The sequence below is a fragment of the Pyxicephalus adspersus genome, chromosome 6 (assembly GCF_032062135.1).
Source record: "Pyxicephalus adspersus chromosome 6, UCB_Pads_2.0, whole genome shotgun sequence".
NCBI lineage: Eukaryota > Metazoa > Chordata > Amphibia > Anura > Pyxicephalidae > Pyxicephalus > Pyxicephalus adspersus.
In genome coordinates this window covers 17,636,234-17,702,110 of record NC_092863.1, presented here as the reverse complement: position 1 = coordinate 17,702,110, position 65,877 = coordinate 17,636,234, and the positions used below count along the sequence as shown (strand labels likewise).

Below are 65,877 nucleotides of genomic sequence, written 5' to 3'. Positions count from 1 at the left end.
TTGTTAGTGTTAGGTATACAGGATGGAGGTTTGTTAGTGTTAGGTATACAGAATGGGGGGTTGTTAGTGTTAGGTATACAGGATGGAGGTTTGTTAGTGTTAGGTATACAGAATGGGGGGTTGTTAGTGTTAGGTATACAGGATGGAGGTTTGATAGTGTTAGGTATACAGGATGGGGGGCTGTTAGTGTTAGGTATACAGAATGGGGGGTTGTAAGTGTTAGGTATACAGGATGGGGGGCTATTAGTGTTAGGGGGATAGGTGTGTGGGAGAGTTATAGGAATAGTTAATGTATAGGTTAAAGACAGGTTTAGTGTCATGGTTACAGCAATGGTTAGAATCAGGGAGGACTGGTGTGAAGATTATAATCTGGGTTACATGATAGGGCGTTAGAGTAGAAATGTGGCATTGCTTGGTAATGGTGATGTTTAGTCATAACATAACATGATGCAAGCCTAGCAACAGATTCTGCAAGCCACAAATGTCTGTAGTGCCTGTTGTTCATGTCTGCTGTCAGTTTAGTACTTTAAAAGTGACCACAGGTTCACTTTTTGTCTCTGGCAGTTTCGATCTTTCTGCACCCTCTAGTTACACCCTAGCTGTTACAATAAATAGTAAGGACCTTATTCTGTATATAAAAGAGATACATACAAAATTGAAGTTAGCGTCTCACAAATTCTATGCATACAAAAAAGTGTAAGAGGGTCCTTAAACAAATCATTTATACACTTGACCCCCACCCCTGCACCTCCAGGCTCTTATTACACCTACAGCAGCAGGCCGCACTGTTTAGTAAATGCAGAGGAAGAGGGAGGGAAAAGGCTGTGCTGCTTGGTAGGATCTGCAGAATAAGCCAAAACTGTACCAGAAATCAAAATAATAAAAGATCCCACTTTACTGCAGCTGTGAAAACATAAGTACGCAGTGCTCTGATCCCACCTCTGGGCCCACTGGGTAAGGGAGTCATAGGCTGCCAGACTACGTGACTGTTTCTCCATGAAGATCCAGTTTTAATATGTCTCATACTCAGGCTATCGTATTTTTGTTTATAAAATTGTTGTAATTTTTAAAATTAAGCCCAGGTTTTACCTCAATCGTACAAATGAAAAATGAAAACTGGGTGACTTTAGCATTCCAATAAGAATATTGCTCGTAATATCACAATTTGCAGAGTGACTGAGAAATAAGCACACTACTGTGCTGATTCTCCTTTACTTTCCAGTTACAGGCTGTAGGCGGGTACATGACAGCCTAGACTCAGAGAAAGTAGGTAAATGACTGTCTTTCAACAATGAAGACTGAGGTCATCTAGTGGTGGAAAAAAGTATTGCAGGGGACAGCTCCTGAATAAACTTTTTTTTATTTTACCCTATGATTGTATATAATTTTTTTTTTTACAGGAACTCTTCTTTAAAACACAACTTCTTTTTTTAAAAAATCATTTGATTATCCATTAGTTTGATGAAAAGTTTAATAATTTTTAATGTATTATCGTATATGGGTCTAAAGTAAGCAATTTTTTTTTGCTACCTTCATTTGATTCCTATTTAAGAAAGGTTGTTCCTTCTTTGTGTCACAAGGAGACTCCCCAACTGACTGGAGGCAAAATGTATTTTATTGATAAAAGTTTGAAAACTTGTATTCTGTCATCAGGGTAATATTAGGATGATTGGGGGCCCAGGGCATGTTTGCATTTATTGAGCCCCATGACCTTCTCCCAGCCACACCCATGCCATAAACACAATAGGTGCTACATGGTCTAACCGTCGTACCAAGTCTCACAGGCACTCTGGGCAGCGCGGTGTAAATTGATAGCATGGTGGACTAACTCGGGGGTGGACTAGGTGCCCTATTTGCTCCTTAATAGATATGCACATTGTTTTGTTTTTTTCGTACAGAGCAATCCTAATAAATAAAGATCATTTGCTTGTGTATTTCTGCAAGTGATTATAAACTAACATTTTTTTGTATTATAATTGTATTTTTGTGTTTTCTTTTTGCATATTGCACACTATCCTGCATGTTACACAGCACATATACTGCATATTGCACTATATACAGTAAACTTTCCTTTTAAACACAGCCTAGTACTGTTAGTATAGAGGGGGTGAGGAATGTGTCTGCAGCAGGGAGTGAAGGGGGGTCTCTCCCCATTAATCACAGAACAGAAGTGAGGGGGGGCTGCTCATTGTCTGCTTTAAGTTAGTATATAAAGATTTATGGGGCTTCAGCTTAGGCGGTTCTGACTGATATAAATTACTTGAGAGGCGGAGGATGGGGGGGGGGGGGGGGGGCTCTAATGTCCCCCCCCCCCCCCCCCGCCCCTACTTTTTTTCTATACCAAGAAAGAAGCCTTGGGCCCATTGAGTTTTTAATTAACCCAATACTTGCTTTTATTTTATCATAGTATTTTTGTGTTTGTAGGACCAAGGCATGCAGAACACAGATGGATGGCTTTATATCTTTATGTGTGGTTTCAGAAGTAATGAGAAGTGTCTGGATATCTGTATATTCATTTAGTGGCAGCATATTACATAGCACATCACAGGCCACCATTCACATAAGTCCCTGTCTCAGTGGAACTTGTAAGCTAAAGGTATGATTTTTAACTTTTATTTATAAAGCTCTGTACAATAAGTAGCCATCTTACAATATTCAATGAGTAAATGTAATAAAGGAACCAAACTGTCAAATCTACATATTAATAGTTCCCTTTGGATAGAAAGTCCAGCACATCTATATATGTGAATATTTTTTTTTTTTTCTATCTGATCAAACATGTTAGCCATTGGTATTAGATCACGTTTCACCATGACTGCATGTGATCACAAAAATGGTCTAGGGATTCTTTTCAAGTTTTGGTAAACTGACCTGAGAGTTTCTCATTGGTCAAGGAACCCCCAGCAACTTCTGGAGGAACCCTGGTTAAGAAACTCTGATCTACAGGAATCCATGCAATAAAAATCAAATCTTGGGGAAGCTGTTTAAAATACAATATATTGGGAGTTATGAAAAATTACTTTAAACATTTGTTGTGAGAATGGCATATGTATAGACACAAAAGATATTGGCACTATGCAAGTAGTTGTGCCATAAAGTGTTGGTCCAGAGACTATGCTGGCACCATTAAAAAAAGGCCAATCACCCACAGCTCAAAGAACCCTCAGCAACCTCTGGAAGATCCCTGGTTATATATGGCTGATTTCATCTTCCCGACCAGGCCAATTTAAAACTTATAAAAATCTATTTCACAGGGTGGAGGGAAGGGATACGGTAGTGGAAGAGGTGCAGGTTTTCACGTAAACTTGTCACTTTGCTCTGAATAGGTGAAGTATAGGTAAGCAACCTCAACCCCAAGCTGAGCTCCAGGTAAAAAAGCTTTCTATGCATTTAAAATACGTATACACAGCCATACTACACTGATTACCAAGCAGTGTGACCTGACATTTCTGCGCTGTATTTAAACTACACAACCCGGTCTCCTTCCTGTTACCAACCTGTGACTGGACTATAAAGAAGCAGCAAAAGACTGACAAGGTTATCATAAATATTATTAAACAGTAGTTATATAGCACCAACATATTAAGTAGCTTTGTACTTTAAATAGGGGTTGAAAATGAGAGAGAGATATTAATGCAGGAGGAGGAGAGGACCCTGCCCTGAAGAGCTTACAATCTAATTTCCTCCGATGAACATGTCCTTTTCCATTCCTGTAAATGCAGAACACTTTATTGGCACCTCTCTCAGTATGAGTGTTGTTGTATAGAGGATTATAAGAGGGTGAAATCTACTTATTCTAGTTGTAGGTAACATATATTTAAAGCATTTTATTTTACTTTGTCACTTTTAAAGAAATTGCAGAAATGAAAGGTTCAAGCAATTACCCAGTATAAAAAATAAACAAACGATGCTCAGATCTGTTTTATACTAGTGACAATTATCTAATGTATGGAAGTGTAGGCGAAAACTAATTAAATAATAATGTAAAACAGACTATTAGGAGGAAATGATTCCAGTAACTGGATCCCAGGAGGAGATCATTGTCATATGTATTAGGAAAATATCACTGCTTTGCTTTCTGTGTATTAGGAAAATATGAGTGCTGCAGTGCCTGTGTATGAGAAAGATATTACAGTGTGGCTCTGTCTGTGTATTAAGAAAGAATATGCCGTGGCATCTGTCTATTGGCAAGATCTCATTGTTGTGGTGTCTGACTTTTAGGAAGATATCAGTGCTGTGGTATCTGTGTATAAGGAAGTGCTATGGTTTCTGTGTACTAGGAATGGATTTGGAGAACAGACCCCTGTGTTAGTAGGATGTGGTGTGTGTGAGCTGAGCAGCGGATGTGATTATTTTGGTGACTGTGATGGGGTTAAAGTCTTGCAGCCCTGTGCGGTCCTCTGGGAAAGGGTTAGATGGCTTTCCCAGACAAATCCCCCCATGTGCTCCTCCCAATAAGAAATCATCTTGTGAAGGGGGGGGGGGCTCTCGGCCCTTTATCTGGTCAAGGTGAATGTTTGGGAGAGAAGATTTAGTGAGGCAGGGCCACAGGTCACACATGGGGATCCATTCATCAGGGGGCACAAAGAAGGGGCTGCCAAGCCATCTTCCCAAACAAATACACACTGGGTAGCTTGCATGTGTGTAAAATAACAACACATTACGGGATATAGGAACACTAATATTAGCACCGAAAGATGTGCTCCCCATAGAAAAGACTTTTTCAGCATATTCAAAGAGACAAGCAATCGTTCTTCATGCAAAAAGCACCTACTGACTAAAGATGCTATAACTAAAAAAAATTGCTTTTTGAATCATTCAACAAAAATATTGATGGATGTAATTGAGTACTGTTAAAAAAGTAAGTATACCTTTGGCCCCATGTTACTGTCACTTTTTATCAGAATTTATATCTCATTGACATTTCAAATTACTTCCCAGCAATGTCTTACCCCAATTCTCTATTTCCATTTCCATATGTTTTAGGGGCGGCCTTCCCAAAACTGCCCTGTTTTGAATCCCCTGTGTTGTTTCAATGGGATTTAAATCAGGACCTTGACTTGGCTAGTCTATAACTCTCCATTTCGTCTTTATAAGCCATTCTTTGGTGGATTTCCTAGGGTGCTGTGAATCATTATTGTTAATGAATGCATTTCTGGTCGACTTTAACTTTTAGACAGATGACCTCACATTCCTATCAAGAGACTTTGATTTAAAGTGCATCTCACAACAAAACCTTTTTATATTTAATCATGCATAGAGAAGTGGTGGTGGAAAGCAGTGGGGTTGGACAAAGGGCCTGATTTAATAAAGCTCTCCAGGACTGGAGAAGATAGACTATCATGGAGGAACATCTGTGATTCTGCAAACCTGGAATGGATATGATCCAGAATTTAAATAATTTGCCAAATAATAGCAATCAATTTTATGAAATCCATTCCAGTTTGCTGTAATCACTCAAGTTCACCCATGATAGTCTATCTTTTTTTGGAGAACTTTGATAAATTGGGCACATTATGTTAAGTTTTCATTGCTGTCCATGTCCCAAGAGGCGAGATTTACCTCTATGTTTGTACTGATGAGCATTGCAGGCAGTGAGGAGACATTTTTAAAGTTGTCCACAGGACAAGAAGTGAAGAAGTAAAGATTCAATAGGTCTAAGAGGGGAAGTCTCTCAAGGTTACTGGTGCCCCCCTGGGACAGAAAGTAAAGAGTAAATTTCCTCAGTGGTACATAGGAAAAAAGAAACTGGCAGGGTTTACACTCCTCCATACCCTAGGCAAAACAGAAAAATAGGCTATACATACACAATACACAGGGTACATACAAAATACTGAATTTATAGTTCATTTGATGGGTTCTGCCCTTGAAGAACTATCTCTAGTTTGTGCCAATTATGTCTGCTGTTCCTGTGGACAAAGAATTCTATCAACGACGATCAGTGTACAGCAAATAGACATGGTCTTTGGCTATCTTCCATGGAGAACTGTGGACTTCTTTTTGGACAAAAATTATTTTTCCTAGCACACCTCCCATGCAGTTTTATTTAGTGGAATATGACGTAACAATATTGGCATCAACGAAAGTTGATTCCTTTTGATACTACAATAAAGTTTAAGGGCTCTTGGACACTTATTATAGCAACAAATTGGATGGACCAGTCCTGCACAAATAAGCAGTCTGTGTCACTTTTAGATTTTTTTCCTAACAATAAAACGACTGGAAAGAAATATTTTGGTGATGCTTTTGAAATTCCTTGCTGGACCCTTAGGCATCCACAACCTACTTTATGAGAGCCCTATGAGAGGCTATGATCTTGGCATAATGACACCACACATATGATATGTGTGACTTGTATGTCTTGACATATAGAAAGGAGAGAACTAAACCCTGGATATCTGAGGTTTCAATAACACAAGTTTCACCAGCTTTTGATTAGGAGGCATCTGTTATTGGCACCTATTCTTGAACACCTAACTCTAGTTTCATGGATTTGCAGCGGTGAAAATGAAAAAGGGTTTATTTATTTTATCCACACATCAGACACATCTTCATCTTAGTTATAGATTAAAAGAACAAATACACTATAGGCCTGATGTGTTTGAAAGCTCTACAAGACTAGAGAAGATAGACTATCATGGGTGAACCTGGGTGATCCGTCAAACTTGGAATTTAAGGATTTTAACCAATTGCCAAGTAATAGCAAATGATCATAGGCTACATACTCACTTGCAATGCTTCTCGTTCGATAATCGGCTCAGGGCTGATATCGGATGAGAATCTGGTGTGTGTACAGCGCCCGTCATCCATCGTCTGAACGACCGTCCTGGCGGATCCTCGGACAATGGATGACGAACGATTGTAATGGAAGGGAAGCGGGAGACCGCGCAGTAGGGTTCAGCCCCGTCATTCTCCCCCTCCCCTCTGCATAGAGCAGAACGGTGCTGTATGTACAGCACTCCTTCATGCACCGTGCAGTCCTTAGTCATTCAAAAAGATCGTGAAATCCTTTCCAACTACAATTATTGTTCGCTTTAGTTAATTCTTTCTAGGTTTGCTGAATCAGCCAAGTTTGCATTGGTAGTCTTCTTCAATCTTGGAGAGCTTTTTAAATCAGATCTAATGTGTCACCTCTGTTATGTTTACTTTTAGATATAATGGTTGCTCATTCAGGTATGCTAAATGAATTCGGCTATTTTCGAATTAAGGCTTTGATTTGCTATTCAACTAATGGTGCCAATAACAGATAATGTAAACACAAGTGCCATAAGGTCTTATGGTTGTGACCTTCAACGGCCCAAGAAAATCTAGTGCAAACATTTTTAACTTTCTAACTGTCATTCCTACCCAACCCTACATCCGACAATATAATGCCCAGCAGCTGGACATTCTGTTTAGAGACCACATGGGCTTTCAAATTTTTAGAAGTTTTGTTTTTGTTTAGTACATTTGGTGGTAGGGCCTCTAGGGTGTTTTAAAGGATCACATTGAAAAACAAAATATATTTTTTTGTAATGACAGGTTTAATGAAGTCAATATGCAGAACCATTTACACCAAACATTAACATTGTATAATACATAAAAAACACAAGCTAAAAATCCACTGGGCTGTATACTAAAATGTTGGATGTCCCTGCATTAGGAGAGACCTGCATTAGGCAAATTTGCATACCACAGGTAGCGGAACACCGTAGCAAAAGGCGTCTCTACTTTGCTGCACCTTTGCCTGCAGCTCTACATCCTCGCTTCTACTCATTTGTACAGCCATTGCCTGCTGTCTATTCTAAGTGTATCAAAACATTACTAACATTTTTTTGTAATTATTTAATAATATTTTTGTATTATTAGTGTTGTGTCTTTATGTCCCCATCCACCCCCCAGCCAACTGCTATGATGATCCCTACAACACTGTAGAAAATCAAGTGTGTTATACAGCAAAGGCTGACTAATTGCAATTATAATAAACCCATTATTCACATAACATCATTTTTATGAAAGTTTTTTGGATGAATTTTAGCTATGTTATGAATGTTGTTTGCAGCTTTAGAACAGTGATTGTTTGCATGGAATGCTTTTTGCATCACTTATTCTGTTGCCTCAACCAGCCCCATTCCATTTCATATTTTACATCTCCACCTATATCTTTCAGCACAGTCACTGTTTCCAAAAAAAAATGTTGTGCAAGGCTCATATAAACATGCAACACTTTATAATGACCACTTTGTTAAAACTAGTAACTATTCTTTTAGAAAACCACGGTGTGGCCCTGGCTGTTAGGGATGCCAAGCAACTTTACAAATATAAGGTCCTCCAGTCACCCTTTCTTTCCCTGTGCTTTGAGAACTGTCATCACAGGTATAAGTCAATTGAAAACATTACTTTGTTTTCACTTAGCATGTCTGCAAGGGCACAAATTAAATAACAAGGAAGACATCTGTTCCAGATCATACACAGAAATTCAAGACAGAAATTCCTCTAAAGGAGGAGGGAGTACTCAGAACTCAGGTACACGCATGCAAGGTCTCCTTGCTTCTAGCAGTTTGTACCCAATTTCTTTGGATACTTCATTAGAGCAGCTTAGAAATAGCCATGAAGCCTCCTAGCTGGCATGATAAAGAATCATATCTGGATGAGATGCCACCATTGCTGTTGGCATTACTTGCTGTGGAGAAGCCAAAAAAGCAAAAAGTAACCTGGCCTATTGATAAAATACCTGCTAGACAGAGACTGGGCAATGAATTCTTGTACTACTCCACATCTCTTTCAGCATCAATGGCTACTGGCTATTCTTCTTCATTGTCAGCCCCAGAAACCATTATGACCAGGTTGAATAGAACGGGTGACCGGGGTTTACCACATATATCATTGCGCTATTTGCAAGAGGATTGGCCACCCCAGAGTGCTGGAGAAGACTTTATGTCTGATTTATTAAAGCTCTCCCAGACTGGAGAAGATAGACTGATGTAGGAAAACCTTAGTGATCCAGTAAACACAGAAAAAATCACCAAATGCTTTCAATCCTGGACCAGATTCATTCCAGGAAGAATCGCCCAGGTCCTCCTATGATAGCCTATGCTCTCCAATTTTGGAGAGCGTTAATAAATCAGAGACTTTACGTAGTGATCCAACTCTCCCATCAGTACAAGATCTTGGCAAAAAAAATGATGCAACTCTGGATGGAAATAAATATTATGACATTGCATAATCTTATTGAAATGATTAAAATCATTCATGCTAATTCATGTTAATGTTAATACATGCTGCCATTTCCAAGAAATTCTCTTTTGGAACTCACTGCTGTTTACTTGGATAGTACAGATTACACATGTACAACAACTTTGTAACATACATCTAAAGCCTTATTTTTATTTTAAATAGGATAACAGGTAAGTGTCAGCCTTGAAGGGCTTTATATGAAAGCTGGGGACTTACTTTTTGAGTATATTCAGTAGAAAACCTGGTTATCAGATTAGGTGGTTTTACCTTTAATGACAACTTGTTGGCTTTCTAAGGGCATCCTTTTAGGTACATACATGACCAGGATGGTCAAAGAGATAACATTTGTATATTTTTTGTAATATTTGCACCCTGCCAGGATCTCTGGCTTAAGCACATTAAAGTAAAGGAATTTGTCAGTTATTGACCATCCATTGTATCAAAAGGCATGTGTGTTCTTTTATGAATATTGGTGTGCAGTGTGTATTTCTTCCAGGTCTCTGCAGTAACCTAGAGTGAAAGTTTGGCTATGATCTTTCTATGAGCCTGATTTATTAAAGCTGGACTGGAGAGGATACACTTTCATCAGTGAACCTGGGTAACCCAGCAAACCTGGAATGGTCATATTCCAGGTTTGCTGGATTCCCCAGGTTGACTGAATAAATTGTTACTTCTCAAGCCTTAGAGAGTTTTAATAAATCAGGACCTACGTGTGTAAAATGACTGGTCTGGTATCTACCCACTCCTTCAGTTCTATGCAAGAAGCTCGTCGTGGGTCCTTCCACAGTTCCACAGTTCTGCTCTCTCCACATTTTCAGCACAGTAATGATGTCACAATACAACTATAAGGTAATAAATTGGTTTGCAAAGGAATTTGGTGCACATATTGTAGGTGTATATCCTTTGTAATTACTGAGGTTTATATTTAAATGAAGGTTTCAATGCCTGGAGTTCAGCTTTAAAAAAATCTGAGCATAAACTAAGTCAGATTAGGATTTTAATAATTTAATTTACATATATATACTTTAAATAATTTTGTATTTGTTGAACTCGAGTAGAATATCACTTCTGAACAGCTTGTTCTGTCATAATTCCATTTTACACACATATATTCTGAGCCTTGGTACATGCAAAGAGTTCATGCAAGTTTAAACCTTCACCTTTATAGTTAAATTCCATTTCTGTGCTTCTCTGTGTTGTGGTAAACAAGCTTTATTCATTTTCCACGTCTAAAGGCAGAGAGCTCATTGCATTTACTGATAGAGGCTAACATAGTGCTGCCACTTCATTCTACAGAACTCAATGACCCTCCTCACCCCTCCCAACAAGCACTCAGCCTACCAATGCTTTTAACATTCCTGCCTATATGTATCAGCTGCTCTCTCTCTGTTCTTCTCATCTCCAGATGTACCCCCCTCTTTCCCATTTAACTCTGTGTTCCCTGTTACCCCCAGTACTTCCTCCTACCTTCAAATTCATACAATAGCAAAGCAAAGAACAATAAATTGCAGTATCCTGTAGCAACCAATATTACCTTTCTTCTATGTAAACCTGATACCAAAATTTGCAATATGGTGCTATTGACAAATCTTACTCCACATCTCACTGGACAATTATTATCTTTTATTTATACAGTGACAACTTATTGCGCAGATCTATCAATAAAGTGGGTTGCAGATGACACAACAAGGACAAACTATCATGCAGCAAAGGACCCTGTCCACCCTGAGTATGCAATAAATGTGGGAAAGTCTACAATGAGTAGGGGAAATGGAACCGTGGCTAATAAATTTTGGTTAGGAGAGAATGGAAGATGGGTGGACATGTTGGAAAAGGCTTGTTTAAATGTGGTAAAGTTAGGAGCATCCCAATGGGGCAAGAAAGAAATTCCAGAGGGTAGGGGCTTCCCTTGAGAAGCTTTGAGGTAAGGAAGTATCCAAGAATTTCTAGGGCCAATAGAGAGGAAGAAGAATAGGGCCTAGCTCAGTTCTTCCAGGTTAAGTTGGGATGTCCATATAAGCTCAGATGCCTGTATTTCTAGATGTATTATTTATTTATTATTTTTGGCAGAGGTTTCCTTTAGTGAAAACTGCATGTTACTGTGATCAGTAGATCTGTAAAAAAAGTGTGTGCGGCCCATATGCAAATCTCTTTTCTTCATCAGTCAAAATGGACACCAAAAACATTTTGGAACCAAAAGAAAGGTTCTGCATTGCTTGTTTTTAAATGAACTGAACACTGATCTCATGTTTGTGGAAGACCCAAGTCTCCAACTCTTTGGGTAAAGAGCAGCATGGTGGTTCAATGGTTAGCACTCTGGCCTTTGTAGTGCTAGGTCCCAGGTTTGAATCTTGGCCAGGAACCTATCTGCATGGAGTTTGCAGGTTTTCCCCATGTTTGTATGGGTTTCCTCATGCATCCTAAAAACATGCATTTAGGTTATTTGGATTTCCCCAAATTGACCCTAGACTGTGGTAATGATATATGACTATGGTAGGGACATTAGATTGTGAGCGCTTCTGAGGGACAGCTAGTGACATGACTATGGACTTTGTACAACGCTGCATAATATGTTGGCACTGTATTTGAATATTTATATGAACAGGAACATTTTGTCAAATCAATATGTTCCCATTCTTAAACCTGCCACCCAATCCTGTAGATATTGACAGTGCAACGTCCTAGGCAAGCCAATGGAAATAGGGATTAAAACCAAGCTTTCACCGATAAATGAAGGTTCTCTTAGTTATCTACGGACAACACTCTCCAACTGCCCCGTTCTGTGCAGCCCGCAGGACTTGTAAAAAGTGCTCGGTTTTGCTGCTTACTTAAGCCAGGGAAATATTCTTTAGATGGGTTCCTAGTTAATGGTTTATTTTACTTCTTTTACACTATCTAGTTTTATACACTATATAGTTACACTTATACACTATAGTATACACTTATACACTATATAGTTTTTTTGCTTTGCTGGCCTTTTTAATGTTTTGTTTTTTCCTATGATCCCTTGGTAATGGATCTTACTGAGAGAAATATAAAATAATTTGATAGGCTCTAGGAAGCACAAATGTGAAAGCGTTGACTAATAAAGGACTGTAATTTCGGTGATCCCTAGGCTTCTCAATCAATGGGCCTGATTTATTAAAGCTCTCTAGAATTAACCTGGGATGGACTTCCTAAAAATTATTTGAGAAATGTTTTCACACCTGGATCATCTAGCGTTACCAATATTAGTTTTTCTTCACCAGTCTTGGAAATCTTTGATAAATCAGTCCCAATGTGTCTCAAATCTTTAACAACTAAAACCAATCTCTAACTACTCCTATAGTATGTTCATATTCACTGACCTTTGACTCCAATAACATCTTTGCAGTATCTGACCATATTTGTGCATGTCTCCATTTCTTGATGCTTTTTGTAGAATCACATTCACAGAATATCATGTGCAGCTAGGGTTGATGTCAGAGGCCCCCTATATTAGATAAGTTACCACTAATATTCTTGTATGTCATGGGCACAGCATGGAAGGAGGTCAACAAGGTAGAGGACCATTCACCCACCTGCTCCATCCCTGACCAGACTTCAAAGCACAAACATCAGAAACTGAAAAACATACTGCTTCCTCCTCTGCCATATGACCTTTTAAATATACAGCCCTGACAAGAATGGGACAGCACTTATTGATGTAACCCTTTTGTCTCAGTAACCTTCCATGAAACCCCATAAATTTGTTTTGGAATGTTGCTGTTCCATATACCCCTTAACTCATCTATCTTTTGCGCCTCCTCCAAGTTCTCAGATCTTAGGCTATCTTGATTGGTCAGGCCATGTTATTGAGTTCCTTCAATCTCGGCAGCCTTGGAGAATACTAGGATACCTAGCAAATCCTGGTATCCTGCACTGAGCTGCACATGCAGCCTTCTCTTCCACAATAACAATCCCGCCTGCTCACAATTTTGTTCTGCTTTAGTTGTTAGCTTTGCTTTAAAGGGGTAGAAGCATTAAAGCTCACCCATCTTACAGTTTCTTTCTACATTTCTCAGTATCTCCACACCTGCCGTGGCCTATATTAGCGGGTGCATCTTTCCACATTTGAATGGTGATTTGTTTTATATTACAGAATAGGGTTATCCAACTTCATTTGTTGAAGGCCTGGATCTCCTAGATTGTAACCTCTTCGGGGCAGAGCCCTCTCCTCCTGTATCACTGTCTGTATTCGTCTCTCATTTGTAACCCCTATTTAATGTACAGCGCTGCATAATATATAATCCTGTTTATTAATATTAATAATATGCACTCATTTTTAGTCAGAAAAAGACTGTTAACATCATAATCCTGGCCTGTTTGTGACACTCAAAGACTAGGCGGTCCATTTATAGAAATATAAAAGGATGCTGGAACATACAAAGAATGGCAGAGAAATTGGGAACTATGACAGGGAGATCTTTCTGTTTGAGCATTCAATACCTGGCCTTCTATGACTAATGTATTACTTATGGTTGGACTGATCCTTTAAGTGATGCTAAATAGTGCCTATATCATGCTAATACTACATACTGTAATACTATATGTAGTCCACAACTCTTCTCTTTCTAAAAAACAATAATTAAACCCTCTTTCGCACTGGTCCCATCTGAGCCACGAGCCTTCAGAGATTTGTATGGAGCTGTCTTGTATGGCTGGAATCAATTGAGGGTCTTTGTCCAATTGTAAGAATTAGATTTCCATGAGTATAAAATGTTGGGGAAGAATGATTGGATTGGGCCATCTGCATATTCAACTTCAGGGCCCCTATGCATTCTTTCTGCTCACATCATTTTTTTTAAATCTTCACTTTGTATCCACAGCATTATTTTCCTTCCTTCTTTCCAACTCTTCATTCCTCTGTCACATATCTTCTTTTTTTCTTTTCTTGTCTTAACATCTTTCTCACTTTTCTTCTTCACTCAAGGTAGCTTCTTCTCTTTCCCATATTTTTCTTGATATGTGTTAACCGATGATGTTGTTCTCTATATTTATCTGTCCTGGCCTTGGTACCTTATATTTCTTGATTTAAGTCTGCTTCACTTGTTTAACCCATGCATCCTTTGCTGTATGTGTAATCCACAATGTTGCTGTGTGCAGAGCAGTGTCCTGATATTCATCCTCGCCTTACATAAGCATCAGACTCTTTATCCAAACTCGCTTTGACAGACTCACCTTCTGCATGGCTGGGCTGAGCGGGCGTGTGAGAGTCGGAGGGTGGGTGTGGGTGTACTGGAAGAAGTGGGGTGGGGGCAGGTGACCACAGTCTGTCGAAATTCATCATGTCTTGCAGCTTTTATAAGGAGAGCTATGTTGATGGCCTAAAACATGAATTTTATTTACTTTTGTGTGGACACAAAAGGCCATGGTTTTTAAATATACCATGTAGGTTCATGTCTCATTGTAGATTATTGTACATGTTGGATGATGCTAATAGGATGCATTACCTGTTAGGGATTCAGCTGATGGAATCTCTGCACTGGTGTTCCCAACTCCACCCACCTGCCATAACTATTCTTGGAAGGTGTTGGAATCACAGAGATTGCATGCATGAAGGCGACAATCATCTTCTCTCCTATATATGTACCATGAGGTTCCAATTTGGACTGCTGGCTTATATATGAGCTTGCTGAGACTTTCCAGAGAATCCACACAGGCCCTTTTGTCCATACTATTCACATGCAGTTCTCAGAACAAGATGAGCAGGATCTAATTCACTAGTGCTACAATACTATTTGATTATCTGATTGACATCAAACACAGCCAGACACTGCAGTTTGTGCATAATTTTTAGACCTAAACCTGCAAAAACACTTGCTGTACAGCTCAATAAAATACACCTACACAGGATTATTATTATTATTAATAAACAGGATTTATATAGTGCCAACATATTATGCAGTGCTTTACATTAAATAGGGGTTACACATGACAGACAAATACAGACAGTGACACAGGAGGAGAGGACCCTACCCCAAAGAGCTTACAATCTAGGAGATTATCAGCTGTTAAACCCATTAGTATAGAGGTGTCATAGCCGTTCTGCAGTAAAAAGGTCCCAAGTTTAATTCTGGGCCAGGACAATATCTGCACAAAGCTTGGATTTCTCCCCTTTTTTGCATGGATTTTCACCTACACCACAACCACTGGTAGATTAAAAAATGGCTTTAGACTAAAGGACAATTCACCATGGTAAGGACAAATTAGTTAGTTCTTATTAACACGAGTATTGGTTATGTAAGGTGTTGTGTAAAATGAATTTAATATGTCAATACTGTACAAAACATTATGATAATAGGCAATGTTTGTGTGGGTTTCCTCCCACATACCATATTTATGCAGTTGGGTAATTGGCTTCCTTTTTAAGATCTGTCTTAGAATAGTGGTAATTACATATGTAAGTGAAATGACTATGAGAGGGACAGTTAGTGACATGACTATGGACTTTGTAAATGTTGTAATATGTCAGCGATATATAAGTACATCATGACAATAATAGGGAAAACCTATGCCCAGCTTTATGTCTATTACTACAAATCAGAAGGAAGAGACCATTTATAATATGCATGCCAATCCATGTCGTTATTACAGCTGTCAATACTAGCAAAGTAAAGGTGCTTCTATTTCAGGAATTTAGAGTTTTTTTCCTCCCACATTTATGAGATCAATCATATTCCTCACATAGATCTCACCAATAGAGTCTATATTAAATTGAATCTAAACCCAAGAACTAAAAATGTAATATATTGGTGCTCAAGAATCCTTAATTTGGTCCTTGTTTTTAGGAAGACACATTTACCTATTGTATATACTTATATAGACACACTTAACTTATTTATTATTGTGTCTGGTCATGAGTTCTTCTCCTTTTTGTCCTGTGTCGTCTGGGAGGATCCATACTTTTGTACAATACAGTACTCACCACTTGGGCAGTGGGTAAATATTTGTGCAGTAGTACTGTATGTGATGACGCACCTGGGCTTTGTTGGTAATCCTAGGCAAGATTTAAGCTGCATACGCATGTGCAATTATAGTCGTTGGAAAGGATCTTTCATGATCCATTCCAACGTCTAAGGACTGCACGATGCATGAATGAGTGCTGCACATACAGCAACATTCTGCTCTATGCAGAGGGGAGGGGGAGAACGACGGAGTGGCACCCCACTGCGCGTTCCCCCCCTTCCCTTGCACTAGGATCCTTTGTCGTCCATCCACCATGGATCTGCCAGCACAGTCGTTCAGACGATGGACGACGGGCACTGTGTGCAGATTCTTATCCAATATCGGCCCTGAGCCGAGAACCTATGGATGTGTGTACATAGCTTTAAAGAAAAAGAGGACCAACATTACACAATTCAGTAGTCTATGGGAGAGACCAGAGAGGTAAGTATTTCAGGGAAAGCTGCACTTTATAACTGTATTGGTCATCATATTTTTAAAATATAAAAGAAAATCCTTAATGTGAGTTTTAACTCTCCAGCATCTATCAAAACATAAAATCAATTTTTGGAAAATTGACCTTTTAAGAACAAAAGTATAGGAGAAAAATAAGATACAGATGGGTTTGTATGTACAGTAGATGTACAGGCACACAGATACTGTGTGCTCAATCTAGCGCACTCCCTCCCCTGCTCTCTGTCCCAGTTTAAAACACAAGAGACTGGGATAAACCATTAAGGAAATGGGTTAAACAGCCATTCCATATGTGTCGGTCCATTGCCAGGCGTAGGTGGGAAGTGTGAGGAGGGTGGACCAAAAACAGACCAAGGGAGGAAGAGAGAGGATTGTGAGGGGGAACCGAGAAGAGATCTGACGCCTGTACATTCACTGCCAGATTCCCAGCTAGGAAGCAGGAAGCATGGACTTGCCAACAAACTCAGTTCTAGCTGCTCTGTGCCCATTGTTACAGATGCTTTGTTCTCACTGCTGCATACACTGCAGTTACTATTTATTGTTCTACACACATTGCTCTGTACATAGTATACAATGTCATTAACATGCTCAGCGCTGACAGTGATGAACTCTAACAAGGAAAAAACAGTGCTAATTGTTATCCATTTCACACATTAATTTAAATGCCTTAAAGGAGACTTGTGTTTAAAGGTCATCTCATTTTTTTAGAGAACACTGAATAATTGCATGCCTAACATGTGATATAAAAAAAATACAATTTCCTGTTGCAAAACTCAACTCCTATTTAGCACCATCCTTCGCAGACTCGCCATTCAAGTGGAACGAAACCCAGAAATACTCACCTTTCCCGATTCCATCACAAGGGCACCAACACTTTCTTCCTTTACTTCCTAGACATGATCTTTGGATATATAGATTGGCCATCCTGGGGTGATGTAACCCCTGCATGGCGGAGAGGGAGATTACTCAATCCCAAGGGCAGGGGAATCTGGGACTTCTGGGTGTCTGGGCAATCAATGGGCTGCACGTGTGTTCCCCAAAGCGATCAGACAGGTAAGAGTGCTTATTGCAGAAGGGATATCTCCTGTCCCCTTCTGCAATAATGCCCTGCCTGAATAAAAACTTTTAAAAGTGGAACTTTAGTTTAGACATCTTGCCATCGGTCCTCTGAGATAAATTTCCAACCCAGTCTGTCAGGGCTCTGGGAGTGCTCTATAATGGTATGTCTCTATTCAGAAAATTGCTGGAGTTAGAGCTAAGGTTTATTCTAAAAATATTTTGCCTTGCCTGGTACAGCCTATCAACATACTAATTATAATTTTAATTTCATATTAATTTCAATATATTATTTTTATATTACATACCTATTTGTAGACCTAGGTATATCCTCATGGTGTATTTGCAATGCAGGTAAGTCATAGAGACAGTACTGTACATCCAGAAAACTATAAAGCTTTGGTGACACCCACCCAAAACGTGATGCTAATCCTCTATGATTACAGGAACTGAAATACAACTAATGAAAAGGATGGGCCAGTAAAACTGGGACAGAAAGTGCTAGATCATTCCTGACGTCCATCAACAAAGAAAATGAGATGGATCAGAAAATGAGAGGTTGTATTAGACATGCAGAAGCTTCTAATGTTTGCTGAGAGAAACAGTTTAGTGCAGTGAAATTAAAGAAGGCAATTTCAGTACAGAATCCTAGTCAAGTGTAGAAGACTGGAGTTCGGTTGAACAACCTACTACTACTGATGCTCATTTTTGCCATGCTTCCTGTTGTTTCATTCACTTGTAGGAACATTGGAGATACCCCATACCCCACTCAGTTTTGCTATCCACGTTCATTTATACAACAAAGATACTTCACGCCATGACCTGCCTTTTGTATCCCATTTAAGAAATGGATGTCCTAGGGTGGAACAGACAATCAGTCATGAAATTCTCTGGTCAAACGACTTTGACAGGTCATGATACAGAACAATTCTCAGATACGTACATGCCAATAATGCACCACATTGGACCTCCTTTGTGCTGCACTAGATAAAAAAAAAATGCAAGTGTGTTAATAGGTTCATTGTATTGACTTTGAAGGTCATTTAAAATGAATCGCTGCCTTGCCTCAGCTCAAATAGTTACATAGTAAGTCAGGTGGAAAAAAGACAAAAGTCCATTAAGATCAACTACTACCCCGGTAGGAAAATAAACATATTCCAGATATAAAACACTATGGACATAGTTGATCCAGAAAAAAGAAAATTTACAGGGTAAATTTACGAGGTACAATTTGCTCCAACAGGGGAAAAAAATAAAGGGTTAACATAATGCTATTTTTAAACAGTATCATCATATTACGTAGCGCTGTACAAGGTCAAGTCACTAACTGTCCCTCAAATGAGCTCACAATCTAGCATTCCTACCATAGTCATATGTCATTAATGTAGTCCAAGGTCAATTCTGAGGGGAAGCCAATTACCCTTACTGCATGTTTTTGGGACATGGGAGGAAACCCACACAGACACGGGGAGAACCTGCAAGATACCTGCACCTCCATGCAGATAGTGTCCTGGCTGAGATTTGAACCTGGGACCCAGTGCTGCAAAGGCCAGCGTGCTAAGCACTGAGCCACCCTGCTGCCTATTAATGATGTAAAATCCCCAGCTAATGTCTTGGGGAAACCAATACATCTGGGAGCATTGATTTCTTTGGTCCCCTGCTACGCTTAGGGTCTTCCACCCATCGCTATTTTATTCAGACAAGGAGGTTAGCAGTAAGAATTGACACTTCTGAAAGAGTTGATTTCACTTAAACAGAGTTTGCCTGTATGCATTTACTTTTCCAAAGTAACAAAGCCTTATAACCATCTTATTTTAATTAAGCTGATATAATATGATAAGTTGAATGCAGCCAATTGAAGACTTCATTCGTCTTATGTTTCATCTGAGTTTGACAGGCCTTCTTGTAGCCAAAAAAAAGAGATCAACAGCATTTGAGTTTTAGTTCTGGCTAAAACTGTCTGTATGGAGTTTCTATGTTTTCTCTGTGTTTGTGAAGGTTTATCCTGGTTTCCTCCCACAACCCAGAAATATGTTTTTTTATTCCATCTATGTATGTTTACCCAGAAAACTCATTCTCTGCATAGAAGGTCACTGGAGTTCGTTAAAAAAATGTGGAAATGGAAAGTCTCTCTGTTTACAGTTGTAGCTTGTACAATTCTTGAGTACACGGAGACATTTGACTGGTTGCTATGGGTGACACTTTTTTCCTTTGCTCTGATATGCATCATTAAATTTGAAAAATATAAATCTTTTTGTGTATTTTGCTAACATTCCACCATTCTTTAGAGCTTACAAGGATATATCCACATGATTTTGCTCCTGAAGGTGGTCCAAAGTCCTCGCCACAGGACAATAAACTGGTGCCATGCATGTTATGAATCACGTTCAGTTTGGTGCAGTACATGCAGAGTCTCACTCATTGAGAATAAAAGAGGTGGTAGTGATTGGTCCAGTACGGCCCGCTGCTGCCTGCTGTGCATTTGGTGCTGCCAAGCAGCTGGCAAGATGCCACCCACTGGGAGTGGCCTGACAATGTCTGTTCTCACTACCCATCTGAACGTAGCCTAAAGCAACAGCCAAATGAGGTAAGTATCACCAGTCAGACGAAGGTTTTGCTGTAAGCCTCAGGAGCCGCCTGGGAATGTCTGTGTATGTATGTAAAATATAAAGAGTATGTAAGGACAAAACTGAAAAAAAAAATTGATCAATGCATTTTTGCTGTCCATGCACATTTTCCAGTATTTTATTTCTTTAAATGTGCTGTAGGAAAATAATTAAACATGTTTCTCCCCAAAAGAATGCACTGGTATAATTGCATGAGTCTATCCCATCTGTTCCCCTCCTTTTGTCTCATTTCCCCTTTCCTCCCCCTATTTTTTCATGTTAATTCTCTTGGTCACATATAATTTTGTATTGTACTTATCTTGCCAAAATTACAAATAAAGAATGTTATAAAAAGAATAATATCGGTAGATATGTCAAAATCCATTGAGGCCCAAACTTTCTATTCCTAGCTGTGAATCATAAAGAGATTCATAAAGAGTGCACAGGATGTTGTGTTGATGCTCCTCGTGGGCACGGCCATGACATGTATTCTCAGATTATAGTCCTTGTCTTGTGGGGAAAACAAATATTGAGGAGATAGCAATTGATTGAGGGTGCAACTGCATTTTTTTAATTCCCCACCTAAATTGCCAAATAAAACACTTTTGGTAAAAGATAGTTGGGGGGGGGGGGGGGGCAAGATTCAGGAAGTGAGGGTGGCAATGCTTGCATTGCAGCATGTAGACTGGTAACAGGGCATCAAGGCATTATAGTCCCAGCCTCTATCGCTATGAGTAGTTTGGTCTGAAAGTTGTTATATAATTATGCCATGTGAAATAAAAAAGTGAAAACTGACATACCTAATGACATTATTAGCGGGCTTGTTAGCAGGCTTTAGCACTACTTGAAACGTACTGAAAACCAGATGAAGTCTGCAAGCAGTTTGTGACAGCCGGGCTCCTATTAAAGTCGTAAGTTTAAATTGTATGTAAGTATATTTCACCAATATATCTTTTCATACATAATGAAAGATGGCTTTTATATGGGCCCTTAAAATATTTCAGCTGAACATTGACTGGCGTTCAGATTTTTATATTCGGCTCTATTTAATACTCCGACTCAGAAAAAGGAATCAGTATTTTGCTCTTTCCATGAATGTCATATTATTGGTGCTACATAGTAAAAAGTCTTCAGGGACATTGTACCCTGGGAATATCTGGAAAAACTGCCTCACATAAACCATTGCTGGAACTTCTGCCTCTACTCTGGAAATTACTTATAAAAGCTGCCTCCTCCCATTTTAGTTTCAGCAATTTGTCTACAAGGACTTAAGCCAGCCAAGAGCAGGCAATTGTGTCTGTTACTATAAGAATTCCTATCTATCCATACTACAGCTGCGTCACAACCCAATGGAAGTGTATGAAATTGCTAGGACACAGCCAACTTTCATCAGACAGCAGAAGTGGACAGGCTATGTAATTTTGGAAACAGAGACCCATAAAAAGGTTATATATATGGGGTTGGGTACCTTGGATGGGGAAAGGTCTTTATTTTTTTTGCCCAGTCATTAAAACTGCAGATCAGCTCACATTCGCTATGTGTAACCGCTCATCACTTTGCAAAAATCATTTTGGCAGTCCAAATTTAAAGAGCAACTATAATTGTGTTGGGTCAAGATTACAAAGACTTCTGCGCATTACAAGAGACTTGTAAATTATAAATCTGAACAGAATGCATGGTAATAGAGGCCTTTCCTAAAATGGCAGCTGCAGAGTTGGACTGCGGGGGTACTAGAAGACAATGTCCATGCTGCATATCACATAGGTATGGACTAAACAGAGACTGCCCAGTTACAAGGAGTTTGACTTGTTAAGGTGATACTGCTTAGAAATGGATCTTTTACACAGAGATGCTGTCAACGGGACTTTTTTTTATCTGCATGATACTTAGCTTGTTTTTTTTCTTTGAAGAATATACTGAGTGCTGTAATGCTTTCTATTATTTATGCTCAATGCAGAGCTTTGCAGGGAAGCTTGTGTCATTGCTAAATGACCTGATGATTTTATGTGTGTTCCCTGCTTGGATGTTATGCCAGCACATGGGCAAAAGAGATAAGGTATGGTGTAACCAAAAAGCCATTGCAGTCATAAAATATCATACAAAGCAATGTGCTTCTGCTCATGACATGTATATAAAGCCTACACGGGATGCCACACTGTGTTTTTTTTTTTAGATGGTAATCTGCGCCTGCCACCAGCTAATACCATATTGCCTATATACCAAGTAGCACAGCGAATGTAGGGTTCAATGGGCACTTACATTAGAAGTCTTGAAATATAGGCGTACCATGTAATACAGTGGAAGTAGGGCCTTGAAGGAATCACATGCACAAAGATATTAGCTAATGGGCCATTCATATAATTATTTTGCGGTAATGACACCCCAATGTACTTCCCCAATGCACCCTTCTTGCAGTTCACTGTAAAGCACTTCAGTGTATTGTGCTGTATTGTGCTTTGTAATTGTACAAAAAATGTCTGATTTTAAGTCCTTTATGGTATGTTAAGTAAATGGGCTGCCTTAACGCTACACCTATTACCAATTCACATAAGGTGCGTTAACATGAGTGCGTTAAATGTATCCCAAAAAACCGACTGGTACAAATGGGCCCTAAGTGCTACCGGACCAATTAACCTGATTATAGTAACAGAAAGGAAAGCAAAAGGATTCAAATGTCACTCTTCCTTTATTGTTTAGCAACTCACTAAGTACGATTTATTGTGTGTAAATGGCACAACGCATTTACTAATGCATTAGCACGTCTTTTGAAACTTATGTGTTACACTTATTATGACAGTTTTGCCACATGCAGGCTTTGTGTCTGTCAACATGTCTGGGAAGCCTGTGGTTACCGGGTTTAAAATCCTTAGCGCTCTGATTGTATTTCACAATGCAGCTGCTCCAGAACACAGGCCTTTCTCTGTGACGTCTACAGATTGCACTTGCTGATCTCGACTTTACACCGAGTGACCCTTCAGTTGTGACATCACCAGCGGGTGGGGATGGCAAGGTACTCGCCAATGTTCTGCACAGTCAAGATGCTGCTAGTAAGAAATGAAAATAAAAAAAGTGGCATGGAACCATTTTTACCCCCTCAGTACTCAGTGACCTATTACAAGGCTTGGGCACTAGCAATAAACCTAAAAATAAGCAAATATCCACGTACAGAAAAGTCTATATTTGCATAAAATCTTGGAGGATCTGCAAAGGTGTTGTGTGCTAACTAGCTATGGGGTCAGAAAAAATGGTAGCTTGCTGGTTAGAACTACAGGTCCTGGGAATATTATTATTATTATTATTATTATTATTATTATTATTAATAAACAAGATTTATATAGCGCCAACATATTATGCAGCGCTGTACATTAAATAGGTCCTGGGATTTTGTTTGACTTGGGTTGATGTATACATGGAGTACAGTCTTGGTATGTTTGCATAGGAGATTTTTCTATTGAGCATAAACTGAGCAATCACGCATACTGTGTATGCATATGTGTAAGGGACATTAGACAGGAATCTGGATAGGCAGCATGGATGTGACTGACCTTTGTATTCTGTTAAGTGGTGTAGAATTTCCTAGCACTATGTAAACTAATTAAACTAGAAACATAAAGTGGTGTATGGTTTTAAAGTATATTTACAGAATAAATTCTTAGATGTTTGCAAAGATCAGCTCTTTCTCTCTTCCACCCACCTACTTTAGATTTTATGCCTTTATAGGGTCTGCATGCAGGGGCAGCATTGTCACACTAAAGCTGGGTACACACATTATTATCGTTAGAAAACGAACGATTACGAGCGATCTAAGATTATGCACGATTATATTTGAACAATTGTATTGTGCACAATTCTGTACATGCTGTAACGATACGATCATTCAAATATAATCCACCAATAATGTACACACACTAGATACGATCGTTTGAACATGTAAAGGAGAAAGTGTATTGCAGAAACATGCACAATCACTGAACGACCGTACACATTATAGATAGCGAACGATCGTCGGCCAATCAGATCCGCTGTGACGGTCGTTCATTTCCAATGACAATCCTCATTCGTCGGCGTCGTTGGTCACCTTTTTTGTGAAAGATTTCCAACGATAATTATTGGAAGTGTGTACGCAGCTTAAGCTCCAGTACTAATGTGGACTTGAAGATATCATTTCAAGGTGCAGTTTCAGGAGCCTGGGACTAGTCTTGTCAACCCAGAAGCAACACTGCACATTACTGCAAGGTAAGAAGTCCCCAGATACAGCAATTAATGTGTGCACACTGATGAAGTAAAAAATAAATCAAAATGCACAAAATGATAATCAAGCACAGAAAAAAAAATGTATACAAGTGAAAAAAGGTAAAACAAATATTCACAGCAGATTGATGAATGACCGATCAGGAATGACCGTTAATCACTCCTATTGAGGACAGCATAGGAAGTGTGTGTATTGTATGTACAGCACTCATTAATATTCATTTTTTTTCTTCTTGTAGGATCCCAAAATTATTTGTTACTCTCAACACCCCCGATTACAAACTGCATTAAAAAAAAAATTGGAAATATACCAATGGGGCTTTCATGACAGGCATTTTCCGTAAAATTTTCAACACTTTATTACAAAGTTACATAAAATTGTCCATTAAACCTTAAAAACATCATATTTGCGTGGTACAAAAGCTCAAATTATTACTTATCCTTCCCTATCCAATGTTTTGTAGACAAAGTCTACTTCTTCAGGGATTCAACTCAACACTTTTATATATTTCAGCACAATTTTTCTTACAATGTAAAGGATTCACTTGGTAACCCAGTGCAGAGGCAAGCACAGGGGAACGGCGAGAGCCACAGCCCACCACTCGAGGGTCAATCCAAACACCCTCCAAATCCTCATTTAGTGATCAACAAAGCTATGTTCATTCCAACAGGGGTATCCAATTAGGACCTGGATCCACTCCTTCAATCCAAGGAATCAATAACTTGGAGAATTTTTGCTTGTAAATTCGTTGACCAAATATTTCCAGCTAGATGATCGAGAGGGAGTCCAGATTGATCTCAAAGATTGTGGGTGCCTAAATGGCAAGCTATGTTTTTAATGTTTAATGGACAATTTTATGGAAAACTTCTTTGTAATAAAGTGTTGAAAATTTTATGGAAAATAACTGTTGTGAAAGCCCCATTGGTATATTTCCAATTTGTTTCTTTAATGCAGCACTCATATCAATCATAATACTTCTTACATTGCTGGGCAGTGGGAAAGATAACATCCTTGCAGATAGTATTTCTTAAACTGACCTGAAATGCACAAATTGCTTATTGCTCAGGACCCCCCAGCAAACTCTGGAGGAACTATAGTGTTCCATGGAACCCTGGTAGAGAAACACTGCTGTACTTTGCCTTCGGCCTAATGAACTAAAGCGTTGTAACAGAAAAATGTAACACTGGATATGAAATATTTGGGGTATGTAAAGACTCGGAACATATGGATATGGGATTTAACATGTGCTAGGATGATGATATTTTTAATACAGCCTGAGCAGGGGAGGGGGATATGATTTCAGCTGTAAAGGCTAATTTACACTTTTGTTATTTTCCAGCCAGCTCTCCTGCATTTGAATGCATGAAAAACAGACATAATCCACATTAAATATTAAACACATTGAATGCTATGGCGCAGTTCCCTCTTTCATGTAGCAATGTGCCAGCAGTGTGTTGTACAGAACATAGAAAGCTTCATGTTTTACTGCTGCCTGTGCAACTTCAGAAGTGTGGCCTTAAAGCTGTAAATATAATTCTTACCTGTGTGGTGGCTCAGTGGTAAAAAATACCAATCGCTAAAACAAACAATGAGAAACTGATTGGGGGTAATAGTTAAAAGTATTTATTGTCATGACTAAAGGGCTTAATGCTTTGACAGTACTTTCCATTACCACAGCTTTACCTTTCCTTGATTGCCATTTTTTAGGAGCTTAAACAGTTGTAAGGATTATTAAGATCCTGGGGTGACTGTGCATGGTAATTGCCATTGAAAGCAAAGGTAGTGAATCACATTCTCCTCTATACCTAGAGGTGGTAACTATTCTATTTGCCCCCATGCTCCATGTAAGTGGGCATTAAAGCAAATCTGTCTTGTTCGTCTGCATGGGCAAAGATCAGGATTGCTTAAAAGAATAAATTCACTTTCAAACAAAGGCAGGAGGCACTCCAGAGATCGCCACCATTTAGGAAACCACTGTGCAGGCCAAAAATCTAGCAGTCAGATTCTAACAAACCCTGGTAACCACAAACAAAATTGCCAGGTAAGCACTGATTCGGCATGAGAGACAAGATTAACACAGTTTGTGTGTGCAGAGGGCAATTGGCATCCCCACATTTAAATCGTTCAACAGATGTCCTGCTTGCAGGTTGCATTTGAATACTTAATGCTAAGTTGTATTCTAAGATTAGGTAAATTTTTTTCTGTGATGGGGTTAGTGAGTAATTGTTTTGACTTCTCGCCAGGGAAGGGGGGTCACTCGTAATATTGCTTTAGTCTGATACACAAAATATCATCTGCAGTCAGAATCCCCCAGCACTATCTTGGAATAAAGAGGGTTAACCCAAAGACACCGGGGCACACTCCAGTACATCTGGATGGGACGTGTTCTTAGCATGTAGAAACAAGGGCGCTAAACCAGAATAGGAGGGGAGTCGTTGCGTGTGCCAGAAGTTGTACTACACATCCCAAACACTCTGTTTATCTGTCCGCACAGGAAACATAGACTAACCCCCCACATCTGACACCACCCAGATACACACAACTTCATAAGGGAGTCCCGCTGGGTTTCCCAAGCAGAAAGAACTCTCTTAACCCCCTCTGTCCTTATAGAAAAATAATTATATCCGCATGGAAAATTCATCTTTGTTGTTTATAGAGTAAAACAATAATCATGTTACCATAAAATAAAAAGGCCACTAAACCTTGATTAAGACTTTACAAAGTAGCTAACCATAAAGGCCAACTTGGTTTACATAAGAAGAATGTTCAATGGACAGATATGCAGATTTTTAGCAGGTTTATTATAATATGTATATATAGTGAATATAAATGCCCCCTACAGATTACAGTGTTTAGTGTGGGCAGGATGAAGGTAAGTGTTAAGCCAGTTTAATGATTCACAAACCTGCCATGCTGCATAGCCTGGATGAATGGATGACAATTTTTGTGCTTCACCTGCCTGCTTGCTGGACAAAGACTCATCAGATTGATTATTCTGATCATTAGTTTGCTGTGCAGTAGATCCGATTTTCTCAACCAGGATTCCTCCAGAGGTTATCAGGGTCTCCTTGAGCAATGGGGCGTTTGTGCCGCTAAGGTCAGTTAAAGTGGCACTAATAAACTTTTTGGCTATTTGTAAAGGTGACATTCTAATCACTGTCCAGAAATGTAAGAGGCATTATTCCTCTTAACTACCAAGCTAATGTAATGTGATCTGTGGATATAGTAATTATAGAAGGGGTTCACTAAAGACTAAAGTTTTTTCAAGGGTTCTCCCAGGTTGAAAAAAAGCTGTAGTAGAGCCTTGGTCATGTGAAAAAGTATGTACACAATATGAGTGTACTGTGAAAAAGTACATCCTTGGCCTCATGTGCTGGCATTACCCCCTTTGGCAGAAATTACTTTTGACCAAAATAAAATTGTGACCACTTTCACTGCAAATTTCAGTTATATGTTTGACTTTCTTATTAAACAGTCTGTTTCAAATCACCTACAACATTTTATTGGGATTTAAATCAAGCCCTTGATTGGATTTGCTTTTGTAATTCCAATCAATAGTATGTTGAAAGATTCATTTCAACTTTTGGACAGATGGACTCACAAAGCTATAAAGCACAACTACATAAAATGGTGAATTCACAGTTGACAATATAAACGAAAACTGCCCAGACCCAACAATGCAGAAACCATATTTTTCCATTACCATGCTTCAAAGTTGGTAAGGGGTTCTTCTGAACTGCTGACTTTGGATTGTTACTGGGGACAAACAACTATCCTTATTCTACAGCACGTATTTTAGATTGCTTGGTTTTTGCCTATATGTTCCTTGGCAAACTTTAGTTCCTTTAGGACAGCAAAGGCTTTTTTTTCCTGACACAGCCCCCCTTGCTATCTGGAATTGTAGATGCATGCACTTTGACACCAACTGTACATGAATTACCTTCAGATCTCTCTAAATAATTTTGTTAGTTCTTGGTGATGAGAAATAATGATCAGTTCCTGCTTTTAATTTGTTGGGCCAGCCTGTAAAATGTACACTTACAGTGGAAGACACTTACAGAGTTCATTTAATTTAATGATCTTTTTAAATCTATTGCTAGACTCATAGTCATCCTCAACCTTCTTTTTGAGGGTCTTGAGTTCTTTTGATCTTTGCCTAAAGACACTGCACACATTAGTAGTAGAAAAGAACACCATAGCCCTAATATCTGAGGTTTTAATCAGACAAGTTCCACCAGCACAGTCTCCAAGGTGGTTTTCATTATTGCCACCTAATCTGAAACATCTGACTCTAGTTTCATATATATCAGGTGGTGGTAAATGTAAGTATGTACTTATTTTCTCCATGTGATGAATTAACTTTTTCAGTTCGATTATTAAAATATTTTCACCAGATCAGTTTTATTTGTAATTTCTTCAAGTATCTCACCTAAATCTTGGAGGTGCTGCTTAGTAAAGATCTAATTTTCTGTAGAGGATAACTGAAGAGGGAAAAAGGAACTTGGACCTGAAAGAGGGACAGTCCCACCAGATCACTTTATAAACATTTGACGTAGCTACTTAATTGTTCATTACAGGGTTGGTTACATTCTAAGCAATGCATATGTATCTATTAGTATCTATTAGTACACACATTGCCTTCATCCGCTTTTCTCTTCGGGATGATAAAAACTTTTGTTCTGGCATTCTTTAGAATCAGCATCTGCAAGATCAGTTTTTTTCAACCAGGGTTCCTCCAGAGTTTGCTTGGGGTTCCGTGTTGCTCAGTACAGTTTAACTGCCACCAATGATTTTTGGGTTGACATTCTTCTCACTGGCCAGCAATATAAGAGTCATTCTTTCTATTGATCACCAGGTTAATGTAGAGTAAGCTATGGCTTTAGTAATTATAGCAGGAGTTCCCTAAGACATAAAAGTTATTTTAGGGACTTCATGTTAAAAAGTCAAGAAAGCCTTAAATTGAGATGTGACAGTCCTGTACTTGATTGTATTGACAAGTGACTGACATGACTCCCCTCCTGCTGCCTCCTATTACTTAGAGGAAGGAGAAAATGCTTCCTCCAAACTGCCTAGAAAGAATTAATGACTTTTGAGACCTAGCAAAGTTCCATGACCGGGGTTTAAGGATTTTTTTTTTTTTTTTTTATTAAAAAGTACCAAAAATATCCACTGCATTTTTTCTGTTTGCACTCTGAGCTACAGATGTCTCTGAATTGATGTGTAAATAGTACCTATTGCCTGTATTACATAAAAATGTGTAAATATCCATTTCTGGCTCCAGTCTATGTTGGCTAGTTGTCCTGAACACACTGAGAAAACTTTGTGACAGCCACTGAGGTTGTAGAAAGTGAACATCTAATGTGCTTTGTTGGATCTCCAGCCGAGCAGTACATTTAAAACCAATATGAGACATGGGTTCTCCATTAAAGCAGACTATCATTCCTTTATGTGATTCAGTAGGGCACATGTTGACATTACTGAATCGCATTATTATTTTCAGTTACCTATATCTTACTTTGAGTAAAAACATCTGCTCCTCCTGGGCTTCTTATATATCCTAAAGTCTATGCAACCTAGATTGCAATGTTGTGGAACTGGAAAGAGTACAGAGATGGACAGCTAAATTATAGGGGAATACAAGACCTCAGGAGAGATTAACTTAAATGAGTTTCTTCTCCTTTGAGAAGAGACAATTATGTAAAAGTGCAAGATGTAAAGTGCCTATACAATACATCTTGGTAAATAGTTGTTCTTTTTAAGGTTGTCACAAAAGGGGGCATTCTGTGTACCTGGAGGAAAATGGGGTCTTTCCAGAAAGGTCTGCAAAGATAGGAGCTAGTTATAGCCAACTAGACGTGTTTCTAAATTCACAAAATATAACTGACCTTAAATATTTACAAGAAATAACACTGTAAAGTATTGATTTGGGGGTATATGATCACCTTGGGGGCCAGGAAGAGTTAGAGCAATATATGGACCATGTATTATAAGTCTTGCATTATTATTAATTATTATTAAACAGGATTTATATAACGCCAACATATTACGCAGTGCTGTACATTTAATAGGGGTTGCAATTGACAGACAGACACAGGATGAGGAGAGGACCGTGCCCAGAAGAGCTTACAATCTAGGAGGTGGGGGAAGTCTCACACAATAGGAGAGGAGATAGGGAGTGGTGGGAAGTAGTGAGGGTTTTAATAGACAGAGAAAGACGGGTAGGCAAGTTTTAAAAAATTGTTTTGAGTGCTCTTTAAATGAGCAGAAAGTAGGAGCAAGCCGAATAGGACAAGCAAGACCATTCCAGAGAGTTGGGACAGTTCTAGAAAAGTCTTGCAGTCGTGCATGTGAGGAGGTTATGAGTGAGGAAGTCTTTATGAGGTCATTGGAGGAGAGAAGAGAGCATTATGCATGTGTTATCAGTTTTTTGCCATCCTTTGGATTTACTGTGGGTTTAGGTATTTGAGATTACAAGATGCCTTTATTTTATGATTTTTGTATCTTTAGACTGAACTCAATTGATGTCTTATTTTTTATACTACCTGTGGAACATGGTCCGTAGATACCATATGAATTGTGGATATATACTGTCATTAGAAACTGCATGACTCTACTGTATTCTTTCAGACTGGTAGACTCCCAGCAAGATAAAATTTGTAATAAACAGCATTAGGATCTATTTATAAAGGAGTGAATCTGATCATCACTAAAACATTTACTGGTGGAGAATCAATTGCTTTCTTTGAAACCTGTAGGTTTCTCCACAAGATGCCAGATTGACTTCTTTATAAACAAACCCTATTGTGTAGGACTGCTAAGCAGGAAGCATTGACTGCATACATACCAAAACAAACATGGCCACTCAATGTTAAAACTAATTAATTGACACTCATTAATAGCACTTTTTCCAAAAAGATTAACTCTTTTGTTTCAAAGTATATTAAAAGACTTTAATTTCTTCTTTCACTATTTACATCTCGAATGGTAACGTAATATAGATGCCATGTACAGTAATTTAAATAACAAGGCCCTTAGCTTTAATTTTTTTATTGCATCCTCATGCCTAAAGCTATCCAACACATCAAGTGGATTTTTTTAAAATATATGTGTGAAAGTTCTCCTTGGCTTTCAGTATTCAGGCTGGGGCTTAGTCACAGAATTACGGTGTATATTATTTTATTATTAATAAAATTGTGTTATTTGCATATGTACAGCCCCCAGCTTCTAAAACCATCTTGGGTATATTTGGAGACAAATTTTAAAGTTTCTGCCTGTATGAGAATAATCTTTTAAGCGTTTCTGAGAACATTGGTTGCAAAGACACCATTAGTATCAACTTACCACTACAGGTCTGATTCTGGACAGGACTGGGGGTAAATGGACAGCGGGTTCAAGTAGGTCAAAGAAGGGTTAATTCATGGGCCCCAGCAAGAAGAGTGGGAACACATCTGTAACGAGTTTGAACATTCCATGGAGGTTACAACATGGGGAATGCGGGAGGCATTTGTGGAGAGGAATCACTTCTACTGACAGACAGAGGAGGGAGAGGAGATAAAGGGGGAGAAGGGGAAGAAAAGAAAGGAGGGAGACGTGAGCAGTTGGGGGTTGGAGAGATAGGGGGAGACACCGGGCTTATCTATAAAATGAATCAATCTTCAACATTCCAGGGGAGAGCAGCTGGAAGGGAGGGGGAACAGAATAAAGGAGAGTGACTGAGAAATGGATCAATGTGTAGCATATGGAGAACAGTAGATGAGACTAGAGGAAGGCAGAGAGTGTGAATGATGGAGAAAAGCAGGACAGGACTGCAATGTGCAAATAATAAGCAGCTGGAGGGGAACCATTGTTACAGCACTTATCACTAGTGTTTCTAGGAACAGTGATATGCCAGTGAGTCTGTTACATATGATCCTAGTAAAAAGACACATTGAGCTAAACATTGAGGATTTGTTAGAAAGGTAACATCTGTTTTATCTATTGTAACACAATGGTGGCGGATACTTTGTGGGCCAGGCTTCAAATTGCTATAATGTAGCCATCAAATTACAGCATTTGATGATGTCACTTGCCTTGTCATTTGTAATATATAATAGTTCTTACAAAACATAAGCAATTTTCATTGGTACGTCAACACACAGCAGGAAAATATATTGTGAAACCCTACGACTTTACTGTACAATCGACTGCTATAGCTAACATTATGTAGATTAGTATTATCACACAAGAAGCATTACAATTTGTTTAGATCTAATGAACATCATGTCAGGCCATCCAATCATGGCTTCATGGAACTATCCAATTTTCATAAGTGGCCCAACTTAAGTCAAGATATATAAATCAACCCAGGCGTATTGATTTCTTGATTCTTGTAAAGTGTTAATGGTATGTATTACGCCTCTGGTTATGTAGTCATGATGTGAAGAGCAATGCAGTTCTAGAGATTTCCACCATTCATTTGGCCTGATTTAATAACGCTCTCCAGGACTGGAGAAGGTAGACTATCATAGGAGAACCTAGGTGATCTAGCAAACTAGAATAGATCTGGTCCAGAATCGAAACATTTGCCAAATAATAGCATTATTATTAATCTATTTAATTATTATTAAATAGAAATTTATTCCAGATTTGTGGGATCAACCAGGTTCTCATATTATAGTTTATCTTCTCCAGTTTTGGAGAGCTGTATTTAATTCGGCCCAATGTGTTGGATGCCAAAATACAGGTAGGCAGCACAGCATCGTTCTAAAAGAACCTTTAGGACTAAATCTTCGCTGGGTCGGGGATGAACCTTATGGACTAAATCTTCATTGGGTATCAAAAGAAAATGAAGGTGTGACCTACTGGACATAAAATAGTCTTGCTCCTTTAGTAATTAGGTCACCAAATGTGTAGGACACTTTTCAACCCCCTATTTTTTTGGTAAAAAGATAACTGATATGGCATAGTTGGCATGGTAGATCTCCAGAAGACAGTTACCCAAATGATGAATCCCAAGCACACAATGAACCAAAAAAACAACTTAAATGGCACCAACATGGAAGGTCAAAAATAGCTGGTGAACTACAAAATGGTAGCAAATTAACATATTAAGGCACCCCAAAAGAGCCATTTCTTCTTTAAATTCTCTAATTCTTCTTTAAAAATCATGCTAGAGACTTACAAGTCCCTATAATTATTTTCTATGGCGTCCTGTTATACATTATTTTGCCTTTTTTTAAGGCTGGAAAATAGTTACCTTAGCTATGTGACAAAAACACTTTTGCAGATGGATCCAAGCCTAAGTTATGGGCTGTTCTCTCCTTTCTAGCCGTTGTTATGTACTGCTTGCTTTCATTGTTACCACGTGGGCTACTCCCTAAAAACCAATTCATCACTGGAGTGGTGTACAGTTGTGCGTGCAGCCAAAAATTAATCAGTGAGCTAGCATCTTCTAGCCAAGATGGGGGTTTGAGATTTTACCTTTTAGGATATTCAAGAAACACAGAAACAAATTCTGGCAGCTGCATCATTGATTTTTAGAATCCCATCACACATACAATAGTCACTTTGCAGATGTGTAAATTGGAGCAGCCATGCATTTAGTGGAAAATGATCAGGATGCTTGGAGGTGTTGGGTTTTTACAAGGGGGATGGCACAGCCAAAGCTTTTATGCAAATGTGATTTGTCCCTAGAAGCAGCGAAACGCACAGATGGAATCAAATGGCTATTCTGTTTTGCTGCTGTACATCTGAAATAGAAAATACGATTGGCTATCATCCAGTTTTGCAAAGCAATATGTGAACATGTTGTAAGCCTATGCTCTGTTTGTAGTGCTGACTTATGTGGTCTGATTTTTAGATCAGTGCAGGAAAGACTTGTGGTTACTGCATGGAGTCTGAACAATTGATAATATGTCTTGGAACAATGAGATTCTGTCATTTTTAAAGTGAACGCATATTATGTTTTTTTTTAGTGCCGGCTGATTTACTATTACCATGTTTACATGAAACAAACAGTTCAACTTGTAAGTTGATGGATAGAAACATGTTTTTTTGACACATACATCATTCTATTCTTTTTTATGTTTTTTCTGTAAAAAAATATTGAACATTTTCTTGCATGCTAAACATTTTTGAAAATCTATTATATATTTCACACAATGGAATAGAATGAATTGGAGCTATGTAGCTTTAAGTTACCAAAAATACATTTAGTTTGCATCAAATGATGACCAATGTCTAACAGTTTGTTTCTTTTTAAAGCAGCTACAGCCGAAGTAGAAAGTCTCTCCCGTGCCAGCAGCTAATGCCGTTCGTTTACAGGAAAACATAAAGTCTCAAAGAACACGGGCTGCTCATAGCTTTGGGTCTACTGATTGTTTTAACATGTTTTCTATAGAAGTCACATTTTTTGACATTTATTTAATTTTCCCAGGTTGCTCAGGTTTAGAAAAGGCTTATGTGCACATATTCCTAATTTGTAGGAGGCACTTGAAAAAATCCTCATATGAGTTCCTATACGAGTGAAGTCACTACACAAGGATTTGCTTGTTATTCTTCAGCATGATGCTGCCTAACCACAGAATGCACAGCTTTGAGATGCATGCTGTGCAGCACAAGTGTAGCTTGCACACTAAAGTCTGCAGCTGCTGGCAGGGGGCAGACTTTTCTACCCCAGACTATTCTGCAGCCCTATACCTGCCCCATGCCATTACATATATATGTCTGCTCCCCTTACCCACTTCATACCTCTTATTTTAATTTTAATGGCAGCATGTACTGTATATAAAAAATAGCAGTGACTTTACTAATGTGCTAATCACTCTACTGAATTTGGGACTCCAAGGAACTATTCAAATGACTTAGTACAGTAAAAGAAAAGGCTTGTAGCATAGAAAAGGCACCACTTGCAGTGGGCATGTACAATATTTTTAATTTAGATAGATAGATGGATAGATAGATAGATAGATAGATAGATAGATATATGTGTGAACGTCTGCATTAAAGTGGACCTTTTGCTTGGCCATGCATGAGCAAAGCACTGATTTACTTTAAACTAAAGCTACTCTTAGATTTCTAAGTTGTGGGAGGAAATTCGAGAACTCAAAGGAAACCCAAACAAACACCAAGACTACATACAAGCTGCAGCAGCCCAAGGCTAGAATGACTTATGTTGCTTTGTCATTTATATCTCTGAACGTTGGATTTAAAGGGTAAATGTTATGATATTCCCCCTGGATTCTGAGCTTGAATGGGCAGGGCCCTCTCCTCTATTGTTCCTTGTTACTGCCATGTGTTACCTAACAACTGTATGTACTGGAACATTTTATGCATTGTATTACCTGTTATAACCTCCTGTGTTATACATTTCACTTTGTACATTGCCATGGAAGATGAGGGTGCTATATAAAGTACAGATTACATTCATGATTTAGACAAGCTATATTTCGAACAAATACAGTTCAAATGCAGTGTCTTTGGACTTTTTTTTTGAGTTTTCTGTGGTCAAGACAATACTTCAGATTCAGGCCCTGCTGTAATCCACCCTGTATTACTGGAGATATTTGATTCTGCATATTAGGTTGGGGTGGGGGGGAGCCCCCACACAACCCCCCATTTGTAATATAAGACCACCCTCTTGATATAGACCAGGGATTATCAGATTTGTGTCTCAGCTGTCCTGCTACAGTACCAGTAATATCTCTCAGCTGCTCCTTGGGGATTTCAAATCCTGCCACGTACAGTTTTAGGGCCCCAGTAATAAAAAACTACCGCACCTATTCTTCTCTCTGCATGCCGCAGAAAAGTCTCTTATATGTGTTATGCAAAAAACAATGAATCCAGTTTAACAAAATAAAGGAATGCGACAACTGGAATCCAATCGGTTGCTTTGAACAAGGCCGGAACTTGTTTTTGTAAAAACATCTTGTGTGATAGTTGTTATATAAGCTTCCAGAAACTTTTCTTTGACTCTATGTACTAATCATAACTAAGCAGAGAAGGGGTAGACTCATAGGACCAGATTTATTAAAGCTCCCCAAGAATGGAGAAGATAAACTATCATGGGTGAACCTGGGTGATCCAGCAAAATTGCAATGGATTTGGTCCAGGATTTAAAGCATTTGCCAACTATTAGCAAAGGTTTTTTTTAAGAAACCCATTTCAGATTTGCCGAATAACCCAGGTTCTCCCATGGGGTCTGATTTATTAAAGCTCTCCAAGGCCAAAGAGGATACAATTTCTACAGTGAAGCTGGGTGACCCAGCAAACCTGGAATGGATCTGGTCCAGGATTCAAAACACTTGCTAACAAATAGCAAATGACTTTAAAGTAATCCATTGCAGGTTTGCTGGATCACCCAACTTCACCATGGAAAGTGTAACCCCTCCAGTCTTGGAAAGCTTTATTATTTCAGCCCCATGATAGTCTACCTTCTCCAGTCTCGGAGAGCTTTTATAAATCAGGCCTATTGTATATTATTTATAAATTCCATAGCCAACGATTTTTTTAAGTAAGGAGAGATTAAAACTTTTTTTTCAAATTAATATTAATGCCTGTGCTTCCATCAGAATTTCCTGTTTCCAAATACAACAGAGAATAAGTGAAATCTCACCCAAATTATTGAACCTTTTATGGTTGTCACTGGGAAACTTGTCTTTATTGGAAGCTGCCTCTTTCTACTCCCATTCCAGTGACAACATTTTTGAATTGTCCAACACAGCAGAGGAAGTTCTGTATTTTGCAGTAGCCAATTATGATCTCTTCTTAAAACCTATTTTTGGGCAAACATGAAAGTCCCTTGACAACCCCTCCACCTCCCACCAATAAGTAAGGTAACTCGTAAGTCATATGGGAAGGAAGCATGACAGCAGATTTAGGTGCAGTTTTAAAGTTAAATTAGCAAAAACAAAATGTAGAATAATGGGAGTAATGAGGGAAATATAGAAGAGAGATTAAACCTAGTTAAAGCTATTTTGCACTTTCCCTTTTGAACTGGATTCCAAAACCAGGCTACCCCTGTGCTGTACAGCCTGCATCTCAAAGCTGTGCATTTCTGTGGTATGGCTGCATCATGCTGAAGAATAACAAGCAACGTGACATCATTGTAAAGGAACTGATCTATGATATTTAAATGGGGGAGGGCCTCCGGCTAAATACGAATATGTGTACATAAACCTTTTCTAAACCAGGGCAAGTTAGGAAAACTGAACATAGGACAAAAAATGCAGAGAACTGAGAACCGCATGTTAAAACAATCAGTAGACCCAAAGCTATGGGCAGCTCAAATTCTATTCAGACCTCATGTTTTCCTGTAAATGCATGCTTGGTTATGCCCCCTCCCAACTCTTAAGGCTCCTCAGTTTTATCTGCTGATCGTCATTTCACATATGTGCTGATCATTGTTGCATATATGAGAATCTTACCATTGTTTTCCCTTTTTCAAAGGATAAAATGTAAAATCCATCATCAGATGTGCTTTGAAAACTGTGTCAGCTTCCTACACAATTTGGAAACTTACCTTGGGTTTTAAACAACTTGCACAGTTGCCAATGTGTGTGTATGATCAAATGTGCCAAAAGTGTGACCACTCAATAGTGAGCCAGATCAAGTCAGGTGAGAGCTTAATAAATCAGAACCTAGACTCATATACCATTGCCCATTTACTGATGAGGTTGTACCGTAGTTTACCTTCTTTGGGATAAACAATTTGATTGGTGGTGTGAGTTATCATATAAGCATAAGTAATTTCATCTGGAGGCCAAATGATGGGCACTAAAAATGTGTTCAACATCTATTCAATAGCTTGGAGATTCTATATTGGTTTGTTAAATGAATGTTCACCAGGATTCACAGCACACAGTAAGCTGATAAAATGATGTTAATGTATATATAGAGAATGCATACTAGTTCACTGCCATAACTATCTGATATTCGATAGTCACCAATGGAAATATGGAAAAGAACAGAACAGGTATCCAGAAAATTGTATACACATATAGGGCTCTATTTATGAAACAGGGAATTTGACATTCCCTCATATTCTGATTCCAGAATCAGATACTGCCATTGAAACACATGGACCTGGAAGATTCCAATGAGGGAGTGTTTTTTAGGGAATGTCAGATTTCCCTAAAAAGAGTCGATAGTCTTGAACTCATATGGATGAATCATCTATTTCTATGTACTTTGGAAGTTCCACTTGTAGCTTTAAATACCAATACATTGAAATGGTCCTCACTCCATGATTTATATAGATTGGTCAGTTTACACGAATCTGGAAACATTCCAGGAGTAGTATTTCTTTTTCCTGTGGAGGATGGTCCATGCTCAGTAAATCACTGATGACTATAGTTGGTGAAATAGTGGAACAATAGTTTACGGGCCGCTGGATATCGATTATCTATAGACCACTGGCTATTGAAAATGTACATGCATATTTTATTCATTGAATGTATGTAATATATTTGGACCAATTTAACCTGCAAATAAAAAAGAAAACATTTCAGGCGCTAAATATCTTTTTATCTGAAGAATATTTATTGTTACAACTTTGGATTCAATATGCATGTGCTAAGTATGTGAAAACGCAAAAATAAAATGATATTCATTTTATATCATATAGAGTTATATAGAGCTATAGATTAAAATGTAAAAACTGTGTTGCGGTTTCCAATGTATGTACAAGCCATAGGAATAGAAGCTTACAACTGATCTAAAACAATATTGATCATAAGGTGTGGCCTGAATTATTGAAAACAGTAAATTAAGCAATCTGATGTCCCCAACCACAGCACACATTCCCTGCCAGAGGATACATTACGTATTCATTTAACTACACACCCCATAATGCACCAAGCTCCACCTCTGGCACGTGCATTGAGAAAGCCGCATTCCCTGGGGCAAAGTACTGAATAAGCATTATTACCTCTAAGTAGGTATCAAGCAATTATTCAACACATAGGAATAAACTAGTGTTGATATGACTCAGTTGGCCCTAATTGTTCAAAATTGAAGCTTTGCGGCACTAGGCGATAATTAGAGCATTTAGGAGGAATAAAAACATCTGATTTACAGCTGTTCCATTGCTGCTTTTAGAGTTAGCTAAAAGCATGGTTCAAAAGGCAGTGTATTACTGATACTTAAAAAAATAAAAAAAAATAAAAATAAAATATGTATACAGATCAGCCAAACCATTAAACCCCCCCTGTAATATTGTGAGGGCCTCCTTGTACAACCAAAACTTTTGGAGTAATGGATTCCTTTAAGACCTGAAGGTTTCCTGATATATCTGGTACCAAGGCACCAGGATGTTAGTACACAATTCTTTCAGTAACATTTCCTTACTGCCAATCTGTCTTCTTCTGCCTATATCCCCAAGTAATTGCCCCGCACACTCAGCCTTCCACATGATCCAAAGTTAAATAAAGTTCATTAGACTAGGCTAGGCGTGGGCAAACTACGCCCCCCGGTCTGTATACGGACCGTTAGGCTTTTTTTATCCGGCCCGTTAAACTCTCTCTCTACTTCAGCAGTTTCGCTGAAGAATATAGAGAGTTCCACAGGCCAGATAAAACATGCCCCGGTCTGCAGCTCAGGCTGGTGCCCCCCCTGAGCAGGATCAGGAGAGGGACCCTGCTGGGGGCCACACCAGCTAGAGCTGCGGAATATGTCTGCTGTTCAAATCCCACGCTCGGGGAAGTGGGCAGAACAACCCGTCCACTCTGCCATCGCAGGCTCAGAGCTGCAATAGGAAAGTGGGCGGGGTTTTGCTATCATGAGGTCACGTTCAGTGGCGTCATAATGGCATAACTCCTCCCACTCTCCCATCAGCCCGGCCCGTCTGCCAAATTTTAGGTTAGATTGTGGCCCCAGGGTAAAAAAAGTTTGCTCACCCCTGGACTAGGCCATATACTTCCATTTGTCCAGGGTCAAGTTCAGATGCCAACAGTCTGGGCCAGGGGTCAGCAACCTTTACTATCAAAAGCCATTTTGCCTCCTCTTCCACTAAAGAAAAATAGTCTGGAGCCGCAAAACATAACACAGTTTATAAACTTTTAAAAGTTTTAATATTTTTTAATTTTACCTGTTACAACAAGTGTGCATGTGTAGGCCTACTTTGAAATAAATTAAACACTGAACTATGCCCCTAGAAGCCTCCAGCTTCTAACGTATCATCCTGTTACATTAGCTGGAGGCTTGTAACGTAACAGGGTAGATTTTTTTGATGGGCAGAGTTCTTTATGTTCTGACGATGCCTTAGCGATGAAATTTTAAGGGGTGTTAGCCACAGGTGTCCCTCATTTGCAGCTTTAATTTTGTTCACCTGTACCCCCCAATCTTGAGTAATTGGGGTTCAGGTGCTAGAAGCCTCCAGCAATGTGTAACAGGGTAGATTATTTTGATGGGCAGAGTTCTTTATTTTCTGACGATGCCTTAGCGATTCAATTGTAGGTGGTGTTAGCCATAAGTGTCCCCCACTTGCACCTCTATTTTGGTCACCTGTACCGCCTCCCCCCCATTCCAGAGAAATTGGGGTTCAGATGCTAGATGCTTCCAGCAATGTGTAACAGGGTAGATTTTTTTGATAGGCAGAGTTTTTATGAATTTTTAGGAGGTGTTAGCCACAGGTGTCCCGTACTTGCACCTCAAATTTTTTTCACCTGTACCCCCGTTTCCAGATAAATTGGGGTTTAGGTGCTAGAAGCCTCCAACAATGTGTAACAGGGTAGGGGTTTTTTGATGGGTGGAGTTTTTAGGAGGTGTTAGCCACAGGTGTCCCCCACTTGCACCTCTAATTTTGTTCACCTGTACCCCCTTCCTGTTGCAGAGAAATTGGGGTTCAGGTGCCTCTAGCAATGTGTAACGGTAGATTTTTTTGATGGGCAGAGTTCTTTATGTTCTGATGATAGCATAACAATTACATTTTAGGGGGTGTTAGTCACAGGTGTCCCCCACTTGCACCTACATTTTTGGTTTTGTACATCTCCCCATTCCAGAGGAATTGGGGTTCAAAGGAGGGGGATGTCATTGTACACACCCATTTGTACACGCCCCGTGGTAGATTTATTTCACTGGTAGATTTTTTTCATTAGAACACCGGATAGGGAATCCCCCTCCTCTGCAGTGTCTTGGGAGGAAGGGGATCCCCCATCAGAGATCTTCCTGCCACAACAAGGAGGCTGAAGAGCCGCATGCGGCTCCGGAGCCGCAGGTTGCAGACCCCTGGTCTGGGCCAACACAACCCCAATACACAGTGGACTGCTTGTTCTTTGAAAACTTTTTTCATGGCTAGTATTAAGCTTTCCAGCAATTTATGTTACAGTAGATCTTTAAAAGGATTGGGGCATATAGACCACTTACCTATGAGTTCAGGGTGGGAGACGGACCCTTGACGCCCTGGGGCTTGCATGTGGGTTCAGTGACAATGAACTTCATCCCAAAATACAACCTGGGCGGAATTAGTGTTTAGGTAAGTCTGTGGAGCAACAGAGGTGAGTATTGCAGCCTTTGTTCCATTTTCTTTTAACTAGTGGTTGAAGACTTTTATGTTTTATAAGTTATGAAACATTTATAATAGGCTGCTGCTTTGTACAGGTCCATTTCACCTATTTCACAGTTCTGTGGAAAATCTGCTGTTCCTAAATGGGATTTATTTTCAAAAGACACATTTTTAATTGAACTGCTTTGTCACATTAAACTGTGCTAATGACTTTGTGTTAGACAGATAAATGTGTGCTTTGAAGTATGGTTGCTTCTTAAATCATTTCAGAGAAAAAAAGGAATTTATTTTATACTCCCATGTGCTTATATTTAAACGGTACCTTTCAGCACAGCAAGGCTGGCCAAAGCGGGCTAAGGTATTGTTGGTGCCTATACACTTTATTAAGTTAAATTCTGAAGGAAGGCTAAATTGTCACCCAAGTTGCAGGCAGTGTGGAGCAATTGATCCCTAATATTTACAAGAGAATCACTAAGTCAGCTATGTTAGAATCACTTCTCCCACCATTAGTAGGCTGAAAAGCTGCCAAGGCACTGCTTAGAAGGAGAGATCAGAAAAAAATGCAGCTTTCTCAGACACATAACTCTGCTTTATACTTTTAGAATCAATTCCTCCACAATGCCTATAGCTAAAGAGGTTAGTGGGAGCTTCTTTTAAATTTAATTTGCTGCTGGTCATCCAAATGTTTGAAAGTGTATAGCCTGGACTCAAGGGAATTTGATAAATGGCTTCCAATGTTTTATCTGCCAAAGGATTTGTGATCCATACACCTTTGGAAGACAGCACAGCCAGTAAAGTGATACCCAATTCATTATTAAGGGCAGTGTCACACTAGTGATTGTTATAAAACAAACTTATCTCTTCCTTTAATTCTTGCTGTTCAGGCAACCCAATGATGGCTAAACCTGTCTGATGTGAGGAGTGGTGCAAGACAATAAATATTAACATAGGCGAATCCCATTGAAGATCACTGATTGGGGGACATCCTACTGAAAATCAATAATGAGACAGTATTTAATACTCCTACGGACGTCAAAGCATTTAATAATCCCACAGTATTTTTTCTGTCTGGGGCTGCTTTTTCAGAATTTCTTGCATGTTTTAGGCATTCCTTGTGATTTTCACATTTGCTAAACTATTTTGTAGGGTTTTGATGATAATCATACAAAAAAGGCAGAATTTAATTTTTTTTCAACTAACTTTAATGCAGTATTACTCTACTGAAAACAATAGGCCAGTTCTCTTGCCAATGCACTTTACCTGCACTCGAGAGTGTAGCAAATTTTTGACAACGCATCCGCTGTGAACGAGCCCTTAGGAGACGAGAGAATATATGACTTTTAATAACCAGTACAAGATCAGTTGAATATGTAGCTCTAATATTGTTGTACTATTTCCCAGTAGGTTTATTTATAAGAAATGTTGCAAGGAAACGAGGAAGTCTTACTCATAAGAACCAGTCGGAGTCCACCAAGCATCTGCATTTAACAGCTTTAGTTTAAAGGGGACTCTCCGTTTTGCTCTTACAAATTACTTAGACTGTCTGGAAACAATGGCCATCAGAAGGTGCTAAGACACAATTGGAATGCCCTTAGTCTATTCTCTGGTGGTGGGTTCATAAACATACAAGCTTGGCTCAGGTAAACATGCATGTGTGGAGGTAGGGTTGGAAGTGGCTAATGCACACCTTTTCCATTTGCTTATCAAGGGAAGAAGCAACAATGGTCCTTTTGTCTGAATAATCCCTGAGATCTGTCAGTTGGTACTGTCAGCCATTGTTAATAGATTTAAAATTGCTTCCTGATCTGCATTTTTTTTTCTTGCAATGGTTATGCAGAGCAAAAGGGGCATATAGAGCCTGTCATGTTTCTCTGCAAATTTACTATATTTATTTCACTACATAATTTCCCCCAGATTCTTTGCCTATCCATATCTCCAGTGGTTCATACAGGTCCAGCACACAACAGGTAACCAATCAGGACATGGATCAACCAAATGATTACAACGAGTATTCATCAAATGAATAAAAAGTGATGATATTTCATTAAGGAAAGGTAATGTTTACAAGAAACAAAAACATACAAAAATAAAATCAAAATGATTGTCAAAAAGTAACACTGTTTATAGTTACTGTGGGTTACAGGGATTATTAATATTATTATTATTATTATTATTATTATTATTAATAAACAGGATTTATATAGCACCAACATATAGCATTACGCAGCGCTGTACATTCAATAGGGATTGCAAGTGACAGACTAATACTGACACAGGAGGAGAGGACCCTGCCCCAATGAGCTTACAATCTAGTAGGTGGGGGAATAGACTTGGTTTGGGCAGAAGGACAGAGAATGGTGGTCAATATTTACCAAATTGGTGTCCATTGTCCCTAGCTCTTCCAGCGTTGCACACTATTCTATTCTAGAATAAATCTGGCATATTTGTCAATTTAAAGCAGAATTTTAGGGTAAGTAGTTTAACTTTTTGCTTTAAATACTTCTTCGAGATCGGTATTTCTATTTGAGCTTGCAAAAACCAGATAATTCCAGAGCTTTTTGTTTTAAAGACTAGACATACCAATATCTCCCTTTGTACAAGGAGAACTGGCATTGCATTTACTGGCATCCTGTAGTGGGTGAGCCTGCTGGTTTGCTTCCATAACTTCCTCAACTTTGGAAAAATCACCTACCCATCTTCAGTAATGTCTTCACTTAGTTCTGTTTTGAAGTTGTGATTACATGGCGTCATTAAAATACTGTTATCACTCATATCACTCGTATTAAAGCCATTGTTATTGTACAAACATCCGGTGGAATTGAAACCACCACCAAATATATAAGTGGCATTAGAACCATGCCCCTTCCTTTATTCTACTGTAATCACTTTTAAAGAATCAGAAGCTATTGGAGTATTGCTTGGCATATTTTAAAACCCAGCATCGGTCAATCACTGATACTTCTTGGTGACACGGGTGGTATTTTTCCTCTGTTTTCTTCTCTCTTTCTATTGTGCTTCTCCTCACCTACTCCATACTCCCTCCGAACATTGTCCGTGCTATGTATATGAGTACTTTTGTTCCTATAACGTTTTAACTAGCTGTTCCCTGTACTACTATTCTTTATTATCATTTTATACTAAATGATTTCTGTTTATTGAAGATCTTATATTGGTATTTACATACTAAGGCATCCATACAATTTTATCTATGTGGCAATGCTTTTTCTGTTCCCTTCTATCCCCTTTTTTCTTACTAAAAATAAACTTTTAATATTAAAAAAAAACAATCCTGAGTATAGGCACAGCTTAGATTCTTCTCCCACTTAGTCATACGCGTGATATTTCAGCCACAATCATATACCCTGTTGTACGCGGGCACCCAGTTTATCTTGGACTGCAGTTTATTTTGGAACCTGGTCTCTTGACAGAAATATATTTTTGGGTTGTTCAACTTCTGTGTTCAGCCTTTCCTTTTCTATTTGATAATTTCCTCATAAGGGCATTTATATATGTTCAGGGATCTCCACCTTGAAAATAATGATCAAGTCTGAGATTATATGGAGAATATTAAGCAATATCATCCAATGATCCCTATGCTGCTGGTTTGCCAGCAATGAACCCAGTGACAAAACAGACATTAATACAATTAAGGAAAGCCACAAACAGGGCTTCTCAATGGGAATTTTCTGAAACAGTCATTATTTATAATTGAGGTACAATAATAAAATTGTCTGTTTTTTTTGCAAGTTAAAAAATATTTTCAGCATGCTTTACTTTTTATGTCACCAATAGATTACAGGGTGGATTTTGGAGCACGAAAGTTTTAATCCCTATGGCCTCTCTCTGTTACCCCAATTGACATTTAGAGACCTTTCTAACAGATCTTTTGAAATGACAGTAAAAAGCACCATTGAACCAAGTTTCCTGTATTATAAATATCAATTAAATGCATTTTGGACCATGCAAATATATGAATTTGTCCTGATTTGACTTGGCGATGGAGGAGCAGAAATAGGGGTCCAGTCTCAAGCACGGGGTGGGAAGGCTAGTAAGCAGAAAAAATAGGCTACTAACCTGGCTTGGTGGTGTGGTAAGGCTGTGTAAATCTCAAGAGTAGATGTAATTGTTTGATCAATTTTTATTGTCTATACAGTTGAAAATATCTTATAGAAAATTACCAGCTTTACAGTAGCTCCTCATGTACTACAACAGATAAGCAAAAATAAATGCAGAGCAGAACGACACAAACCCTAGCAAGCTCTGCAGAAACTCCAACCAGCAATTTATTATATCTACCAGTATTTGGCCGTATATTGCAAGAACTAAGTTTGTGAAAAGGTCTGTGGATTTATTAGTGACTTCAAAGCAACTAATTTGTGCTTGGGGTCAGTCTCAAAATGGGCAGTTGTTATGCTGGTACCTTGTTACCAGTGGCAGACATGGCCAACAGTGGCCACTCCTGCCAAACTGACTTCTGCCTCCCCCACCAAAGTGACCCCTTGTAGCCGAGGAGAGTATGGTGTCCTTATGTAGATGTACACTTTGCATCTTCCTATGACCACCCCTGCTTGTTAAAATACTTGTAACTGGAAGCACTTGCACCCTTTAGATTTAGGGTCCCAGGTTTGGTTTCCACTAGCTATCCTGCCTGTAAATTTTTATCTTCTCCATGTTTTTGTCAGTTTTCACCTACAACCCAAAAAATTACTGGTGGGTTAATTGTCCATAGGCCAAGCAATGTGGTTTTGGAGCTGACTATTTTGGCCCCAGACAGATTTCCTTCATGGAGGAAATCCCTTTTCTTCCAAATCTTGCCAATACAATCTAATGGACAGTCATAACAAGGCAACTGTCCAATGAATTTCCATGACAGCAAAAGGCATAGGAGGAAAAGTGGGTGCTGTATGCAAAATTGGAATCATATTTCTAGCTTTACTCTATAGACTCAGCTTGGTGTAGATCTTCTGGCAATCTCCTCAATATGCTTCTCCTGCTAAAAAAAAGCACTGTTTGGTTTTGTCTCTGGTAAAGTCAAACTAAATCAACAGCATGAGCTGGGAGCATTTGCAATGATGCAAATTTTGCACAGCCTACTTTTACATTAATATAGACTACTCCCTAGTATGGCCTTCTTCAATAGGGCCTGATTTATTAAAGCTCTACAAAGCTGGAGAGGATACACTTTCATCGGTGCAGCTGGGTAATCCAGCAAACCTAAAATGAATCTGGTCCAGGATTCAAAACATTTGCTAGCAAATAAAGCTGCGTACACACTTGCAATAATTATCGTTGGAAACTAACGACGGATCGTTCGATAATCGTTAACAATAAAAACGCACAGTGACTGACCAACAACACCGACGAACGAGGATTGTTGCTGAAAACCAACGACCGTCCCGGCGGATCTGATTGGGCGACGATCGTTCACTATCTATTGGGTGTACAGTCGTTCAGTGATGGTGGATGTTTCTGCAGTACACTTTCTCCTTTACATGTCACTCCCTGCATCGTTCAAACGATTGTATCTAGCATGTGTACACTATTGGTGGATGATATTTGAGCGATTGTATTGTTACAACATGTACAGAATTGTGCACAATACAATCGTTCAAAATAATCGTGCATATTCATTAATCGTTCGTTTTCTAACGCTAGCTTTACAAATGACTCCATTTGCTGGATCACTCAGCTTCACTGATGAAAGTGTATGCTCTCCGCCTTGGAGAGCTTTAATAAATCAGACCCTGAGGTCTGTGCCCCTCTTGCCTTTTCTGCCAATGTCTTTTGGTCTTATGATGTTATACTTCACCTGTACATTGAAATCACACTATGACAAAACTCAGCTCCATTCTTGATGGGTACGGGGGATATCGGGTATTGGGGTATACATCAGCAACGTACACTGCACCGTGTATGTCCCTCAGACGGTATATAATAATTTATCTAGCAGTATTTTTTCTTTTTAAGTTTAGTTCTGCTTGAATCTCAGTAAAAAAATGGCAGGATGACAGAACATGATAATCGGGGGATCATAAAAAGATTGGGGGTATGTAGTGATATAATAATATACTTTCATCAGTGAAACTGGGTAATCTAGCAAACCTAAAATATGTATATTTCAACACATGAATATGAAAAAATACACTGCTCCTTTATGTACAATTGTTTTTTTTTATATATATACCTTTTTTTAAAGTACCCCATTGCAATTGCCTGATCTGATTTTGGATTTATAATGTTTACAGTTTTTATCTTACGTGGGCAAAGGGTTCCCATCTGTGCAAGCGATGCATGCTCTGGCTGGGTGCTTTTAAAGTTAATGGTAACACCCCGCACATAGGTTGTTATCCTTACACAATAGTGTGTATAGCCCCCATCATCTGCGATTTTTGGTGCTTTTTTGGAAGATTTTAGTTTTGGGCTACATTTTTAGTTTTACATATAACATAGATAAATCGAATTCCTAAACAAAATGATTACCTGTAGTAAACTTTTTCCATGGAAAACCTTGCATTGTGATGATACATTTTCTCGCAGTCTGGTTATATTACCAGAGATCATCATTTTTCTCCCTCCCTTGATACAATCGGTCTGCCAAGCAAGGCATTCTGGGTCATTTCCGTTTAAATATGTAGCTGGATTTTTCTAGTTCTGAGAGAATTTTTTTTGTGTGTGTGTGTCTGTCTGGCGCTGATCCAAAACAAACACGTCCCTTCACCAACAAAAAAGAAAGAAAAGATGCAAATAGATGTGATATTTATACAAGAAGAGGCCTCTACATCCAAGGGCTGAGCAGGAAACGGAGGAAACAGTTCTATGGGAGGGTCTGTCCTTCGCTGAAACACACACACAGGGAAGGTGGGGAGGCATTGTAATGTAGCAAAATAATATACTGTAGTCGGTATATTTCCAGTAAATTATTCTTGTACGCAAGTCTTCTAATCATCCAATCATATTACTGTATAACTTAGTTTTGTTGGGTGCTTCAAAGTATAAGCCCACCCAATTTGGATTGCCTAATAAAGGGTGGGAAGTAGTGGAGTCTGTGACCAGCTGGAGTCTTAAAACATTTGAGGAAAAAAACTCCATTTAAAGACGCATGGAACCCCGACTTATCTCCTCTCCAGCACCCTTTCAAGGACCCAGTCCACATGAAGGTCAATTGGTCAAACCCAAAGGGATTCCCAGGTTTAAGTCAATTTATTAGCTCACACAGAAGAACTCATGTCTGTGCTTACTCATGATGCTTTAGGATTATATTTTGAGACTCCCTTGGTGTTGGACTGTTACAAACAAAACAGTAAACAGTTACAAAAATGTAAACTTACATTTAGGAAAGTTGAAAGACAAAAATTTCCTTAAAGTGAACATATGCTTTACCCATGCAGGGCAAAGCAAAAGCTTTGCTTTAATGTTGGCCCCTCCTGCAGGTGGGGGTTCATAACTGTCCAATAACTGCCCATCAAAATCACACCAAGTTTTTTTTTTTTTTTTATAGCATGGAGGAGTCGGCTGTTCTTCTACCTGAGAACAAGTGCCAAACTAGGGCTTATTCTGCTCCCCTGTATCACCATTCAGCAATGGTATTCAATATAAATACCTGGTGCTTCAATGTAAAGCGAGAATGTTCGTCATTCCTCCTACTTGACACCAATTGTGATTGGTCATCTGACACTGGGGTAAAAGTCTTTAGACCTGGTAAAAGTCCTCAGACATTGTTGGGGCATGGCTGGCATAGGCAAAGTATGAGTTCACTTTTGTTGATTATCCCAATCGCTACATCCTGCTGGTTATACTAACCTTCAATAATTCCCACACTACATTATCCATACACCATAGCAAAGTGCAAAAGCTATTTCTTTCAGTGCTTAATAGGAGCTAGGAACTTCCACCCTCATGACGACAGTACTGAGGTCTGGTGATTGGTCATTCAGTCACCGAATACTGTGTTCAGTTAGTCCATATAACCAGTATTACCATATAACCAGTATGCCAATGCCTTGGCAAGTATAGGAGTATTTATTGTCAATGTTTTCAATAGGAAATAGATCCAAAGCTGGTATTTTTCACGGAAAAAGTACAAGATGTATTGTGGATGGAAGAGAGATAGCCAAGTGCTCCCGCGTACCTGGAAGTATAAGTCTGTACAGACATGAGATTTTCAAAGTTGAAGATGATCATTCATAGTTGCTAAGGGAGAAAACCTAGCATCAGTACAGGTTTCCTATGATGGTGTGTAGTGATTTACCTTGTTGGATGACCAAATGACCAACCGCTATTATTAGACTACTGTAGCCGGATTACTGTTGCTTGGGAGTCTTTCCTCTCCCTTCCAAAAAAACAGAACACATTGCTTGGTACTATTATATAGAATTTTTTTTATAGCACCATCATATTACACAGCACTGTACAAAGTCATGTCACTAACTGTACATCAAAGGAGCTCACAATCTAATGTCCCATATGTCATTACTGTAGTCTAAGGTCAATTTAGGAGGAAGCCAATTAAAATAACTGAATGTTTTTGGGATGTGGAGGAAACCCACGCAGACACGGGGAGAACCTGCAAACTCCATACAGATAGTGTCCTAGCTGGGATTTGAACCTAGGACCAAGCGGATCATTATTAAAACTGTAAAGCAAAAGGATCACTAATGATTGCTTTGATGACAACAACAAATATTAGTGTCTGTACAGGCCTTAAGGGGTAATTATCTTGGCTGTAGTGCATCCACAGAATGGGAGGGGTAAGGGGTGGACATTTAGGTAAATGTATTGTTTTGCCCTGAATAATCAAAGCACAGGTTCACTTTAAGCTTACTAGATTGGACTAACTTGGTCCTGAAATAAAGTAACTAAAATACTATAAAAAAAAAGTTACAAAAAAAGAGTCACATGAATGTAGACTGAAAACTCAATCTTACACAGGATTCCCCCACTCCCATCCTATCGTTCCTATGGGGGCTGGTATATGGCTATTTAGGCACTAGTCTCTGCATTATAGGGAGGCAAGAGGAGTGTGCACGTTTCCCCATACTCAATGTACTAAATATGTCTTGAGGGTTGTGTTGTACATTAGTGTAATAGACAGTGCAATAAGGGTAAATACAGTACAGTATATAAGTTATCGTATGGTTCCTGCATTGTTAGGGCTAAGATACCCACACTTAAATTGTCTTTTTACTGAGACATCTACTTAGAAGGATCTTTCACGAACCTTTCCAACAACTAGCACTGCACGATGCATGAACAAGTGTTGTACATACAGCATGGTTCTGCTCCATGGAGAGGTAGGGAGAACGATGGAGCGGCACCCTGCTGTGCACTCTCCCCCTTCACTTCCATAAGGATCGTTCGTCGTCCATGGATCTGCCAGGACGGTCATTCGGACGATGGGCGACTGGTGCTGTACACACACCAGATTCTAGCCCGATATCGGCCCTGAGCCGATTATCAGACGAGAACCGTTGAACGTGTGTACATAGCTTAACAGTAACCTAACTTCTACATTACACTCTAACACCCATATGGGCTGCATAATGCTATCATTCTGTTCCAGCAAGACAAAAGCAAGCAATCATGCACTCCTGCAGATCTATATCTGATCTATACCTATATAACCAAGATTCTCATCCGATATCAGCCCTGAGCCGATTTGGACGAGAACCATTGCACATGTGTACGTAGCCTAGGTGTCAGGGGCCATTCCATTGTTTATCAGTTCCTAGCATTACATTTTCTCCTATAGCCACTCGGTACTAAAGGCAACCCACATTTCCTTTTCTACTGTACAAAAGTACCAGTGAGTTTCAGCAAATATCTACATTGTTTGTTTCTTTCTTTGACTTGATGATAGCTTTCGGTTTTTCACCCATGCTCCCACGAAGTCTGTTATACATGATGTACTCTTTGAAGAGAAGAAAATGTAGAAAGCCAGTGGGAAAGCCAGCAAGACACATTTTATAGAAGCCAGAATTAGCAAAAGAAAGTGAGAAAAGTATTGATGTCTCTTTCATGGGTCAGCAGTTTGTTTTGCTCTTTCTTTGGAAGGTCTGCTAATGACTTGCAGGCTCTAGATGTCTATTGTAGTAATGAAAGGGGGAGGGAAGACTATTTAGGCTATCATGGGCTACAGAGTCCTATTTGGATACAGTTGTTGTTAAATTATGAATTTTAATCTTTAATTAGCTTGTTTACTTACAGAAGGCTGACGATTTAAAAACAATTCAGTAATCAGTGGTTTTTCATTTAGACACATTAGCTTTTAGTGAAGCTTTAAAGCAATAGGTGCAATCCATGGAAATGCCTGGATATTCAGCCTTTGCAAAGTGTTAAAGCTGAACCCCAGTTTTCCTTCACCTTTGCACATGCTTCTCTCTTGAATTAAAATTGTTTTCCATATAGAAAAAATAGTTGTCCATTCAAAGTTTGTGCACATTTGGTGGAATAGTGTACCATATACTTACAGTTTACCTGTTCTGGGTTCATACACCTAGCACCTGACTGCTTTAAGGGTAGGGTGCCAAAATGTCATGTTCTAATTGTACTATTGCATAGTGGTCAAGCTTCTATTTTCAGCGTTCACCCCCCAGCTGTGTGATCTTTTGTGTGATGCTGATAGTAGCCAGTCAGCTGGGGATGGTATAAGGACATCACAACAATATGGAGTATCTCTGACCATACAAAGTCCTTATCTGTATTCTGGATTTGGGTTAGCAACTTAAAAGGCCTGATTTATGAAAGCTTTCCATAGTTGGGGAGAATAAACTTTTAACAGTGAACCTAGGTGAGCCAGCAAACCTGGATTGGATCTGGTCCAGGATTCAAAACATTTGCAAGAAAATTACTTTGAAGAAATCCATTCTAATTTTGCTGGATCACCCAGCTTCACTGATGAAAGTGTGTTCTCTCCAGCCTTGGAGAGCTTTAATAAATCAGCCGCTGTAAAAAAGGTGACAGTAAGGCAACTAGAACTTTATAGAAGCCACTGCCAGCAACAGCAGCATGCATGTTTCCCCAAAGAAAGTTTTTTAATAGACAGTTTCACAAAAATGATTAAATCCCCAAGAAATTTTTAATAGGAATGTGGTGAAAGTAAAACAAATTAGTGCCGGCTATTAGGAGCGATAGCTAAGAGTTTTCTGGATAATACGGTTAATATCAAAGACCCAGGTACTTGGTCTTACTATGGATTTTGTTCTTTGTAGGTCCAGTTATATCTTTGTATATCATTTATTTTGAGTCATAGCACCTTGTATTATAGTGTGCTACAATGAAGGGCAACACAGGGTTCTTATTTGCTTTTTCAGCATGTTAGGACACATTAATGCATTACATCTAAAAGAACTGTTATTCTTTTAAAAAGAATAATTGATTGTAATTGATAATAGAACTAAATCATCTCCTAAATAACTGCAGATCTATGATCTAAATAAATGTGCAGATCTATATTATATTAAAGCTCATCAAGTTATTAAAATTATATTGATTTTTATTATTGAGGTTTATTAACACCTGCATGCTATTCCATACATAGCAAAGACAAACATGGTGGAGGGACAGGCAGATCTAAATGTAACAAGCTGCAACACTAAGACAGGTGTACACATGGTGGCTACAAAGTTAGTCATAAATCTTCACTGTCCTGGCCACTTGCCATACTTATGTTTAACCTCTAAAATGCTGGGAAACAATGAATGGCTGTTTTCAAGGCCTGTGGCATCAGGTATATATTTTATAGGAACAATCCTGGCTTATATTGTGATACTGAAAAAATTCTGCCTCTCAGTGCCAGTTTTTATTTATAGATACAGCAGCATCCCAAGGGGTAATTACTTACTTTTCTGCCCTCTACTGAGGCAGGGTGGCTGCTGTAAGCACAGGCCTATGTAGCATGCTTAATAGAAGTATTGCACATTACACCAAAAAGAAAAACATCTTCTGCTTTATATTTCTGCTTTGAAGTACTGATAACTGGACATTGGCCATTGCTTTAGTGGAATGCCTCTTCACGTAATATATGCTCAGTATATGCAAGAAAGAATATTGATATGCAGCCATTTATGGTGGTTTTTAGAACAATAAAATAAAACTATATATATAGAAGAAATAGTCAAAGCAGACCTCCTACTTACATTACTACTGGAAAATCACAGCACATTGCTGGACTAAACAAGCAAAGAATTAGGAATGGGTATATTAATATTTTAAAAATTAAATGAAAATGTGTTTTGCAACAGCAGCTAAATTATATAGAGAGGTAAGACAGGTAGGGGAGCTGGGCCATCACAAGAACGTTAGATGCTCCCAGAAGAGGATATGGCTATGATATACAAGGTAAATGGGAGTTCTGCAAAAAACTGACTGATTTTGAAAAACTTTCTAGCAAGTTCAAGGGCATATTGCAAGTCAATAAAAAATTGTGAAAAGGAAAAATGCTGCAAGAAAGCAATTCAATTTTCTGTGCTTTGACCTGCAATTTAAGTTAGTGACAGGGTCTTCAAACTGTATAGTGTAAAGGTATAAAACACAAATGTTTGTGTTCACTGTCCTAATAAAGGGTTTAAACCACTGTAAGTTTAATTGTTGCTGTTTGTGTCAGGAATTTCTCTTTACTTCTTGTTCTAAAATACACAACAGAAAAAAAGAATACATCTCTGTATATTGAAGGTAAATTCATTGACAAAATTGTAATATGATGGCAACCAGGCGAAGTGTCTACTTAATAGGAACATGGGCAACAGCTTGCAAGGATTGTTTAAAGCTAGTTACAAGAAACTACATGGAACTTTTTTTTTACTGAAGCATCAACGGTGGTTGATCCAATGCAATTATTACGAGATGCACGCTCTGTTCTATGCAGCATTGCACTGTGACCCCAATCTACATGGTGAAACACCCCCAGGGAAGGTGTAATTAAAATTATTTTTTTTAATTGTTCTAGGCATCATTCAACCTGGAAGAGGAACAAATATTTGCTGCACATGATAGATAAATATGGAGAGGGTGAGTATTTAATTCACCTAAAAACCAAACTCTTGGCAATAAAGAATACATCTGCAATGGCAAACTGCATAATGTTACCTTTTAATTCTTAGTTTCAGGTCAATTCTGTTGTAATTCTGTGAATGTAATCACTATTTAAAATACACATTATAATGTATAATATAATAAAGGAGTGGTTTTTGTATATCTAACCAAATGTAACCTCCCAGAAGCCTAAAGCAAAGCACACATAGGTAATAACTTGTGTAAAATAATACAGTATATTAAAATGGGGTTATTATTTGTGGGACAACCACATGTGTGCTGAGGATAGCTATTATCATAGTCCACCAATAGGAAATCTTGGAGTTCGCAAAGTGCATTTAACAACTGGGATCAATCATTTACTAACTGGACTGGAACTTGTACTTATAACCCAGAACAATTTATAGTGGTAATTAATTGATAAGGAAGGTAGATTTATTTATTGATTAGAGAAGTATAAAGCCAAAGTAATTTACAGGTCATGGAGCGCAGGCTGTCAGCTGATGCAAGGTAGTAAAGACAAAACTAAGATTTCGGTATGTTAGCTATGTGCCCCATATGTACTAAATGCCCCACTCTAATTCTTGGAAACATTCCTTATATGCTCAGTTTCCCTATTTGAAATCAAGGTAATGGTACTTACCCATATAATGGGTGACTATAGGAAATGCAGTCATGAAAATATTGCTTCCTTGTCTAATCCAACCCCAAGCTTGCTGATTGGACAATGAAAGAGCAGCAATGCATTGAAGTTATGGTGCTGGTCCCTTCATGTTTATGGCATTAGGTTATGTATAGAAGTTACATTTTCACCCAAGATGATCATGAATGTTTGTTTTGGATGAAAATCCAACATTAGTACAGCTGTACCCTGTTGTCATTTAGTGATATGCTTTGCTGGATCATTAAACAACCAACAGGAATGATGGTTGTTGTTTCCCTAATGGGTTGGACGCTTCTTTCCCCTCTCCATAGGACAGAACTGCGCTGTCTGTACAGTGTTCACTGATGGCAATGGGAGCACCTCCAATAATTGCAGGTTTATAATATGAAAAGAACAGAGCCTTTCCAACTCCCTTGAACTGAAATCTGCTGCCAGGGGATTATAGGAAGCTAATATAAGCACAGATTTAGGAGTTTATATAAACTATTATTAAAAAAAGGAACACATTACTGGATTAAAGAATGTTTACTACAACTGCTTACCATTGACATGATAATTTAGACCTTATAGTGCGCTTTGAAGTGGAACTTCAGCCAAAACCTTTTGTTCCACTTTTTGGTAGAGTAGAGAAGGGTTAGCATCTCTGCTACATTTTTAGTGCTGATAGTAGCCCCATTGGGAAAACTGACATCCTGAGACAGAAGAAAAGGGGAAAAGTATATTTTATAGCTATTATCAGATTACTTTGGAGATATTTACTCTCACTTGTTGTTGTTTTTTATAGTAATTAAGAAAAATGCCTTGATTTCTGACTCCCTTCTGAAATCTGCTGCCTTTCAGTTATTGATAAGTGCGTGAGAAACACACTTGGGTAAAATTGTATGCCTTTTCACGCTTTTATTTGCTTTTGCCATCTGTATACACTGTTTTGAGTTTTGTAATTGTCTGTTTTTATTGGTTGCTAATAAAAAAAAATAAAAAAAAAATAAAAAAAAAAGAGAAACACACTTGGGTTGACATGCCTTGTTTTTAACATTGATGTGCTTTTTCCCGGCAAGATACATTCTTTAACATGCCTTGTAGCATGTTATTCTATTTTTGCCCTGCACACCCCAACATTGATAAGAACAGGGCCTGTTGAAAACAATTGATGAGTTACCATTGCCTTGAGCCCATGATTCATAAATGGGTCCAGAGAGGGCTAGGTTTTCATTAATGTTTTATTGCTCCAATTCTGGTTTAAATATTGTAAATAAACTTGTATAGTTTATTTACAATATGGTTGATATAGTTTATACATAGTTTATATAGTTTATAGTAAAGTAAATAAATTTTTTTATGGAAATTAAACAAAATGTGTGGCCAGTAAAGGTATAGCAATAAAGCTTCCCTTTTCCTCTTTCTCCTTTAGGCACACGCCTAATGTGTCCAATGGTAAAATGAGCCATGTGTATACTCTATGAAGAACAACACACCAGTAGCCAGGTTTCAGTTGTATTTGTGGTGTATTATTCTGTTTTTTTTCTAATTTCCTACGTCACACTTTTGTAATTTACTATGACAGAATAAAATGTATGAAGATGAAATGATCAATTTACTGTCTGCTTTGTAAATAGGGTCATCTGTACCACTGCCTTATGGGGGGCTAAGTTGGTTTTTATGTATTTTACTACTTCAGATGACATTGCTTTATAGAGCAAGAAGTTGAAGTTTTGTCTTCTGAACCAAGCCAGGTGTAAGTAAGCTATGCCTAAGAAAGTGGGGCTTGGAGACATGCCAAAATTAGCTCATTGGCTTATGGGTTTACCTCCGCCTGTTTACCTGCAGAGTATACAAAGTGAACATAGAAAGTCCTACAGCAGCGGACAGTAATTAGTATGCTGGATCTTTCAACACAGAATTATTAAAGCCACAGAAACTATAATCATAGTGCAAAAGTAGGCAACTGACATTTGAAAAACTGACCACCATGAAGGAATGGTGGATGCTATCATTTAGAAATAAAGCAGTGTGAGAGTGATCAGACATAAAAGATTAAACTATCACACAAAAAATATACAAAATACCATAATTCCATGTATTAGCCACATGCACATTATTTTTTATGATTGCAGCCCTTTAACAGTCTGATGGATGCAGCGGTAGCAAGGATTACTTTGCTCCTGGCACTTGCTTTTAAAGTCGATGCTCCAGCCCACAGTCCATTGCTTTCACATAGGATAAGGGCATTGAGACAATGATTATTCACCATGAGTGTCTGGGTATACTATGCAATTTGGCTCAATGCAATCATGCAGTTTGAACTTAGGTCTTGGCACTGATATTTTTTAGAACAGGAGAGTTCATTTTCAGTTCAAAGGATTCCAGTACAGGAGTGGTGAGTATGCAAACAAGGGGTTATGTTTTCCTAAAGTGCACTTATGCTTTGCCTATTTGTGGCAAGGCAACATGTTCCTTTTAATGGAAAATCCATTTAGGTCCAATGGCATCCAAGGTAGGGGTGCCTACATGCAGCTACCAGTTTGATAGCTCAGCCCCGAGCAGTTCAGGAGATGGCTAGTAGATGCAGGGCAAAGGTTCCTGCCCAAAGCTGCAACCCCAACATGCATTGCCCAAGGCAGGTACCTCCTCTACCATTGCCTTGGCATGCTCCCACTAAAATCAACTTAAAAGTTCCTTTGTTCTGAAAGGCCAATGTTTCCAAAAAAAGTACTCGGTAACCCAGGTTTGAAGGAACATTTGATTCACTTCCCTCCCTTGTGATGAGACATGAGCTTAGTGAGTCAGTTGGCCATCAAGTGATGTCACATGTCATAGTTTAGTGCCTACACTGTAATCCCTTCCTTTACTTGTAATGATTGAACAGGTCAGGGGAGCAATAGGAAGGTGAATATGTACTGGTTGTGGGGTTTGTATTAAATATAACCTATTTTTCAACTGTGCATGGGCAAAGCACCGATTCTCTTTAGGGAAACCCTTTGCCATTAAGGGCAAAATAACCGGATTTGCTACTTCAAAAGGCCATCCCTACCTTATACGCCCTTTCAATTCCTGTGATTCTCTGTTTCATTGGCTTCCATCACAAAAAACTCAGTGCATCTTGGTAGGGGGAAACATATGACCTACTTCCATGACAATGTAATTGGACCTTATGACCAATTGTTTGCCTTGCAATGGAATGATTGGAAATCAAATGGAATGATTTAGGAGTGACATCACCGAACTAGCAAAACCTAAATACCAAATCATGCTTGGGGAAGGAGCATCAGAAGACTGATGGTAAGGTCGTCTGGGGGTGGACTGCAAATGGTGCTCATAACTTTCTTCTATAAACTGACAGGGTTTTTTTTAAAGAAATTTTGGCTTACCCAGAGAGCCTTATAGTTAGGTTTTTCTCCCTGGGATACGAGGCATTAATGCACAGGTATTTTCTTAAAATCAGAGATCACTTGGTTTGAAGTTCCTCTTAGCTTCCATTGAAGCATCTACAATGATTTGTAACTATTTACTATTTACTAACTGATAGGAAAACTGGGTCCATAATAAAAAACAATTAAGGCTGGGTTCATTTATGTTTTGATAGCTGTGTTTTAAAATCTGAAATACTGAATAATAATTGAAAGTGTATCACCTACCTTGCAGTGATTGTCTCTAATATAAAATATAAAATACATATATTAATATCATCTACATTCTGCTAAACTGCTCACCTACTTCTACACAACATAAATGATTGTGTACCAAGCCACTTCTTTATTTCAACTTTTAATTTTCAACTAACTTGAAATAAATATTAAAAAATTCAATAAATAAGAGTTTCAGCAACCAATGAAGGAGGTAAATGATTGGTAGCGGGGGCATTTTTGGTAATTGATATGCTCATTACATGATTCTTCAGCCTCCCTTCTTTTTCTGGTGACATTTTGGATTTAACTGGTTACCAGGACAAATATTGAGGATGTCCCAGGCAATAAAAACCTGGCAGAAGCTCTGACCCTTCTCTTTTGAAGTCAAACTACAACAAAAAAAAGTTTAGGTATAGATGACTTTAAGTCTCAGAATAGAGGACTTGGTTCACAGAAAACACTATACAGAGCTTTTTATTTTTACTTTTATTTTGCGGTCAGCCTCCAATCTCGTGTCTCGTTTGAGCTACACACTCTGACTCATAGTAACATGAACTAGGCAAACATATTAGACAAAGTGGGTGGTGGTAAGGCATCTTCTATTTACAGAATGATTAGTGTGTCTTATGCTATGAGTCAGAAAGTACAATACTCTAACCAGTAGCGGGACAAGATGCTCTAACACCCAGCATTCCATGCACATGGGATCTGAACTTGTGCAGAAATGATAACTGTTGTCCACCAGCCTTAGTGGGTTTTTTTGTCCATGATGGAGGAGTAAGGGTAAAGTCGTTGTTGTGTAGTAGAACCAATGTCATTTAGTTACAGGCAAGGCACAGAAAGGATTTAATTGGTGTTACAACAACAATCCTGCAAAACTATCCCCAGATTTGAAAATAATAAAGTCCCCCCTATAGAAATGGGCCATTTTCTTGAGCTCATATTTGCTCTATGCACTTACTGCTCGGTGGACTGATCTCCTTATCAAGTGCAAAGCTTCAGTTGTCACCACACAGGCAGCAGCATGGTACAAACACAGTAAGTGTACACTAAGCACTTATTCCAGGAGATATTTTGTAACAAACCATTAAGTGACCACCATTATTTTTTTATGGTATGGGGTTTAAAAGGTCATTGCCTAGTAATAGAAAGTATTTTAATGGGTCACAAATCATCAATCAATATTGGTTGAAATGGAGCTGATCGCCAAGGATTGTTGGCCCGATAGGTAGGTAGGTTTGAAAATGAATGAAAAAATTCCCCTTACCATTATACATACACATGCAATTGCCCTCACACAATCCTCTTCCCTGGCATACTCACCTACATTCCCCTTACCTAATAATTTGAACGTGCGGGGGACGGGAGCATCGGCTCTGGCCGGTGTGCCCCCCAGCGGGGTCCTTCTCCTTTTCCACAGCCTTGTCCACAGCCTTGTGCTACTGTTCCCCAAGGATATTTAGCAAGCAGGTCTGAGCCTGCGATGGGAGACTGGGTGGGTTCTGGCATCATCACGTCACTCTTGGGGAACTTTCTTTTCCTTTTAGAGACACATGGCTCCCTGCACATGCGCGGGATATAAAATTATGAATTTAGTGGTCTGTGAGGTCTGAAAGATTGGCGACCACTGTTCTAGAGGACAGGACAGGCTTACACCCTCATTTTCGGCTATGTCCTGTGGGTCATTGCTTGCACCCCTCACCCTTTCTCTAGGGGCAGGCATACAAAACACAGTACTGTTCAGTATTTAAACCAAACTATTGATTCCTGTGGAGTCAGCATTTTATAATTTTAATTACAAATTGATTGTACTGAAGGTATTTAGAGTATCATTCATATGGATAAGGTGTAATTAGGGGGTTTAAATAATGCTCACGGCAACTATAGCAGTTATTTTCCGTTCTTTTCACTGGAAAACAATTGTTTAATTAATAAAACATTTTAATTATATGTCTATTTTCTATAATTCAGCCATGGCATAAATTCAAAACATCTTCTATGTTTGGGATCCCAGCGCAGGAAGGTTTAGCTATTCTGGCTTAGTTACATCAGATTTGACAAACTGATGATTAGAAAATGGCACGAGACTCTTTTATTTCTCCCTGGCAGCCCTCAGCTAGCCGCATAATTTGAATTAAATGAAGACCCAGTCTTTTTAATAATTCCTTTTATTATTTTACATTCCAGCGAGTAAAATTAGGTTGAAAGAAAATTATAAAGTACAGTAATCTAAATTGCAAGGTCAGTTTTTAACTATTTTCCTAAATATTTGCTTTTTTATTGAGTGTTCTAATCCCAAAAGAAGTAGTACTACTGCTGTGGTTGTCCAGCTAAGTAAGTTCAGCCCTTAATAGAACTAAGAGTCTTGGGATATCCTACTCAAATCCTACTCAACAGTTGGTTTAATATGAGGTTGACATGGCCTGTTTTATATTTAGCAATTGATTGCAAATGATTCTACAGACAGCCGCTGGCAATGTTTTTGCCTCCTAGTGGATCAATTAAAAATATTCCTTGCAGCCTGATCATGGGGTTTTCTCTATTTATTTCTGTCACTGTGAGATTAAACATCAATTCCAGGGAACAAAGGAAACAAATTAACTTTCAATACAAGGAATGCTGCAACTGTGCTAAATTCCTTAAATTAAAGTGACCCTGTGGTCCTAAGGCCACTTACAAAGAAGAGGCAACTGTAGATGTCTTTTTGGCAGCCGGTGTTGTGAAACATTGTCACTTTACTGCTCCCAAGTCAATGCAGGTGTATGAGAGGTTAGATTTATAAATACTTGCTCCCACGGCCTCATGGGATGAATCTTCCTGTAGAGATGTGTGAATCAGTGGGAAAAGCCACTGGAGGAGCAGCCATTTGCCCGGAAGTGTGAAATGCATTTAGTGGCTGGCCACTGGAAGGGTAAGTAAAGTGCTTCTACTTTTACACGTCTGGTCTTTTTTTAGTAAGTGACCCTATGGTCACAAGGGCTATGCAATTGCAAGCTATAATACTTGACCTCTATTTGAAAATGCCAAGGCCCTAATGTTTCTAGAGTTCATTATGCAGAAGATATAGATCCAGTGAATTAGCATCACAGTACAGAAACTGGCATATTCAAAAGGGGTTGGCATCATCAAAGCTTCTATTCTTTCATGTCGGTTTCTGTAATCTTGATGTAGTCACCGCTATGTTGCATAGTAATACAAAACAGACACATAAACATTCATGCACAATACACAGATTACATAGGCAGCATTTTCGCAGCAGACAGACTTGTCATTCCGTGCCACGTCTGATGCATTTCTACATTTCCTCTTTGCTTTTCTTTTGACTTCTACCGTTTATGTCAACTGAATGCACCTCTTCTGTCTTTTCACTGCAGGCTCAGTGCCCCCGGTGACTGCCTCCAGCTCTATTTACCTGCCAGAGGTTTTGATGTGTCTCATTAAATATGTAGTGAAATTTGCTGCCTATACAGCCGCCAGCACTGTGTGTACATCCCAGCCCTTCTAAGAACTTGTCAGGTCAGTGGCTTTCAAGGACTTGTGTCCTGGTGTATATGTCTATCCATTTTTTTCTTAGAGAATGGAAGGGTTAAAAATGCCTGCCAGGGAGATTTCCCTTCACGTCACAAGATATTTGAGAAAATTTCTCTAACGTGAACAAAGGTTTTATCGCAGAAAGTGTCCACGCAACAGGTGTTCTTATTGAGGAAGTTTTCTCTTACCTATTGCTCGGATGACAACTCAAAATGTTAGGTTCCCATCAAGCTTTGTCGATAGTCACCAGGGCCAATAAAAGGGATGAATGTTTACACTGACACAAAAAATAAAATAAAATAAAAAAAATAGCATGAGATAAAAATAAACTTAAAAGGGGATCTAACCTAAAAACCTACACAAATTTGTGTGTGTATTGATGCAATGCACCAAGATGCCAAAATCTAAATGGACCTTCAAGAGTAATCCTTCAATGGATACAGACACTTTTTGAGTTTAAACACTATTTGAGAAACCTTACCTTGTTGAACCCTATTGTTGGTAAACATTCTTTGAGCTCCCAAACTATCAGGGGTCAGTAAACTTTTTTGGCTACTAGGCCATTTTAGGAGGTCAAGAAGGCACACTAGGCTGGACTCTCTCTCGAGTTCCGAGCTGATGGCTTTGCCCCCCACCAGGAATGCACCTGAAAGAAAATCTATCTCTTCCGCAATGCTCCGGCGGAAGTATTAAGGCCGGCCACAGTAAATAGAGAAGGGAGGCATAACAAGGAGGCTCAAGAGCCGCATGCGGCTCTGGCTGCGGGTTGCCAACCCCTGCTGGCCAGGATTAGGCCAGATCGACCAGGGGGGCCGGAACGGACTACTGGCTAGGCCGTATCTGGCCTAGAAGCTGGAGTTTGCCTACCCTTGGTTTAGATGATGACTAAAATAAAAACTTAAAAGTTTGTCAGGATGGTGTTGGTGCTTTACTACTTGATGTGTCACTAAGGTCAGGGTCATATCCATATGGTTGTTTGATAGCAAGGCTGCATAAATGTGCGTTGTGCGCATCAGTGCGTTGAAGAAAGGCAGCTCAGTCATCTTAATGAGCTGCATGCTGCATGGCAGAACATGAAGAGATGTGCATGAATTGTTTTTGTTTAACTTTGCATTGCAATGAGTACTGTGTGTTGTGGTGCGATCAGCCAGATGCGTTGTAGTGCTAGAATCACCATACCCCATGGTAACACATACAGAGTCACATTGAAAGGTGTAAGCCTGGCCTTATATTGAAAAAGTATCATTTTTTTGCAGCCTGGACCTAACTGATCAAGGTGTTTTCAATGTTTTCTCTATTTATTTTTGTCACTGTGAGATCAAACACCAGTTCCAGGGAAAAAAGGAAACAACTTTTAAAACAGGGAACATTGCAACTGTTGCAAATTCCATGAATTAAAGTGACCCTGTGGTCCTAAGGCCACTTACAAAGATCAGCCCTGGTAAAGAAAATTCACTGTATCTGTCTTTTTAGCAGCATGTGTCTGCAAAACATTGTTGCTTCACTGCACCTGAGCCATTGCAGGTATATGAGATGTGATGTGATTTCTTCTGTAGGAGAGAATGAATCGGGGAGAAACCACTGGAGCAGCAGGCATTCATCTAGAAGTGTGGATAGCCTGCAGTAGCTGGGGAGTACTTCAATACATGGGCCACTGGAAAGGTAAGTATAACACCTCTTCTTTTACAGGGCTGATCTTTTTTACTAAGTGATCCTATGGTCACAGGAGTTCGGTAATAAGATACAGTCAGGAGTCTTGACTTGATTGGCCTAATGCTTGGTCCAGGGATTTGTCAAGCCATGAAGTTAGGATAATGATGACAGGGCCAACGCTTGTAAAAACAAGCTGGTATTGGTAATGGTCATCTATCTTTTGGAACTTGGTTCAAAAAAAAAAAAGGAAAGTGCAGTAACCCAAATAAGCCAGTTAGAAGCTGTGTTGTAATACTTTAACTGCTCTGTATTGATAAATACATCATATATATATATATATATATATATATATATATATATACACACACACACATACTATATAATACATACAACACACATACTGAAAACAAAAAGAGAATAATGCTATAGGACACTTGATCATACATTGGCCAGTCTCACAAATCTTCAGTCATTTCTGGGAAAAGTTATTTTTTAAAAGTAATGATTGGCTGAGTCATGGAAACAATGTGTTCACAGCACAACCTATCCACACTAAAAAAATATATATCTAGAAAAAGATAAGATCTGGAGTTTGCAGGGAAAGCGCGTGACCATAAACCGCTTGATTCCAAAGAGATTTGTCAACGTCTTGGAATTTAAATGAAAATGGAGGAATCTTGGGTTTTGTTATCATCAAAGCATCTATCCGTGTATGTCTTCTTGATTTCCACAAATGTTTCCCTTTTTATTTGTATTGTTTGTAAAGAATAAAGCAAACTTTGCAGACCATGCAATTTGATAGTTTTGCAATGGAACTGAAATCACTGGGGATATAGGTTCAGATCTAAAAGCTATTTCTTACCAGCATACTTGATGTGCACATTGCCATGCACACAATGCAATAATACATTCCTTTTTGATGGGTCACAAACCATAGGCATGAATAGCAATGCGGAACAGTGAAGCAGCAGTAATGCAGCATGCAGGACATGTTCTGTTTCCATCCTGGTAGGAAAATAACCTGTCCTCTAGTGTAGTGATCACCAGATCTATTTATGCTGGAGTAGTAGAAGGAAATCATATTTCCAATGCCATGTGAACCAGTCTTATCTTCAGTGGGTTGAGAACCAGTCTTGTCTTTACTGCGTTAGGAACCAATCCTGTCTCCAGTGTGTTGGGAAGCTGTCCTGTCTTCAGTGTGTTGTGAACCAGTCCTGTCTCAAGAATGTTGGGATCCAGTCTTGTCTCCAGTGTGTTGGGAACCAGTTTTGTCTTCAGTGTGTTGGGAACCAGTTTTGTCTCCGGTGTGTTGGGAACCAGTCTTGTCT

The 65,877-nt window shown here is 38.9% G+C and overlaps 2 long non-coding RNA genes across 2 annotated transcripts in view; both read right to left on the bottom strand.

Annotated features, from left to right (window-relative positions):
• LOC140333265 (uncharacterized) overlaps positions 1–18,115 on the bottom strand; it is a 33,339-nt gene extending 15,224 nt beyond the window's left edge. The window contains exon 1 of the long non-coding RNA XR_011921311.1: positions 18,018–18,115. This is a non-coding gene — a long non-coding RNA (uncharacterized lncRNA). The remainder of the gene's footprint in view (positions 1–18,017) is intronic.
• Positions 18,116–22,982: 4,867 nt separating this feature from the next.
• Positions 22,983–48,979, bottom strand: LOC140333264 (uncharacterized). Its single transcript, XR_011921310.1, has 2 exons — positions 48,527–48,979; positions 22,983–23,356 (listed from the first exon to the last, which is right to left on the bottom strand). It is a non-coding gene; the product is annotated as an uncharacterized lncRNA (long non-coding RNA).
• Between the last annotated feature and the right edge of the window lie 16,898 nt (positions 48,980–65,877).